Below are 72,089 nucleotides of genomic sequence, written 5' to 3' on the forward strand. Positions count from 1 at the left end.
TGACTATCCAAGCAACTACCTAAATATGATCCATACAACCAACTGATAATCCAAACACTATAGAAACATATAGATAAGGCTAATATAAAAAGAAATCTGAACAAGACAGGATCCATCATCAGAGAACTAGAGCCATCTACTGCTCCGAAGGAGGCGGTGGGTGATGAGAAGAACTGCCCGGCGCCTGGCCCCACTGACCACTGGAGATGTAGCGATAATAGGCGGCCCACTGGTCATCAAAGTGGGAAGTCATGGTGTGGAAGCGAGTCGAAATCGCAGAGTCGACATGGGTAGACAACTGCTGAAACTGAGAGGCCATGGATCGCTCAATGGCCTCCTGCATGTGAGCCAAATCCTGGCGAGTGCAGAACTGAGATGTATCTTCTGAAGGCTGAGGTGCCGGTGCAGGCTGGTCCTCGGCTTCGTAGCCTCCTCCATCGTGAACATCGATGTCAATCGCTGCTTCATTAAGAGCCATGCGGTTAAAGGTCGGAACATCAAACAGGGCAGTAGGAGTCATGGTCATCTCTCCATCCAAGGTGATGCTGAGGTGCCGGAAGACACGGGTGAGAATCATGCCATATGGCAAGGAAGATCGGTAGCGTTCAGGGGTCTGAAACATGAAGCGAAACATGATATATGGCAGACAAAGCTGGCGGCCCTCTAGGATGCTGTAGATAATATATGCCTCTAAGGGTCTTAGGGCTTCACGCATCCCACCACGAGGTATGAAGATGTGGTACATGAAGTTATGGAGCACGCGCGCAACCGGAATGAGGTCGGCAGATTGTACAGGCATATTAGGGTGGTAGCGCCGTGTTATCCGACCATAGACAGTGTCATGATCAATATCATCAAGTTCATGCGTCCCATCGTCCGGCCAAAAATAGTGTAAGAGGCCCTCATGGCTAATCCCAAATACTGTGGCAAAAGTCTGATAGGTGAGTTTGATGACAGTTTTCTTCACCTTAGATTCGATTTTGAAGAAGGAAGGGGAAATGGTGAGATTGGCATAGAAGAGACGCACCAATCGAGGGTAAACGGGTTCGTTAATGTGAATGATGGGTGTCCAATGAAGAGCATCAAATTTTGCCTTTAAATCAAAATTTTCAAGGACAGGGGGATCAATGTACCTACCGGTCAGGACGCGCCTAGTGCCGACGTCGTCCCAGAGTTTGTTGGCCTTATCCCCAGTGAAATAGGACTTGGGCACAACCTCGGCAGCCACAGCCTTCGCCTTCGCCTTCTTCCGTGAAGGTCCTTCTTCCATGGGAAGTACTTCAGGAACGTATTCGGGGTCTTGAACTTGGGAGGAGCCTCCGATGTTGAGATTTTTGGCCCTAGGAGGCATGGTGAGGGGAAATGTGGGTGGAGAGAAAAGGAATATGTAAAACAAATGAGGAATACCCCGAAAATGGAGGAAAACAGGAGACTTAGAGAAGGAAAGAAAGAAAAAATGAAAAATGGGTGAAATGGTAGGGTTTTAGGAAGAAGAGAGGGATTTGGAAGGGAGATGAGGCTTTTGGAGGATGATGTAGGGAGAAAATGACAGAGAAAACGAAAAATGGAGTTAGGGTTTGAAGGGAAGTGGAAGGAAGAGGGAAAGAGGGAAAGAGGAGAAGAATAGTTAAAAAACGAACCTGGACGGTTATAACGTTGCTGGCCGGATCTCGGAGCTCCGACACATATTGTCGGAGTTCCGAGAATAGAGGAATTTCGTTCAATTCTACTGAACTCACTATCGGAGTTCCGAGAAATGGGCTCGGAATTCCGACTTCCTTACGGTTCGAATCTCGGAGTTCCGAGAAGAGACGGAATACATTTATTCCTACTGGACCGAATCTCGGAGTTCCGAGATTTTTTCTCGGAACTCCGACGTTAGCTGGGTGAAATCTCGGAGTTCCGAAAAATTGTGTAGGAACTCCGACAAATTTTCCAGGTTCCTTCTGCCAATATTCTCGGAGTTCCGAGATGGGACGGATGGAAATTATTCCTACTGGACCGAATCTCGGAGATCCGAGATTTTTGGTCGGAGCTCCGACGTTTGGTGGGTGAAATCTCGGAGTTCCGAAAATTTTGGTCGGAACTCCGACAATATGTCCAGGTTCCATCTGCCAATATTCTCGGAGATCCGAGACAAATTGTCGGAGCTCCGAGAATGTCAAATTTTTTTTTTTCACAGGAGCACATACGAAGTACAAAACATGATCTAAATGCATGAATTGTCTGTTGCCATAGAACCGATTTAAATTGTGGCCCATGAAATGGACGTTATGGATCTTCCTATGCTGTGGGGTGGACAATCCATTTGGAGAGAAGGGGGTGGCTGTTGTCATAAATGGTGTTAAATTTATGAACAAGTTTGCGGAAGATTTATTTTCTTCCCAACAGTTAAACCAACCAAACAAAACCGGAAATAATTTTTCATGAGGGATAACTTATTTTCCCACCAATCTCGCAGGGAGATTTTTCTTCCTCAAAAGTACGAACAATGTGCAATTTGGGGCTCTATCAGACAATGTCATAACATTTTCACCTACAATAAAAATATAAATACCCGGAAAATCAGAAAAAATAGGACTCCCACTGCCAACTATGACGATGAAAATAAATTAAAACTACAGAAAATAACCACAATTCAATACAAATAAATCATATTTCTATCCAATACAAATATAAATTCCCCCAAAACTTTATGAAGAAATATTTGATAAATTTCAAAGTCCTTTACCATATTTCGCAATGAACCCAATGCCACAACGACCATCAGTTGACAGAACTTGATTTTTAATTACAAATACATAGTTGTCAGTATGCTGAGATACAAACAAACCCTCCCTCTGTGTCTCTACACCCTGCTTTCTGTCCTACACATATGCGCCCAACAATTACAAATAAATTTAGCCCATTTTACCCCATTTTGCTTACAAATAGACAGAAAACTTCACTGGAAAGACCATCAATGTCCACCATGTTTACAACATCCATCAGAACTTGAAGAGATGTTCTTCATTTTTCAGTCATATATCCCCCTTAAGGAAATCGCCACAGTCCCCAAACTCTCCGCGCAAGAATCTTTCGCACAGCTGCAGCCGATAAGCGGGAATGTCAGACTTGCTGAAAGTAAATGGATCATTTACATATAGATGGTCGATCGCTTTAAGCACGAACAAACCACAGTTGAACCTGCATAACAACGGTTGTATTGAGCGAATCAAAATCATAGCCTAGAAAAATAAACATTTAAATATACTAATATACTGACCCATTGGCCTGTTGTGGGAAATTTTCCATCTGCGCATATTGAAAGTGGTCTATATCACAGCCCCTTTCCTTTAAGTACTCCTTCAACAACGCAACCTGCAAGTGGTTAACATTGACAGGTTTAGGAAACATAAGTGTTATACGTATAGATTTATAAGTAGGAAAACATTAAAGATGCTAACCAAGTTACGGTCAATCCTGCTCTTTCCTGGAACTCCATTCCTTTACAGGAATTGCATTCGTGGAAGATTTTGTTGACCATATCGACAATGAGGAGAACCCAATGGTTAACATTGCAGGAGAACCCAATGGTCTATATCACAGCCCCTTTCCTTTAAGTACTCCTTCAACAACGCAACCTGCAAGTGGTTAACATTGACAGGTTTAGGAAACATAAGTGTTATACGTATAGATTTATAAGTAGGAAAACATTAAAGATGCTAACCAACTTACGGTCAATCCTGCTCTTTCCTGGAACTCCATTTTTACTGCTTCGAGGTGGTGGTTTATAAGTCTACTGTGCACAGCGTCCTTCGCTGTCTTCCACTATTCTACCCTCAGCTCCTCAGTGACTTCGGTCCCCACTGCAGTGAGAGTTCCCTATAAAAAAAAGGAATTCAATGGGATACTACAGATAAAATCTTATGTAAACCTCAATGTGGGATGATAGAAATTACACTTACATGTACCACTGATGGAACGAAGACAATTCCCCCCATTGTAGGATCTGCTAACCCATCGTCGTTGGAGGACTGCACATGCTTCCCATATATATCGACAATCTTCAAGGAAGAGAAGTAAATGTCAGATGTACATTATTACCTAAAGCAATGTAGAAATTAATGATAAAAAATGACACTTACAGTGCCAGTCAGGTATTGTCTGACATTCCAAAGCTGTTGTAGGTCTTCAGCTATTAGGTGTACATCATCCGTTTCCATGAGGATATCACTGCAAAATTGTATTAAATTGTTAGTTAATAAATTTCAATTCTGATCAACTTAAATCATGGTATAATATAATTCACATCTACTTGCCTTTTTTCATGCTTTAGAAGTCTCTCTATCAGAGCTGTTCTCCTTCCCTTACGCATCTTCCCGTCATCCCCTTTCTTCTTGGGCGGTGGTTTAGGTATGTTGGGGTCCTCCCCCTGTTTCTTCCCTTCCTTCTGCCTCCTCTTTCGGGTCTTCCCTGAATAGTAGGGGCTTTTTCTGGCTCTCCCAGGTTTCCTACTCCTTCCATCCATCTTCACGCCCCTCACAATGCTCCCTAATTCGGAATCCACCATCTCATCCCTTAGACCACTCACTTTCATCTCAACTTCAGTAGATGGTGCCTCTTCCTTGGTCACCTCCATTTCGAACAATCGTTGTAAAGGGTTAAGGATCACCCCGTCTGTGGTGCCGAATATTTCTTCATGTGACTTGGGGTTCTGAGCCGATACATCTATTAGGGTGGCGGCTGCATCCATGTCACATCCAAGGTCAGCTAAATCCGTCCAATCCTCGCACAGCTGCGAAGATAATCATGCACCTTGAGATGCATTTTCGCCCTTCCTCTCCTCCTCAACCCCCTCCACCTCAACCCCCTCCATTCTTCCCCCAGTCCCTTCATTTGTTCTCCGCATGCGCTCCCATCCTTTTTTCAAATCCTCCTCTTTCCTTTTGACATCTTCCTCTCTTTTTCCAACATCTTCCTCTCTTTTTCTTATTTCTTCCCATGCTGCTCTAATCATCTGCCACTGTCTATCAACTACATCTCTCTCTCTCTCTCGCCAAAATTTTTATATGCTTCGACTCATCTTCACTACTTCCTTTCTCCATTTCACTTTCTACTCCCAAAACTATCCCCTCGGATTCCAACTGTTCCTTATCGGATTCCATTGTCTCCTCAACATCCTAATGTTCAAACATGACAGTCAATGATCAAATTTAAAAAATCAAAAAGTAAAATAAAATAACGTAGGCAACATAGTCCTGCTTGACTGCATTACCTCATCCTGTAGGTACTGTGACTTCTCTAACAGAGATACTTTCAATGTCACCACCACCTGAATTTTTGGAAAACATAGTCAGTTATCAAGATACTAGTATTGATATATACGTTAACAAAATTTTCATATCTCACCTCCGATTTCTTTATCTGCTTCTGCTCCACTAATCGATATGTCTTTGATTCGTTTGCTTTCCAGTCCCATTTAAGGACAAGTGGACGAGCAGTTGGATTGGTGGGAATCCAAAATGTGGTATGCTCGTATAACCATACCTGCATACATACGAAACACCATGTTAATCAAACTATAAACAGCACGGTTAGAATATTAAATGTCATGAGTCCAAATTACCTGAATTACCAACGAGCAGCCACCAAGGTACCTGCCACCCTTGCTGACTTTGTCTAGGTAATCTACGAGCCAGTCATACACTGCCATCGCCCAGTTATAGTTGCCAATGTTTCCTATGTCGTCGATGTAGGGCCAGAAGAGCTCGTCAGCTCGATGTGCGCTTTTTGTGAAAAGGACAGAGGCAAAAAGATGCAGGAGAACATATTTCACTGTCTTCTCTATCGAAACTTTATTGCGTTCTCTAACTAATGCTGTAATTTCATTCTCAATAACTGATGCCTTTACGTTGGCCTCTGGAAATGGCCAGCCAGGCACTTTAGGTTGCGGTTTTGTCCTGTCGAATGACAGAACCCTCACCACGTCCATTCGCTCTCCACTAAGTGGCAGTCCTAATGCCAATGCCACATCTCTTGGAAGGAAGGGGACATTTATACTCCCTAACGTGAACGTGTTAGTGCCGGGAGTCCACTTATCGTGGATAGCTCTTATGAGAGGCTTGTGCATGATAATGTCCTCCATGCCAAACAGATGTCGGAAAGGAGTCTTTTTTATGGCATGAAAATGGACTGGCTTGAACTTTATCCTGTCCATTGCCGATTTGAAAGAAGCTGGAGAACATCGTGCTGGGACGTATGGAGCCTGCAAAACAAATTACATCGCCAAAATATATGTGGTAAATGAATTAACTTACTATGATTGATACAATTAACAACATACACACTTACATCTGTTCCTGTCTTCTTCACAGCTGCAGTTTTCGTCTCCTCCCCTTCTAAACTCCTTTCTGTCCTTGTTGGAGGCTTTGTTACTTTCACTCTATCACTTTTTCGCATCACCATCTTTCAAGGCTTTGAATGGCTCCTGACCGGATAAAAACTGTATAACAAGGAACAACCAAATCAAAATCACCGAGATCAATTCATAACCAAAAAACTCAGTTATATTGACAATCATTAAAATTCTCGTCCTCATCATCTCTAAAATAAATTACCAAGAAAATTAATAAAATCCAACCTATAGCATAAAATCATATTCCCAATCAGTACTATTATGAAGAAAAGGTAGCAAGCAAACCAACAATTATTACAATTCTCATACTTACTGAAAATATGTATCATGTCTGTAACCTCTAAGGTCTGGCTTCTTAGATATGAAGCAAAGCAAACAAGAAACAAAAGAGCTAACCAATAAGTGCAACGATCAGTGTTCTATATGAATTTTCTGAAAGCAGAACAACAAGGACAAACCCTCAAAACAGATTAGGAGGTCTGTTAAAATTCTCATCCACATGGGCATCAGGCGAGTATTAGCTCACATGCATTTAAAAAAAAACTCATAGCATCAGACCTTTTGAGAAACAAAGCAGATAAGCACTAGCTATTGGAATTCAATGACCACCATTGGACCAATAATTTAATAAATGAAATCGAAGATAAAACAAGTGAACCATAACTGCTTCAACAATGAACATGGGTTTCCACATGGTATTAAAGAAGGCCCATCAACTATAAACTGTGCCCTCTACATGGTATTGAAGAAGGTGTTTTTGAAAACCCATTCTCCACTCCACAAATTGTAAAAATAAAAGCCTAGCATAAACAAATAGCAGACGACCATTTGCATTTATTTTACTCCGTAGGTGGAAATGCGGTAACTGATATGTACATGAAATGAAATTGCATTTCTCCATTCCAAAAATTAACGTCAAAAATAAAACCTAGCATAAATGCAGAAAGTCCTGAAGTCATGGGTTTTCAGCTACAAAAAAAAGGTTATTAGTACCTAAGGGAGGCTTCTCAAGGGCAATAGAGGGGAGCTATGCATGGTATTAGAGAAGGGATTATGGGCCCTCAAATTGGGTAGAAGAAGTACCCTCGGAGGGTCCATCAAATCCAGAAGAAGGTCCTCAAGTTCAAAGGCATGGGTTTTCAGCTACAAAAAGGGGTTATTAGTACCTAAGGGAGGCTTCTGAAGGGCAACAGAGGGGAGCTATGCATGTTATTAGAGAAGGGATTATGGGCCCTCAAATGGGGTAGGAGAAGTACCCTCGGAGGGTCCATCAAATCCAGTAGAAGGTCCTGAAGTTCAAAGGCATGGGTTTTCAGCTACAACAAAGGGGTTATTAGTACCTAAGGGAGGCTTCTCAAGGGCAACAGTGGGGAGCTATGCATGGTATTAGAAAAGGGATTATGGGCCCTCAAATGGGGTAGAAGAAGTACCCTCGGAGGGTCCATCAAATCCAGAAGAAGGTCCTCAAGTTCAAAGGCATGGGTTTTCAGCTACAAAAAGGGGTTATTAGTACCTAAGGGAGGCTTCTGAAGGGCAACAGAGGGGAGCTATGCATGGTATTAGAGAAGGGATTATGGGCCCTCAAATGGGGTAGGAGAAGTACCCTCGGAGGGTCCATCAAATCCAGAAGAAGGTCCTGAAGTTCAAAGGCATGGGTTTTCAGCTACAAAAAAGGGGTTATTAGTAACTAAGGGAGGCTTCTCAAGGGCAACAGAGGGGAGCTATGCATGGTATTAGAGAAGGGATTATGGGCCCTCAAATGGGGTAGGAGAAGTACCCTCGGAGGGTCCATCAAATCCAGAAGAAGGTCCTGAAGTTCAAAGGCATGGGTTTTCAGCTACAAAAAGGGGTTATTAGTACCTAAGGGAGGCTTCTGAAGGGCAACAGAGGGGAGCTATGCATGGTATTAGAGAAGGAATTATGGGCCCTCAAATGGGGTAGGAGAAGTACCCTCGGAGGGTCCATCAAATCCAGAAGAAGGTCCTGAAGTTCAAAGGCATGGGTTTTCAGCTACAAAAAAGGGGTTATTAGTACCTAAGGGAGGCTTCTCAAGGGCAACAGTGGGGAGCTATGCATGGTATTAGAGAAGGGATTATGGGCCCTCAAATGGGGTAGAAGAAGTACCCTCGGAGGGTCCATCAAATCCAGAAGAAGGTCCTCAAGTTCAAAGGCATGGGTTTTCAGCTACAAAAAGGGGTTATTAGTACCTAAGGGAGGCTTCTGAAGGGCAACAGAGGGGAGCTATGCATGGTATTAGAGAAGGGATTATGGGCCCTCAAATGGGGTAGGAGAAGTACGCTCGGAGGGTCCATCAAATCCAGAAGAAGGTCCTGAAGTTCAAAGGCATGGGTTTTCAGCTACAAAAAAGGGGTTATTAGTAACTAAGGGAGGCTTCTCAAGGGCAACAGAGGGGAGCTATGCATGGTATTAGAGAAGGGATTATGGGCCCTCAAATGGGGTAGGAGAAGTACCCTCGGAGGGTCCATCAAATCCAGAAGAAGGTCCTGAAGTTCAAAGGCATGGGTTTTCAGCTAGAAAAAAGGGGTTATTAGTACGTAAGGGGGCTTCTCAAGGGCAACAGAGGGGAGCTATGCATGGTAATAGAGAAGGGATTATGGGCCCTCAAATGGGGTAGGAGAAGTACCCTCGGAGGGTCCATCAAATCCAGAAGAAGCTCCTGAAGTTCAAAGGCATGGGTTTTCAGCTATAAAAAGGGGTTATTAGTACCTAAGGGAGGCTGGGGAGCTATGCATGGTATTAGAGAAGTGATTATGGGCCCTCAAATGGGGTAGGGGAAGTACCCTCGGAGGGTCCATCAAATCTAGAAGAAGGTCCCGAAGTTCAAAGGCATGGGTTTTCAGCTACAAAAAAGGGGTTATTAGTACCTAAGGGAGGCTTCTCAAGGGCAACAGAGGGGAGCTATGCATGGTATTAGAGAAGGGATTATGGGCCCTCAAATGGGGTAGGAGAAGTACCCTCGGAGGGTCCATCAAATCCAGAAGAAGGTCCTGAAGTTCAAAGGCATGGGTTTTCAGCTACAAAAAAGGGGTTATTAGTACCTAAGGGAGGCTTCTCAAGGGCAACAGAGGGGAGCTATGCATGGTATTCGAGAAGGGATTATGGTCCCTCAAATGGGGTAGGAGAAGTACCCTCGGAGGGTCCATCAAATCCAGAAGAAGGTCCTGAAGTTCAAAGGCATGGGTTTTCAGATAGAAAAAAAGGGGTTATTAGTACGTAAGGGGGGCTTCTCAAGGGCAACAGAGGGGAGCTATGCATGTTATTAGAGAAGGGATTATGGGCCCTCAAATCGGGTAGGAGAAGTACCCTCGGAGGGTCCATCAAATTCAGAAGAAGGTCCTGAAGTTCAAAGGCATGGGTTTTCAGCTACAAAAAAGGGGTTATTAGTACCTAAGGGAGGCTTCTCAAGGGCAACAGAGGGGAGCTATGCATGGTATTAGAGAAGGGATTATGGGCCCTCAAATGGGATAGGAGAAGTACCCTTGGAGGGTCCATCAAATCCAGAAGAAGGTCCTGAAGTTCAAAGGCATGGGTTTTCAGCTACAAAAAGGGGTTATTAGTACCTAAGGGAGGCTTCTGAAGGGCAACAGAGGGGAGCTATGCATGGTATTAGAGAAGGGATTACGGGCCGTCAAATGGGGTAGGAGAAGTACCCTCGGAGGGTCCATCAAATCCAGAAGAAGGTCCTCAAGTTCAAAGGCATGGGTTTTCAGCTACAAAAAGGGGTTATTAGTACCTAAGAGAGGCTTCTGAAGGGCAACAGAGGGGAGCTATGCATGGTATTAGAGAAGGGATTATGGGCCCTCAAATGGGGTAGGAGAAGTACCCTCGGAGGGTCCATCGAATCCAGAAGAAGGTCCTGAAGTTCAAAGGCATGGGTTTTCAGCTACAAAAAAGGGGTTATTAGTACCTAAGGGAGGCTTCTCAAGGGCAATAGAGGCGAGCTATGCATGGTATTAGAGAAGGGATTATGGTCCCTCAAATTGGGTAGGAGAAGTACCCTCGGAGGGTCCATCAAATCCAGAAGAAGGTCGTCAAGTTCAAAGGCATGGGTTTTCAGCTACAAAAAAGGGGTTATTAGTACCTAAGGGAGGCTTCTGAAGGGCAACAGAGGGGAGCTATGCATGGTATTAGAGAAGGGATTATGGGCCCTCAAATGGGGTAGGAGAAGTACCCTCGGAGGGTCCATCAAATCCAGAAGAAGGTCCTGAAGTTCAAAGGCATGGGTTTTTAGCTACAAAAAAGGGTTATTAGTACCTAAGGGAGGCTTCTCAAGGGCAACAGAGGGGAGCTATGCATGGTATTAGTGAAGGGATTATGGGCCCTCAAATGGGGTAGGAGAAGTACCCTCGGAGGGTCCATCAAATCCAGAAGAAGGTCCTCAAGTTCGAAGGCATGGGTTTTCAGCTACAAAAAGGGGTTATTAGTACCTAAGGGAGGCTTCTGAAGGGCAACAGAGGGGAGCTATGCATGGTATTAGAGAAGGGATTATGGGCCCTCAAATGGGGTAGGAGAAGTACCCTTGGAGGGTCCATCAAATCCAGAAGAAGGTCCTGAAGTTCAAAGGCATGGGTTTTCAGCTACAAAAAGGGGTTATTAGTACCTAAGGGAGGCTTCTGAAGGGCAACAGAGGGGAGCTATGCATGGTATTAGAGAAGGGATTACGGGCCGTCAAATGGGGTAGGAGAAGTACCCTCGGAGGGTCCATCAAATCCAGAAGAAGGTCCTCAAGTTCAAAGGCATGGGTTTTCAGCTACAAAAAGGGGTTATTAGTACCTAAGAGAGGCTTCTGAAGGGCAACAGAAGGGAGCTATGCATGGTATTAGAGAAGGGATTATGGGCCCTCAAATGGGGTAGGAGAAGTACCCTCGGAGGGTCCATCGAATCCAGAAGAAGGTCCTGAAGTTCAAAGGCATGGGTTTTCAGCTACAAAAAAGGGGTTATTAGTACCTAAGGGAGGCTTCTCAAGGGCAATAGAGGCGAGCTATGCATGGTATTAGAGAAGGGATTATGGTCCCTCAAATTGGGTAGGAGAAGTACCCTCGGAGGGTCCATCAAATCCAGAAGAAGGTCGTCAAGTTCAAAGGCATGGGTTTTCAGCTACAAAAAAGGGGTTATTAGTACCTAAGGGAGGCTTCTGAAGGGCAACAGAGGGGAGCTATGCATGGTATTAGAGAAGGGATTATGGGCCCTCAAATGGGGTAGGAGAAGTACCCTCGGAGGGTCCATCAAATCCAGAAGAAGGTCCTGAAGTTCAAAGGCATGGGTTTTCAGCTACAAAAAGGGGTTATTAGTACCTAAGGGAGGCTTCTCAAGGGCAACAGAGGGGAGCTATGCATGGTATTAGTGAAGGGATTATGGGCCCTCAAATGGGGTAGGAGAAGTACCCTCGGAGGGTCCATCAAATCCAAAAGAAGGTCCTCAAGTTCGAAGGCATGGGTTTTCAGCTACAAAAAGGGGTTATTAGTACCTAAGGGAGGCTTCTGAAGGGCAACAGAGGGGAGCTATGCATGGTATTAGAGAAGGGATTATGGGCCCTCAAATGGGGTAGGAGAAGTACCCTCGGAGGGTCCATCAAATCCAGAAGAAGGTCCTGAAGTTCAAAGGCATGGGTTTTCAGCTACAAAAAAGGGGTTATTAGTACCTAAGGGAGGCTTCTAAAGGGCAACAGAGGGGAGCTATGCATGGTATTAGAGAAGGGATTATGGGCCCTCAAATGGGGTAGGAGAAGTACCCTTGGAGGGTCCATCAAATCCTAGAAGAAGTCGCCATAGATGGGCCATCAACTGCCCAACATGGTCCCCAAGTTCACAGAAAAGGGTTTCCAGCTACCTAGGTGGGGTTACTAGTACCAAAAGAGGGTTTTCAAGGCCAATATAGGGGAGCTCTACATGGTTTTCAAGAAGGTGTTTTTGAAATCCCATTTCTCCACTCCACAAATTGTAAAATTAAAAGCCTAGCATTAACATATGTACATGAAACGAAATCGCATTTCTCCATTCCCCAAATTAACGTCAAAAGTTAAACCCTAGCATCAACAAATACCGTAGCATGCAACTCTATTTTACTCTGTAGGTGGATACGCATATATGAAATGAAATCCCATCTCTCCATTTCACAAATTAATGTACATAATAAAACCCTAGAATAAATAAACAGCAGAACGTTTCTCCATTTCACAAATTAATGTCAAACATAAAACCCTAGCAGCAATAAACAACATTTACAAGCATTTACAACTATTTTACTATGTAGGAGGAAATGCAGTAACTGACATGTATATGAACTGAAAAAAATTAAACACATATTGCATGATTCCACCCCCCCCCGTTTGCATCTCTCTCAACCTCATTTTCCTTTTAAAAAGTAAATAAAAATGAGATTGAATAAAGTAAGGGAAGAATACGACGTACCAGGTAGGGTTTCCTTCAAATGCGAGGTTTGATACGTGCTTCCCCTTGGTCGAGATCGTCGTCGAGATCGCCGGAGTGATTGCCGTAGAGATCGCCGGAGGAGAGGACGAAAAACAGATGGTCGAGATCGCCGACGAGAGGAGAGAAGAGGGAAGAGAGAAGAGGGAAAACTTAAAAGCTTTTTTTATTTCTCTACGTCATTTCACTCTGTTTCTGCCAGAGGGGCATTCTCGTCACCCGAAATTTTCAAAACCAAATTTTGACCCCCTTCGGTCATTTTCAACAAACACTTGACCCCTCTGATATTATGCCTTTTATTTGTCCCCCTTATGTCAAATTTCCTTTTTTTTAATTATTTAACACGTTGCTTTATATGAAATAAAATATTATTTTATTTGGTTTGCATTTTGAAATTTCGGTTTTGGTGGGGAGCAAAACGCTTTTCGAAACCGAAATTTGAAACCATGGCTATAACTTTTTCTTCTGTTATTGTTAATCGTTTGTCTAGTTTTATGGTGGAATTTATCTCAATACAAATTTGGGTTTCTTTGTTCCCTTTCCAGGTTATCTAAGGCCCTATTTTGGATTGCAGGAATTATCTGGAAAAGTTTGGAAAGGAAGAGCTCTTTATATGGTATCTAAGAGCTCTCAAACATCATTTACAATTCCTCTCTTTCTAAGAAGAAATATTTCAAACTTGAAAATACAAAGAAAATTACGCTTTTGATGCCTCTGGAATTAATTAATTACCACTTCACAAGTTCATTTCAACTGCATAACAGAGCTTCTGATTCAAGCTTTCTTTGTTTTTCTTATCTCAGCTTTACATACCCTGTATGTTAGATGTGCGGATGTGCCAATACCCCCTATTTTGCTTACCAAATGTTCAAGCTCTCTCTCACAAGAAAAATCCCATATTTTTGTAACTGTGAAGGAGTTTTTGTTACCATTGAATGTTCAAGATCATTATCTACTCTGCCTTATCATGGATTTAGGCCAAGCCCCAAAAATCTATGATCAAACAATCTCAATCCTCTTGTTTTTTACACTCCCAATGAACAGGGGCTCTTTCCTTATATCAAATGGAAGAGTAATTGTAGTTTAATGTGTAGAATTTATTCTGATAGTAGAGCCCAATGGGGAATCTTTAGATGATCAAACACGCAGGCCTCAATTTGTACATTTACACCCATACTATATTAAACAATGGAGCCAAGAAGTGAAACCCGAACCACAGCAAATCGAAAGTTACTTCTTTATTCATCGTAGTTGGAAAAATAAAGGTTTCAGAAGAATGTCAACCTTTTTTATAGAATAAATAATGGGAAGTCTACAAATCAAAATCTAACGATATTTTTCACCTTGATAACAGTATCAAATTCATCACGGATAATGACCGCCCCTTCTGGTCGGAATATACGGTCCATCTCCAGAAGAATGTCTTCTACCTTACACCTGGTTCAAAGGCATTACTCCATAAAATTAATGCTCCCAAAGAAACATAATGTAGAAACCAAGTTGTTTAGGGACTAAGGAACTCTTTGGATACATCTAAAAATTCTAGATATGATCTTGGCCCTGTTTGGATTGCAAGAAAATATTTGATAGAAAAATTTTCTTGATTTTTTTTCTTTCCATGATTTACAGGGAAATGATATATGATTATATGGTTAATTTAGAGGGATATCATCATAAATTAAAGGTCCCTCTAAGTAAAAATTGAATAGTGTTTGTTTAAGTTATCTTTTTTCATGTAAAAACAGTAGGAAATTTTAGAAATATTTTTCCTTTCCAAACTTTTTCCAGAAAATTCTTGCAATCCCTGTTTGGATTGCAGGAAAAGCAGTTATTGTGCAAATTTTCTTCCCATGAATTCTTTGCCTCCATGTTTTAGAGAGTAATGATAAATTACAGTGATATAATTACAAATTAAAGGTCCAGTGTAAATAAAACTTGAACTGCACTGATTCAAGTTAACTTTTTCACATGTAATCAAGCAATGTAAAAGAATGAAATTCTGGAAAAGTTTTTCTTTTCCGAAATTTTCTAGAAAATTCCTGCAATCCAAACAGGGAAATTATGTCTCCACCCCCTTTTCAAGCATTTTTTTTATCACATAGGGTATCCCCTACCCACAACTTGGGTAGAAATAGTGAAGAAAGACTCGAGGGCTAGGAACATAACAGAGAACATGACCTTGGATAGGATAGAATGGAAGAAAATGATTCATGTAGACGAACCCAACTAGTATCAGGATTAGACTTAAGTCAATTTGAGCCAGGTGGATCCTTTCACCTTCTTCATTAAAATTTTCTAAAGGATTCATTAGCCGGCCCCAACTAGTTTGGGACAAAGGCTTAGTTGAGATGAGTTGAGGGTATCCCCTACCCCATTTTAGGGCGGGACTAATCCCTACAGATGCACGCAATCACCTGTAAACCATGTGCATCGGGTAACTACGCGGGAGGGGGGTGGGTTCGAACTCGGGTCTATGGGGAGCAAACCCACGACGCTAGCTGAGGTGATTGTTAGTCTTTTCCTGAAAATAAAGGCACTTTCAGGAAAAGACTAACAATAGGAAATATCATTCCCTGTAATCTTATTTGCAAATGGTTTTGAAATGGTAGTAGTATTTGCACTAATGGTTATATTTGTGAGAGAAATTATATAGTTTACAGTTTCCAAAGAGACCTTAATGTCCCATTTTCCAATAAGATTAAATTAAGATAATCTTATTAGCAAATATGGATCGATTTGGTGGCACCCAAAGAGGCCTTGATGCGTTTAGGAATGTCATGTCCTGATTCCAAAGGCATCTGAAAGAGGAGTACTGCAACTATGATAAACTTTACTAGTAAGCCTACTTCTGAACAGCTCTTCTCTAATTGCATCTGATATGTTGGGATTTAGTGAGTATGGAATCCTGAAATACTTAAGACTTACTGGTTCTTGTACAAGCTGAAAAGGCCATTAGTGTGAATAAGATCATACATCCTTGGGTAAGTGGAAAACCCTTCACAACTGAACCAAGATTCAAATCTCTTTCTTTGATTTGTTTAATCAATCCTCTTTCCTCTTGTCCCCCATTTGTCCCCCTTTTATTTTCCTTCTCATTTTATATCTATCACTATCACCATAGCTACCCTATTTATTACACACACACACACACACACTTCCACAAAAGGTGTCGGTAGCCCCAAATAGGAGGGACCCACACCAACAAATGCCCCCCTTACGACTTATTTAGGGAAGGTTGTCAAGCCCGCTTCTTTTCTGGAAACACCCACACCAACAAATCTCCCCCTCACGACTTATTTGGGGAAGGTTGTCAAGCCCGCTTCTTTTCTGCAAGGTTCCAGCTTTTCTCTCGGTAGGGTCTTTGTCATCAGGTCAGAACCATTATCGTCGGTGGGGATTTTCTCAAGCTGTAATAGCTTATGTTCTAACACATCTCGTATCCAGTTATACCTCACATCGATGTGTTTGGATCTGGAGTGAAATGTTGAATTTTTGCTGAGATGGATTGCACTCTGACTGTCACAGTATAGAACATACTTCTCTTGCTTGTGGCCCAATTCTTGCAGGAACTTTTTCATCCACAGGTCTTCCTTGCATGCTTCTGGTATAGCAAAGTATTCTACTTCTGTGGTGGATAAGGCAACACATTTTTGCTATCGGGATTGCCTTGATACAGCTCCCCCTGCAAAGGTTAATAGGCATCCTGACTTGGACTTTCTCGTATCCACATCACCAGCCACATCTGTATCTGTAAAACTTTGTAATACAGGTTTACCATTTCTGAAACATAATTGAGTGCTGGATGTACCTCTAAGATACCTGAGTATCCATTTGACTGCTGCCCAGTCTTCCTTACCAGGATTTGAGAGGAACCGGCTGACAACTCCAACTGCATGAGCAATGTCAGGTCTTGTGCATACCATGGCATACATTAAACTGCCGACTGTCGATGCATAGGGCACTTTATCCATTTCAGACTTTTCTGTCTCACTTGAAGGACACTGTTTCACGTTGAGCTTAAAGTGACTTCCAAGTGGAGAACAAACTGATTTAGCTTTGCTCATGTTGAACCTTTCGAGAACTTTTTGAACATATCGTTCTTGAGATAGCCAAATTTTGTGGTTCTGTCTGTCTCGGGATATCCTCATCCCAAGAATCTGCTTTGCTGGTCCCAAGTCCTTCATGGCTATCTCAACTCCTTCTTCAACTTGCTAATTTTGCTGGTATCATGGCCAACAATTAGCATGTTATCAACGTAAAGCAGAAGGATAATGAAATCACTGTCTGGAAATTTCTTGACAAACACACAGTGATCTGCAGTGGTTTTGTTGTAGCCGTGCTTCTCCATGAATGAGTCAAACTTCTTGTACCACTATCTTAGTGCTTGCTTGAGCCCGTATAGACTCTTCTTTAGTCTACGCAAAGATGCTCTTTTCCTTTGGTTTTGAAACCTTCAGGCTGCTTCATGTAAATCTCCTCGTCGAGATCACCAAGTAAAAAAGCTGTCTTTATGTCAAGTTGTTTGACCTCCAGATTCAGGCTGGCTGTCAAGCCAAGAACAACTCGGATAGAAGACTTTTTTACCACCGGCGAGAATATCTCCTCAAAGTCAATGCCTTTCTTCTGCCTGAACCCCTTCACAACCAGCCTTGCTTTGTACCGTGGTTGTGAGCTGGCTTCTTCAGTTTTCAGTCTGAATACCCATTTATTCTTGAGAGCTTTTCTGCCTTGCGGGGGTTTGACTAAGTCATATGTGTGGTTCTCATGCAAGGATTTCATCTCTTCTTGCATGGCTTTTAACCACTCCTCCTTGTGCTCGTCGGTCACTGCTTCCGGATAACTCTCCGGTTCTCCTCCGTCAGTGAGTATCACATACTCATTAGGAGAATATCTGCGACTAGGCTGTCGTACTCTGGTAGATCTCTTTAACTGAGGTTCTGGTGGGACCTGTTCTGCAACCGATTCTAATGTTGAACCGTCATCTGGTGGAGTATTGTCACCATCAGTATCTGATATAGCTCCCCCATCATCCAAATCTGTGGGTTGGGAAACTGGTTCCAGATTAACTGGATGATCATCTGATGATTGCGGCTCCTTGTGTTTCTCGAAGTCTTCGAATGTTTGATCTTCAAGAAATATCACATTCTGCTTCTGATGATCCTTTCGCTGACAGGATCCCAGAGTCTGTAGCCGAACTCTTCATGGGCATAACACAGGAAGATACACTCCTTCGATTTTCCATCGAGCTTGGATCTTTCATCTCTCGGGATGTGAACAAATGCTCTGCATCCAAACACCTTCAGATGGTCATAGGAAACATTCTTGCCTGTCTAAACAGCTTCTGGTACGTAACCGTCAAGTGGAATTGAAGGAGAAAGGTTGATTAAGTCAACCCCTGTCCTCATTGCCCCCCCCCCCAAAAAAAAGGAGTTTGGCAGTTTTGCATTTGAGAGCATGCATCTGATTCGCTCACAGATGGTTCTGTTCATCCTCTCTACGACACCGTTGTGTTGGGGTGTCTTCGGAACTGACTTTTCCAGTTTGATCCCGAAGTTTTTGCAATACTCTTCGAATGGTCCTCTATACTCACCGTCATTGTCTGCACGTACAAACTTCAATCGTCTACCAGTTTCTCTTTCAACCTTCACGTGAAACTGTCTGAAAACTTCCAGCACTTGGTCTTTAGTTTTCAAGGCAAACGTCCACAACTTTCTGGAGTGATCGTCAATAAAAGTTACAAAGTAGAGAGCACCTCCGAGTGTTTTACTTTGCATAGTGCAGACATCAGTATGTATTAGATCTAGAAGATTAGCCTTTCTAGACGGTGAGGAACTTCAAAATGCAACTCTGTGTTGTTTTCCCATGATGCAGTCAACACAAGTATGCAAGGGTGTTCCTTTCATTCCTGGCAAGAGTTCTTTTCTGGCGAGAATCTTGAGCCCTTTCTCACTCATGTGGCGGAGCCGCTTATGCCATAGCTTGGTTAGTACTTCTTTCGCTATTGCATTTACTTCACCTCCACATAGCTTGGCTTTTGTGATGTAGAGAGTGTTACTTTTTACTCCTTTGGCAACCATCATATTACCTTTAGTGAGCTTTCATTTTCCTTCACCAAAGTAATTACTGTAGCCTTCGTTATCGAGCTTTCCGACGAAGATTAGATTGAGGCGGATGTCTAGAACATGCCTCATGTCCTTCAAAAGTAGCTTGCATCCGGTTTTAGTTTCCAAACAAATATTGCCGATGCCAATTATTTTGGATGCACCTTCATTTCCCATCCTTACAAGGCCAAAGTTGCCGCTTGTATAAGATGTGAAGAAATCCTCCCGTGCAGTGACATGGAAGGAAGCACCTGTGTTAACTACCTAGGTGGAACTCTGGCATGAGAGATTGACACAGTCATCATCTCGAACAATGATAATTTCATCCGCGGCTATTGCGGTGTCATTTGTTCTGTTACCTTCTTCATTAACTTTGGATTGCTCCGCCTTGAACTTTTGGCATTCTCTAATGAAGTGTCCCGGTTTGCCACAGTGGTAGCACTTTTTGTCTCATCTGAAATTGGACTTTGAACGTCCTCTTTGCTGATTTTGGCTATAGGGATTTTGACTTTTGCTCCTCCCACGCCGGTTTTGCTTTTCTTGTCTATCAGTGACAAGTGCCTCTGACTCAGGATTATATCCCTCGTCTTTTCATCGGGATTCTTCATTTAGCATTCTGTCTTTCACCATCTCCATGGTCAGCGTTCTGTCAGGTTCTGAGTTGCTGACCGACACAACTAGTGTGTCCCAACTTTTTGGCAATGAGCTTAATAGGAGCAACGCCTGCAACTCGTCTTCTATTGTCATCTTCATAGAATTGAGTTGATCCACCATGCCTTGGAACTCGCTCATATGTTCCGAGACGATAGTCCCGTCCTTGTACTTCAAATTTACAAGTCTGCGCATCAGATTTGCTTTATTCTGGGTGGTTGTCCTTGCATACATTTTCTCCAATTTCTGCCAAAGAACGTAAGCATCATGTTCATTGGCAAAATTTCGAAAAATGCTTTTGTCGATCCACTGTCGACTCTGAGCGGCACACTTCCTGCTGAGCACTGTCCAATCTCCTTCGGACGTGATCGTCGGTTTGCCGTCTGTCGACATTGTCAATTTGTCATCGGTCGAGGTTGTCGGTTTTTCCATGGTAATAGGCTTCCACATATCTTTAATGTATAAAAGATCCTTCATCTTTGGCTTCCAGATCGCATAATTAGATGCGGTCAATTTAATCATGTTGCCTGAGCTCTCCTCCATTTAATTCTGCACAGAAAAATAATCTTGAGCAACCAGGGCTTTGATACCACTTAGTTGGGAAAAACATTACTATTGCGGAATTACTAGCCCAGATAAAGTTTTTCCGAGTTAAAGCTGTGAAAATTAAATAGGATAAATGGAAGCAGAAAAATAAATGACAAATCACACCAGAATTTTTACGTGGAAAACTCTTCGGGGTGAAGGGAAAAACTACGGGACCGTAGTCCACTTGAAAACTTTCACTATAGTAAATAATGGGTTACAACATCACTTGTAGGTGGATTTCTCACAAAGTGCACACAGATGTCATGCCTTCAGTGTATGGCTATGAGTAGCTGACACTCCCCTCACACACTGGCTCTCACTGCATAGTTATCAGAAAACTGTGTATCTCTCTCTCTCTCTCTCTCTTACTGCACTATTTGTGCTAGTGGGTTTCTCTATGCAGAACATGTACTGCTGTTCTGCTCTGATGTTCTAGGATGGGATGTATCTTCACTTGCTTCTGTCTCGTATTTATAGGTGAACAGAAGGCGAGTTTGCGCATGCAATCGTCGAATAAACCAATCTTCATGCATGCGCCTTAAATTAATTCTGCAGCGAAAGTCGTCAAATTCAGCACCAAATTCAACGTGTGCTTCGCTTTCTTGGCGTATGCACCACGGAAGTCGTTGAAATTCGGCGCATGCTTCGCCAAATTTCGCAAAGAGATTCGTTTTTCTTTCTTTGATTTGTTTAATCAATCCTCCTTCCTCTTGTCCCCCATTTGTCCCGTTTTTATTTTCCTTCTCATTTTATATCTATCACTATCACTATAGCTACCCTATTTATTACATACTTCCACAAAAGGTGTTGGTAGCCCCAAATAGGAGGGACCCACACCAACACTTTTCCCAGCAAAGAAGCTTTGCGATCTCTTCCATCCTCGTTTGTTCCTCCTGGAGTTACTCTTTTGGACGCTGCCATGATTGGTAGTTATTCTTCCAATTGATGGGGCCTCCAGAAAGTATCCAGTAACCACCAGGTCTGAGAACCCTATATACTTCCATCATGTACATTCCATCTGCAACGCGAAAACAGCCGTAATGCTCTAAAATATAGTTGCTGGCAACCCCAAAAAACGTCTAAATACTATGAAGAGAGCAGAACTTGACTAGAAACATCATTGTGGCTAAAGATGCAGTATTAAATTAATAAATTCCCAATGGATCTACTTATAATCAACACAAACTAAAAAACAAGATTTAGTAATTAATCCTCACCATTTGAACCCCATTGGATCAAGCACCGCGAACAGTGGGCCATATCAAAGGTTCTAGATGGGTATGGGAGTTTTATGGTTCCAAGAACCCCAATACTAGCACGAACACCTCTTTCCAAAGCAAACTGCACTTGTGCCTGGTGCGAGTCCCTAGGCGCGAAGGACATGGCCAATACATTTCTTTTCAGTAGGTATGCACCCCAGCTCGCAACCTACACATGTTTCAATTGAATCAGTTTTTAAATGATGGGCCAAGTAAACAAAAAACTCACCTACGTCAACTCATCTAAACCCAGGTTGAGTTAAATGGGTAACTTGTTTTTTTTTGGGCAAATGATGAAGAAAATGCAAAGATTATGCTAAATTGTTAATAAAGGGTAGATATTTAAAAATTATTAAAAAATGGCTGTCAGGTGAGAGAGTATAAGTATTATGACAAATATACCCTCACTTTCATTCATTTTCCCACCATTTCTTAAGCTCATTTTCTTTCTTCTTCCTCACCTTACCCAGGGAACGTAAAAAATACAGAGCCATTCCCATCCTTTGGAAGGTCTAATCCCCACGTTTTTCTTTCTTCTTCCTCTCCTCACCCAGCCAACCTGAAAAATACCAGTGCAGCCATTGTCATCCTTTGGAAGCTCTAGTCCCCACGTTTTTCTCTCTTCTTCCTCATTTTTCAGAGAATCGTGTAAGAGGTAATTTGCAGAAGAAATGGCTATCGGGTAAGTAATCTCACATACCCATTTCAGATTATATTTTTTTTTCCTTTTAAGGGTTGCTCGATTGTCTAGCTGCTGAAATCGATGATCGAGATACATTTAAACTAATTAAAAAATTAGATTTTGATTTTTTCGGTTCTTCCAGTATGTGAATTGCTTCTGTTTGGTACACAAGAATTTCAGTTCTTTCAGTAATGATAATAGATCTTTGATGGTCATATGTTCCTTTACAGCCGTTGGAATACATCGAGTATGTGCTGGTTTAGTATTAATTTGTAGAATCTTCCCCCTTTTCATGCATTCTTTTGGGCTTGCCTCATAGTATTTAAATTTTGTTTGATTAATCTCATTCTTATATTTTTCATGTATTTGTCACAAATTCATGTTTTTCTTTAGCTATCATTGGACTGCATTATGAGAGTGGGGTCTTGAGTTCATTGGTGGAAGAGATTTTAATCTCTTTTCTTTTTCTTTTTATTTTTTTGAAACTAAGCCTTTTCTTTTCAGGATTTAGAGGAGGAAATAACTGTCATGTCTTATTGGCCCAAAAGAATTATGATATTCCTTCGTTTGATAGCTTTACCAGTGATTTTATTAGATGTTTCATAGTTAGTACTAATATATTTCATAGTTGTGTGCTTGAGTATATGATCCAGGTCTCTTTGATTCGGTAGAGCATCAAAGAATGGAATGATTCAACAGTTACCCTTATCACGTATATATCCCATCATATCAATGCTGATATACTTGATAGTTGTGTGCTTAAGTCATGTGTGCCAATTTGTTTGGTTGTTGCCGTCATTCCTTGAAGGTGTTTATTGTAATTTGTTAGAGAAATCCATCCATCTATTGTGTTAGCAAATGTGGGGATGCTTTCATCATATTAAGTATTGTGAATGAGGTGGGATCCACAATTGGATGATCAGGATCAGATCAGGATCGAAGATCATATCATCCATTCAGTTGTTATACTAAGAATAGGGGAAGAAGAGATATAGAATGCCTTACCATTCATTTAGATAGTATTGGAAGGAAAGATCAAGAGGTGGGTCTGTTCTGCAGCTTCTCATAGCATTTTTTTCGAATTTCTGTTCATAGTGCTTAATTGAATATGGGATTATACATATTAATTGAACAGGGAGTTAGGACTTTAATCTGATTTTTTTGCAAATAACAGTTATTATAGTTTTAGAAACAATATAGTTATTGCCTTCGAAAAAGGATTTATTGTCCCATTTACAAATAAGAACTAATTTTTGTGGCAGCCAAAGAGGTCCATGGAGTATGTTCATCATCTTCTTATGCCTGATTGGATGATCTTAACCATCCAATCAATTGCCTACGAATGAACAGTAATAGAAATTTGATAAGTTTTGATCCATATTCAACAACTCAAATGCATTTAATCAAATAGTTTGAATTTTCCATTATATGTGATTTTGGGGCCTTGGAGGATCAGAGACGTACTCTGCCCGATGGGTGGTATGAAATGATCTACACTAGAGCTCGATATGCACTACATATGCACACCATTTTTTTTTTTTTTGGTAGGTAAGCTGGGGTTAGGCAGGACCCCGACCAGATATATTAAACAACAAAAACATTACAAATTAGGGGGGCCACGAGGGCAGCAAAGGCATAGAGCCAGCAACAACAATAAAGAAAACCACATTACAGTCTGGTGAAGATAGCTCCAGAGGAGTCTAGAGCAATTTGGTCCAGGAAATCTTGGATAGGGGAAGGCCGAGGCGAGCTCCCATCATTGATCAGCAGGTCTAAGTCTTCCCCTTTGGAGGGAAAGTCAATTTTCGAGAGTAGATCAGCAGCAGCATTACCCTCTCGCCAAATATGGGATATCCTCCACGCATTGAAGTTGAGAAGAGTCTTTTTTATTATAGCAAGAGTAGGGATAGCCTTCCAGGTGCATTGGGAATTACCATTGATCATATTGACAGCTGAGGAAGAGTCAGATTCCAACCAAACATGAGGGAAATGGTGTCTGGCTGCAAGCTGAATTCCCCTGAGCAGGGCCTGGAGCTCTAACAGGTAAATAGGATGATTTTTTACTCTGACTGAAAAAAATTTCAGACAGTTGCCTTCTGGGTTCCTAATGAGACCACCCAACCCGCCAATATCATTTAGAAGAGAAGCATCCGTGTTAATTTTGACCCAAGCAGGAGGGGGCTTGACCCAAGAAACGAGTTTTGGGGTCGGATCTTTTGGATGGCAGGGGAGGTTAAAGAGCGCTGCGCAACAGGAGCTATTCTGGTTTGGGACATCATTTCTTTGCAATGCAACGAGTTTGGATTTAACCAGAGACAGAATATGAGACAGAACATGTTGCTTGTGCTTACCAGGTTTGTTATGGGCTCTCTCATTCCTCTCAGACCAGATAGAGTAGATCGTGGCCTGGAAGAGGAGCCTAATGGCTGTACTTAGCTGTCCATTTCCCTTGAATTTGGATCTAATCCATTCTTCCTCAAGGTGTAAATTTAGAATTTTCCTTTTGAAGTTCAGATTCCTCAGAATTGTTCCCCAAATCCACTTAGAGAACCCACAATCGAAGAAGAGGTGGTTGGCAGATTCAGCACTATGAAGGCAGAGGAAGCAATTGGGAGATATCCGAAGACCATGCCGGATTAGTCTGTCATTGGTTAAGAGACGAGAGATGATGGCTTGCCAGCAGGTGAACGCATGCTTCGGAATATTACCAGAGAACCATACTGAATTGTGCCAGAGAACCATACATATGCACACCATTGTAACTTAATGAGGTTGCTGCTCAATCGATCTTTCCTCTTTAACCTTAAAACCTAGAAAAACTCTTCTTACATATTAGTAAATGCATAGGAAAGGTCATGTTATTTAATATTCAAAAAAAAGAAGGAAAAGAATAGGTTGATTCAAGGAAACGATTATGGATCACTATCACCGGCTCGAATTTTAGATCCAATCATATTTTCCCCATAATTCCATTTTTTATGATTATTTATGCGTGGTTATTTTCTTATGTTCTATTAGGCTCAACATACAAAATTTCACATATGGCAGTGAAAAGTAGTTGAAGCTGTGTGATCTTTTGTATAAGATTTTGAGGATGCTGCCCATTGACCCAACAAAGAGGAACTCTTTCCAGCGCTGCATATGCAATGGGACCTGGTTCTCGTGTATGAGAGGCATGACATCATGAAGGCCATCAAAGTATGTGAAGGTTCAGAGCTCCAGAATTGATTTGGTGTTTTTAGGCATTCTGATTGGGTTGGGAGGCCTTTTGGATCCAAGGTGCTGAGCAATAAGGGGGGATTTGTTTATCTGTTTCCTCCTACTCCTAGTTGTGGACTCTGGTTCTAAGCCATAGTCCCCAGATTTTATATATTGTGGATATTAGCTTTGTGATTTCATACTTGGAAGTTATCCCTGGCTGTCTGGTTCTTGAGTCGGGCACTGGAAGTGGTTCTCTAACAACCTCTCTTGCAAGGGCTGTTGCTCCTGTTGGCCATATCTATACATTTGACTTTCACGAACAGAGGGCTGCCTTAGCCAGGTAATCCATTGACTCACTGGATGACATTGATAGAATAATGTTGCTGTCTTGTGAGACATTCGATATGCCAGTTTCTAATATGTATCTTTGTTTTTCTTATTCCCTGTTGGAAATATAAAGGATAGTCTTTGTTATTTATAGATCTTTGTTTTTCAGTAAGAGTTGAGGATAAAATGGGGGGAAAGAAGAGGGAATTTGTGGTTCATTTGGCGGGAATTGGAGGCGAGAAGACAGGAGCTGCGAGAGCCATTGAAAACTTTGCCTTTTCCCTTTTTTCCTGCTTCGGAGAAGACGAATGAATTGGGTAGTAAATGGAAGCGAATCTTTTCAAAGGAGATTATGTTTGGACCCCGTTGTTTTATGCAGGGCACCCCCTTCCTTCCTGTATTTGACTACTTTGTAAGGTAAATAAATGAGAAAATCATACATGTGCATAAGTTGGTGCTTGGTGGTTGTCACCTATCCCTGCTCACTGTGACATTCCGTTTTTGGAATCTATAAGCGCTATTGAAGAGTCAACAACTCACTAGCCGTTTCATCGAGTCAATCAGCATTTGGACCTTTTAATTACTAGCATGTTTCATTGGATTTAGTATTGCCCAAAAAAGCCTATCAGTTCTTATATTTAGCTGTTTATGAATGCTAACCCAGTCATGATGTGAGTTTGGACCGTTTGGTAATTGGTTGAATAGTGCCCCAAGTTAATCGTTAACTTGAACGACTCGACTAGGTTTTACTTTGGCCATGTTTTTTCACTACAAAATCAATCAATTTTTTTTTCCTTTTGGGTCGCCTAAATTAGTAAAAGGTTGGCAATGTCAGTTCATAAACTCGTACAATTAGGAGGAATGATAGATACAAGGGAGCATACAATCAAATGTGGTTCCGAGGTATCAAATGTGGTTCCGTAGAGGTTGCGAGGTAGAAAATATGGTTCCGTAGTGGTTACGAGGTATAAAATGTGGTTCCGTAGTGGTTGTGGGGTATAAAATGTGGTTCCGTAGTGGTTCCGGGGTATAAAAGGTGTTTCCCTAGTGGTTAGGAGGTATAAAATGGGGTTCCGTAGTGGTTGTGGGGTATCAAATGTGGTTCCGTAGTGGTTCCCGGGTATAAAATGTGGTTCCGTAGTGGTTCCGGGGTAGAAAATGTGGTTCCGTAATTCTTCGGAGGTATAAAATGTGGTTCCGTAGTGGTTTTGGGGTAGAAAATGTGGTTCCCTAGTGGTTCCGAGGTATGAAATGTGGTTCCCGAGTGGTCCCGGGGTAATAAATGTGGTTGTGTAGTGGTTCCGGGGTAGAAAATGTGGTTCCGTAATTCTTCGGAGGTATAAAATGTGGTTCTGTAGTGGTTGTGGGGTAGAAAATGTGGTTCCCTAGTGGTTCCGAGGTATGAAATGTGGTTCACGAGTGGTCCTGGGGTAATAAATGTGGTTTCGTAGTGGTTCCGGGGTAGAAAATGTGGTTTCCTACTGGTTCGGAGGTATAAAATGAGGTTCTGAGGTATAAAATGTGGTTCCGTAGTGGTTGTGGGGTAGAAAATGTGGTTCCCTAGTGGTTATGGGGTATGAAATGTGGTTCCCTAGTGGTTCCAGCGTATAAAATGTGGTCCCGAAGTGGTTCCAGGGTTGAAAATGTGGTTCCCTAGTCGTTCGAGGGTATAAAATGTCGTTCCGTAGTGGTTACAAGGTATAAAATGTGGTTTCGTAGTGGTCCCGGGGTATAAAATGCGGTTCCCTAGTGGTTCCGGGGTATGAAATGTGGTTCCCGAGGGGTCCCGGGGTAATAAATATGGTTCCCTGGTGGTTCCGTGGTAGAAAATGTGCTTCCGTAGTGGTTCCGGGGTATGAAGTGTGGTTCTCTAGTGGTTCCGGGGTAGAAAATGTGGTTCCTTACTGGTTCGGAGGTATAAAATGTGATTCCGTAGTAGTTACGTGGTATAAAATGTGGTTCCATAGTGGTTGTGGGGTATAAAATGTGGTTCCCTAGTGCTTCTGGGGTATAAAATGTGGTTCCGTAGTGGTTCCAGGGTAGAAAATGTGGTTCGAAAGTGGTTCCGAGGTATAAAATGTGGTTCCGTAGAGGTTACGTGGTATAAAATGTGGTTTCATAGTGGTTGTGGGGTATAAAATGTGGTTCCGGGGTATAAAATGTGTTTCCCTAGTGGTTCCAGGGTAGAAAATGTGGTTCCGTAGTGGTTACGTGGTATAAAATGTGGTTCCATAGTTGTTGTGGGGTATAAAATGTGGTTTCGTAGTGGTTCTGGGGGTATAAATGTGGTTCCCTAGAGGTTCCGGGGTAGAAAATGTGGTTCCGTAGTGGTTCCGAGGTATAAAATGTGGTTCCATAGTGGTAGTGGGGTATAAAATGTGGTTCCGTAGTGGATAAGTGGGTATAAAATGTGGTTCTGAGGTATAAAATGTGGTTCCGTAGTGGTTCCGGGGTAGAAAATGTGGTTCCGTAGTGGTTCCGAGATATAAAATGTGGTTCCGTACTGGATACGTGGTATAAAATGTGGTTCCATAGTGGTTGTGGGGTATAAAATGTGGTTCCGTAGTGGTTCCATGGTATAAAATGTGGTTCCCTAGAGGTTCCGGGGTAGAAAATGTGGTTCCGTAGTGGTTCCGAGATATAAAATGTGGTTCCGTACTGGATACGTGGTATAAAATGTGGTTCCATAGTGGTTGTGGGGTATCAAATGTGCTTCCGTAGTGGTTCCATGGTATAAAATGTGGTTCCCTAGAGGTTCCGGGGTAGAAAATGTGGTTCCGTAGTGGTTCCGAGATATAAAATGTGGTTCCCTAGTGGTTGCGGAGTAGAAAAACTGATCCCGTAGTGGTTACGTGGTATAAAATGTGGTTCCATAGTGGTAGTGGGGTCTAAAATGTGGTTCCCTAGAGGTTCCGGGGTAGAAAATGTGGTTCCGTAGTGGTTCCGAGATATAAAATGTGGTTCCGTACTGGTTACGTGGTATAAAATGTGGTTCCATAGTGGTTGTGGGGAATAAAATGTGGTTCCGTAGTGGTTCCATGGTATAAAATGTGGTTCCCTAGAGGTTCCGGGGTAGAAAATGTGGTTTCGTAGTGGTTCCGAGATATAAAATGTGGTTCCCTTGTGGTTGCGGAGTAGAAAAATTGATCCCGTAGTGGTTACGTGGTATAAAATGTGGTTCCATAGTGGTAGTGGGGTCTAAAATGTGGTTTCGTAGTGGTTCCGGGGTATAAAATGTGCTTCTCTAGAGGTTCCTAGGTAGAAAATGTGGTTCCGTAGTGGTTCCGGGGTAGAAAATGTGGTTGTGGTTCCGTAGTGGTTGTGGGGTAGAAAATGTGGTTCCCTAGTGGTTCCGAGGTATGAAATGTGGTTCCCGAGTGGTCCCGGGGTAATAAATGTGGTTGTGTAGTGGTTCCGGGGTAGAAAATGTGGTTCCGTAATTCTTCGGAGGTATAAAATGTGGTTCCGTAGTGGTTGTGGGGTAGAAAATGTGGTTCCCTAGTGGTTCCGAGGTATGAAATGTGGTTCCCGAGTGGTCCCGGGGTAATAAATGTGGTTGTCTAGTGGTTCCGGGGTAGAAAATGTTGTTCCGTAATTCTTCGGAGGTATAAAATGTGGTTCTGTAGTGGTTGTGGGGTAGAAAATGTGGTTCCCTAGTGGTTCGGAGGTATGAAATGTGGTTCCCGAGTGGTCCTGGGGTAATAAATGTGGTTCCGTAGTGGTTCCGGGGTAGAAAATGCGGTTTCCTACTGGTTCGGAGCTATAAAATGTGGTTCCATAGTTGTTGTGGGGTATAAAATGTGGTTTCGTAGTGGTTCCGGGGGTAGAAAATGTGGTTGTGGTTCCGTAGTGGTTGTGGGGTAGAAAATGTGGTTCCCTAGTGGTTCCGAGATATGAAATGTGGTTCCCGAGTGGTCCCGGGGTAATAAATGTGGTTGTCTAGTGGTTCCGGGGTAGAAAATGTGGTTCCGTAATTCTTCGGAGGTATAAAATGTGGTTCCGTAGTGGTTGTGGGGTAGAAAATGTGGTTCCCTAGTGGTTCCGAGGTATGAAATGTGGTTCCCGAGTGGTCCCGGGGTAATAAATGTGGTTGTCTAGTGGTTCCGGGGTAGAAAATGTGGTTCCGTAATTCTTCGGAGGTATAAAATGTGGTTCCGTAGTGGTTGTGGGGTAGAAAATGTGGTTCCCTAGTGGTTCCGAGGTATGAAATGTGGTTCCCGAGTGGTCCCGGGGTAATAAATGTGGTTGTCTAGTGGTTCCGGGGTAGAAAATGTGGTTCCGTAATTCTTCGGAGGTATAAAATGTGGTTCTGTAGTGGTTGTGGGGTAGAAAATGTGGTTTCCTAGTGGTTCCGAGGTATGAAATGTGGTTCCCGAGTGGTCCTGGGGTAATAAATGTGGTTCCGTAGTGGTTCCGGGGTAGAAAATGCGGTTTCCTACTGGTTCGGAGCTATAAAATGTGGTTCCATAGTTGTTGTGGGGTATAAAATGTGGTTTCGTAGTGGTTCCGGGGGTATAAAATGTGGTTCCCTAGAGGTTCCGGGCTAGAAAATGTGGTTCCGTAGTGGTTCCGAGGTATAAAATGTGGTTCCATAGTGGTAGTGGGGTATAAAATATGGTTCCGTAGTGGATAAGTGGGTATAAAATGTGGTTCCGTAGTGGTTCCGGGGTAGAAAATGTGGTTCCGTAGTGGTTCCGAGATATAAAATGTGGTTCCGCACTGGTTACGTGGTATAAAATGTGGTTCCATAGTGGTTGTGGGGTATAAAATGTGGTTCCGTAGTGGTTCAGAGGTATAGAATGTGAATCCGTAATGGTTCCCGGGGTATAAAATGTTGTTCCGAGGTATAAAATGTGGTTCCGCTGTGGTTCGAAGGAATAAAAGTGTGCTTCCAAGAGTAGGGAACTTATTGTTCCAATTGTGGTTGTATCATTGTAAATGGTTGTTCATATATTACTTTGTATTCTAATTTTATGGGGGTTTAATATTGGTTCTTATCCTAATAGGGTTTGCGAAAATGGTGGAAAGAATGGCTTCTTTTATGTTACACGTTGATGGGTACTTGAAGGATAAAGTATCATTTGAGTATATTGGAGGGACGAAGATGTCTTTAATTGTGAATCGGAATATAAAATTTAAAGAATTTGAGTCTCTAGTTCACCAAAAAATCCATACCACAGCAACCGGTATCTCACAATCTATACAATGTCGATATGTGGTGGATCCATATCAAATCGTGTTGTACGACATTCGAAATGACGATGACGTAGCTATGGTGATGATGCTTTTTGAGAATAGCCTCTTCAATTGTATGAGCCTGTACATAACCAAAGAGTACAGAGTAGGAGGAATTAGTTCTGCACCGATCCCCATCCGGAGGTAAAATATTCAGTAAGGTGGAAATTTTCATTCTTTGAACTCTCATTCCATTACACTATTAGGTGATGTGAAATTTGTCATTGCTCAGGAATATGAGGGATCGAATTCAACATTATGAATATCCTATTTTATATGGAAATATTTGTGATCCTTCTTCTCGTCCTCTTGAACCGCCATTGAACCTCATAAATAAATCCATCCGTGCAGCGTCAGCAACATCTAATTGAAATGACGTTGGTGCTCCGAAGAACATACAAATATTGGGCAGAAACCGAGAAGATACCAATATTCCTCGGAATCCGAATAGATATTCAGTGGACTTGAACGAAGACTATGAGGACCCTATTTTTAATGTGACAGAGGAAAATACATGGTAACATATGAGCACTGCCATGTAATCTTGTAATTACTAATTACATTTACTTCGCCAGTTCTATGTTTCTCTCATACAATATTCATTCTAACGTACTCCCTACTGTGCAGGCACGATGCAGAGTTCAGCAGGGATTTCCATAGTGATATGCATGTTAGTGATGGCATTGAATGCGAGGATGGTAATAGTATAAAGGGTGATGATTCATTTGGTGATGATGACTTCGTTGAGGACAGTGTGCGCGAAGGTGACTTTGGTAAGGAAGATGAGTGCGAAGCTGTACGCCCCCTCGTTGGTGTACAGAACGTTGTGGGCGACCCGTTGTGTAATACATATAGAAGGGAGCGGTTGGAAGTAGATGAGATGGTTGTAGATGAATTAAATGAGGGACGTATAGGACTTGAGGAGATGAAGGTGGGGGGAATCTTCCCGAATTTGAAAGTATTTAAGAACAAAGTGAAAGAGTACGCAATTGAACGGAAGTTTGTATTCGTCCCAGTAGATTCAAAGCCTACAAAGTATGCTGTTAGATGCAAGGATAAAAGTTGCCCCTTCAGAATCAGTGGGAGAATTTCTTTGGATCATGTTATGGTAAAAAGGTTTGTGCCAGAGCATACATGCTCAGGTACTATGAGGGGTAATGACCATCCCCTTGTCACAGCAGCTTGGGCAGCAGACACCTGTCTTGGGTTATTTCCCTGCCCAGGAGACGTGAGGCCTACTTTGATAAGAGCATACATCAAGGATAAGTGGGGTATAACCATAAGCTATGTGAAGGCTTTCAATGCGAAGGTCATTATACACGAAAAAATGTGTGGAAATGCCGAAGCGTCTTACCGCATCCTTCCTGCATATGCTGAAGAGATGGAGAGATGCAATCCTGGTACCATTATGTGTGTATATCGAAGTCGTCAGCTATGGACGGGTGGAGATAATACATTTTGTCGTTTATTTTGGTCATTCAGCCCTAGCATTCGTGCCTTCAGTCGAACAATTAGACCACTGATACTGATTGATGGGACACATTTGCGAGGCAAGTATAAAGGAATTTTATTAGCTGCCACTGCAGTAGATGGTGACGGTGGATTATTTCCGTTAGCATATGCAGTGGTTGAGAATGAGATGTATGAGAGCTGGCTATGGTTTCTTCGTTTACTCCGCCAAAGGGTGATAGCAGCAGAAAAAAACAACAACGAATTCACTATTTCCTCTGATAGGATGAAGGGTTTGCCTAGAGCTATAGACGAAGCATTGCCGGGATCATATCATAGCTACTGTATTCGTCACCTCAATGCCAATTTCCTGAAGACCTTTAAGAGCCAAATACTTTGCAAACTTTTTTCCAGAGCCGCATATGCTTTAAGGGAGAGAGACTATAAGGAGACGATAGAATGTATTAAAGCGAAAAATGCAAAAGCAGAGAAATGGATATCTGAGATTCCTAAAGAAAAGTGGGCTAATGTATACTTTAAAGGGTCTAGGTGGAATATGTTGACAACTAATGCAGCGGAGTCTTTCAACAACGTATTAAAGGGCGCACGGGAGTTACCCATCGCGGCTCTAGTCGATCACACTAGATGGAAAGTTGTGGTACCCAGATCCCGCGAGAGGGGTGTGGGGCGCGAGCCGCCGCGCTCTCTCTCTTGGTCTCTCGTTCCCACGCGATTGGCGTGTGCATTTTATTTGTTGATTTGAATTCGTCTTTCCTGTGAACTTGGGATCACTAAGGCAATCCGAATTCCACACGAAAGAGATTGACAGAGTCGCCACCTAGATGTGGGATCTAGGACCCATAATTAACCAGAAATCTAGACTTGCTACCTGGTTACGAGAATGGAAGGTATGGGGAGTTATCCACCACATGCACCATTCTTGCCCGATAATCGGTCTTCGATTCCAAAAGCTAACTCTTTTAAATTTATTTTAAATGGCTCATTCAACTCTATGTTAATGTGCGAACTAAGTGACATGCATCCTATGATCTAATTTCAATGTGAATCCTAAATGTGTATCTTGATTTATTAATTTGTCTGGATTCAATCTAAGTGAAAGTTCTCCTAAAATTCTAATTTCATGGAAAGTCCTAAGTGATTTGATTAAGCATTTACAAGAAAATTAATATACAAAACACCACAATTTGTTTGTGGTGCCGACTCGCGGGTGGTATGCCATCAGACATCCAAGCTGCCTACGTACCCAAGCCTCACTGGGATCAGAGTCGACGTAGTTCGGTGTACCTAAGCTAAGCTACTTATGCCTAACTCAACTAGGACACCGACCTAGACGGGATTGACTGTTTCAACAGTTTTAGGAGAAGTTATTTAATTCAAGTTGAGGATTTTATTATCTTAGGATTTCATCTAAGATGCTATATGATTCTCATCTAAATGCAAATGGTCCCTTAGACTAATGCAGGTTTGCCTACATCCTAGTTTACTAGGCTTGTCCTAGGGAAAGATTGGGTGACTAGTGTAACTAGACCTATGGCACGGTTGCTATACATAGCAAACGTCCGTGATGAGGCTGGACTCCTAACTCTAGGACTCCATAAAACCTAAGACTCCCTAAAACTTAGGACACGACACGACACCGGTGTTCCTAAATTGGGCTCTAAGGGTCCTTACGACGGAAACCGTAATCCAACGGTTCCGAGAGACACGAGGTGAATCGATTTCAGTTCTTGAGGTTAGTGAAAAAAGGGATGGAAGAGATGATGAAATAGTGTGAGGGAATGAGAAAGATAGAGAAAGGTGCGACTGAACTTGGGAGTACCAAATTGCCTACGTACCCCGCGATGGGGATCAAGCCACACGTAGTTCCGCTGGGGAGGTTACTTGGATTTTGGAAAACAGAATTGGTATTTGGATCAGGAATCGGGTTTGTATTTGAGCATTGGACTTGAGATTCAGAAACATTGATTTAGCAATGGGATTTTGGAATTGGGAATTTGCATCAAAGAATTGAGCATATAGGAATCATCAAGGGTTTGAATTTTGGGAATTCAAAATGGGCGGGCTTATGAGATTCGGCCAAATGGATTCAGACATGCGACTCAGATTGTGTTGGGATATGGCTTGGTTAGGCAAAAGGGAGGAAGTTCTATTAGGTGTAAACGGGCATTAGTAGAATAGGGGAATGACTCGGTTGTGACATGGAAGGCCGCCACTTGGTCGAATGCGACTCGGTTGCATTGGGATGGGTTGATTAAGGAATTGGATTGAGTCAACTAAGGGGAGAGTCCAATCGGTTAAAGAGGTTGAGCATACTCGACTAGAGAGTTGGGTCAACTCGACTAGGGAGGTTGGCTAGAGTTGACTCAGTTGAGCTGGGTTGGGATCCCACTTGGTTGGATTGTATTGGGGCGATTTGACTTAAGCTGCAGGTGGCCTGGCTGGGTTAGATTTAATGTAACCAGATTTATGGATAAATGGTGTGCCTCAGTGAGTGGACAAAGGTATGGCTTGGGTTGATGTGACTCGGTTATAGGGTTTAAGGCTTATGGGTATGGGGTTTAGTGAGTTGGGTCTAAGTTAGGAGCAAACCCGAGACTAGCCATGGTCTAACCAGGAGGAAGCAGGGTACAAACCAGGGTGCGAATCAGTAGGGAACCAGGGTGCAACCAGCATCGAACCTGGGTGCAACCAGCAGCGAACCTGGGTGCAACCAGGGTCTAACCAGAGGCTAACCAGGGGGAAAACGGACCCTACATGCTTCCTAACATGGTTTTTCTTTTAAAGTAAAAGATATGCATGAAAACAGACCCTACATAGAATTGAAATAAATGCCTACCTCTTTGGAAACCCACTTTGTGTTTGATTTTTCTTTGATGTTAATTCCTTGAAGATGATTCCTTGCTTGATAATGACTGCTTTTGATATATATCACCCAACGTATAAAATCACCCGATCCGGCAAGGATGGCCGAACCCTTGAAGAGATGAGGGAGAGGGATGAATTTTCTAAGAGAGGGGTTCTTTTTTCTTCTCCTCTTGGATGGTGGGATGAGAGGGTATTTATAGGAGAATGGGATAGGAGGTTAGGTGAGGTTAGGTGGTTTTGGATGGTTAGGATGAGAGGATGAGGTTAGGTAAGGTTAGGTGGGGTTAGGTAAGGTTAGGTGAGGTTAGGTGAGGTTAGGTGAGGTTTGGATGGTTAGGATGAGAGGAGAGGTTAGGTGAGGTTAGGTGAGGTTTGGATGGTTAGGATGAGAGGAGAGGTTAGGTGGTTTTGGATGGTTAGACCCAGGTCAAGATCTGCCATTGATCTAACGATTTACGGAAATCGGGTCTCGGAATGGAATCAGGGTCCGGGCTATGAAGTGACCCTAGCTTATTTTGTCCCGATTGATGATCCGTAAAGTCAGATCAAGATATTAATGACCTAAAACATATAAATCAATGATAGAGGGGGTTCTCACATGGATTTAACACACTAATTTATTTGTTGATTAAAACAAAACAAAATGGGGTGTCTACAGATGCCCCTCTTTGGTAGAGATGACGTAGTCATTGAATACCAAAGTTAAAAATGACAGAACCATTTTGCGTAGCTTTAATCGACAAAGGACTCTCTAGACACAACGCACCTTAACATAATGCAAAACCTTAGATGAAATCCTAGAATAAAAAAATTCGATGCGGCGCCGTTCACAAACGGGCAATTAGAGAATGAGATATCATTTTCGAATGGATTCTGAAGGGAAAGGACAAAGATCGTTCTCAAACAGTTTTTAGAAGGAGATGAGACGCCGCTCACAAGCGGGTTCAACGAGGATAAGAAGCATTCCCAAATGGACTTGGACAATGAGGCACCGTTCACAAACGGCCTCAAGGAGGATAGAAAACCATTCACAAATGGACTCGAGAAAAGAGGCACCGTTCACAAACGGGCTCAAGGAGAAGACAAGACCATTCACAAATGGACTCGAGAAATGAGGCACCGATCACAAACGGGCTCAAGGAGGACGATACCATTCACAAATGGATTCGAGAAAAGAGGCACCGTTCACAAACGGGCTCAAGGAGAAGACAAGACCATTCACAAATGGACTCGAGAAATGAGGCACCGTTCACAAACGGGCTCAAGGAAGACGATACGATTCACAAATGGATTCGAGAAAAGAGGCACCATTCACAAACGGGCTCAAGGAGAAGACAAGACCATTCACAAATGGACTCGAGAAATGAGGCACCGTTCACAAACGGGCTCAAGGAGGACGATACCATTCACAAATGGATTCGAGAAAAGAGGCACCATTCACAAACGGACTCAAGGATAAGACAAGACCATTCACAAATGGACTCGAGAAATGGGGCACCATTCACAAACGGGCTCAAGGAGAAGACGAGACCATTCACAAATGGACTCGAGAAATGAGGCACCGTTCACAAACGGGCTCAAGGAGAAGACGAGACCATTCACAAATGGATTCGAGAAATGAGGCACCGTTCACAAACGGGCTCAAGGAGAAGACAAGACCATTCACAAATGGACTCGAGAAATGAGGCACCGTTCACAAACGGGCTCAAGGAGGACGATACCATTCACAAATGGATTCGAGAAAAGAGGCACCATTCACAAACGGACTCAAGGATAAGACAAGACCATTCACAAATGGACTCGAGAAATGGGGCACCATTCACAAACGGGCTCAAGGAGAAGACGAGACCATTCACAAATGGACTCGAGAAATGAGGCACCGTTCACAAACGGGTTCAAGGAGAAGACGAGACCATTCACAAATGGACTCGAGAAATGAGGCACCTTTCACAAGAGGGCTCAAAGAGGACATGAGACCATTCACAAATGGACTCAGAAAATGAGACACCGTTCACAAACGGGTTCAAGGAGAAGACGAGACCATTCACCAATGGACTAGAGAAATGAGGCACCATTCACAAACGGGCTCAAGGAGGACATGAGACCATTCACAAATGGACTCAAAAAATGAGACACCGTTCACAAACGGGTTCAAGAAGAAGACGAGACCATTCACAAATGGACTCGAGAAATGAGGCGGCCCCGTTCACAAACGGGCTCGAAGAATTTAGAGATTTTTTATGAACTTGAATTTGACGTAGGATTGGATTTTTTATTTTTTATTTAATTAAGGATTTGGATTTGATAATTTTTTTTTATTTTTGGAAAATGAGGTACCGTCCGCAAATGGGCTCAAGGAGAAGATGAGACCATTCACAAATGGCCTCGAGAAAAGAGGCACCGTTCACAAACGGGCTCAAAGAGGACATGAGACCATTCACAAATGGACTCAGAGAATGAGAAACCTGTTCACAAACGGTTTCAAGGAGAAGACGAGACCATTCACAAATGGACTCGAGAAATGATGCACCTTTCACAAAAGGGCTCAAAGAGGACATGAGATTTTTCATGAACTTGAATTTGACGTAAGATTGGATTTGTTTGAATCGGGGATTGGATTTGATGAATTTTTTTTATTTTTGAGAAATGAGGTACCGTCCGCAAACGGGCTTAAGGAAAAGAGGAGACCATTCACAAATGGCCTCAAGAAAAGAGGCATCGTTCACAAACGGGCTCAAAGAATTTAGAGGTTTTCATGAATTTGAATTCGACGTAGAATTGGATTTTTTTTTAATTAAGGATTTGGATTTGATAAATTTTTTTTATTTTTGGAAAATGAGGTACCGTCCGCAAACGGGCTCAAGGAGAAGATGAGACCATTCACAAATGGCCTCGAGAAAAGAGGCACCGTTCACAAACGGGCTCAAAGAGGACATGAGACCATTCACAAATGGACTCAGAGAATGAGAAACCTGTTCACAAACGGGTTCAAGGAGAAGACGAGACCATTCACAAATGGACTCGAGAAATGAGGCCCCGTTCACAAACGGGCTCGAAGAATTTAGAGATTTTTTTTATGAACTTGAATTTGACATAGGATTGGATTTTTTTTTGAATTAAGGATTTTTTTTTTTTTGAACTCAATGAAATCGGGGACATTATAGATCGTGCCCAGTAAAGATATTGGAAACCAAGACTTTGACGAATGATGAGACGACCAACCTTATGAACGAAGAACCATTAGTAACAAGAATGGATTAGGAACACTTTTATGAAACTTCAACAAGATTTTTCTCAATGAGACTGTTGGTCTTGTCTTCTGGGGATTTTGATAACTGAAACCTTGAACAAGATACTTGAAATTGGTAATTTAGAACAACGGCTCTCTAACATGGAAAAGCGGGATCTGTTTTTTGACAGGTGCTTAGATGAACATTTCTTGACCAGGATAGTATTTAACTAACCAGAAGGAAATTCTGAATTTTAATGGTTCATCTTTCTGAGAAATTGGCTCAACCACCATTGCATCTGGGGCTCTTCCAAGCTTAAGGTGCCTTCCTGGGGTATGATCTTTTTATGGAAGCTGGGCCTTCTGATGTTTCTACTTCTGAACTCTTCTGAGTTGATCTTCTTTGAAATGTAGCTGTTTGACTAGATCTCGAACCCTTTCAGGTATAATTGCAGGGAGCTGCCTAGGCCGGGCCTCCTTCACCAAGACAGTTACATCATTTGGACATAAGAACGATGATTGACTCTTTCTAAAGAGAAAACTTAGATGAAAGGCACTACTCAAAGGATTGAGCAGCCCTGAAGGAGTGAGCTTAGAATAACAAAGATTGACTGACTATACTGACAAACACAGTGATGCTTCTGACTTAGTTAATATTTTGTTTGGTAAGTCTATCCTTTCGAGGAATAGTTTTTCAATTAGTAAACACTGGACTTTTTCCTTAAAACAGTAATGCCTCAAGGATTTAATTACGCCCCTTAAGATTGCTTAGCTTCAATGCCCCCAGTTTTGAGGATATCACTTGAATTTGCTTGAATTTCAGTTGATCTTCAGTCTTGATACCGGCTGTAGCCTTCTTATACTGATTCTCTTACCGTGACCAAGTTACCTCTTCAGGGTTTTTAACTTGGCGGACCGTGCTAGCCTTGACTTTTGCCTGAACCACCTTTCTAGGTTTTCGATCCAGCAGGCTATCCCCTTAGCTTTTGCCTAAGCCGCCCTTTCGGGTTTTCAACTTAGCAGGGGAATGATCTTAAATTTTGCCTAGACCGCCCTTTCAGGTTTTCAGTCTAGCAGATCTTCAAACTCCGTTCTTTTTCTTATTCATCATCATTTCATTTTTTTATTGTGTCTCGGGACCTAGCTCATTAGTTCTGAACACCAGAAGGACTTTTATAGGTAGGATAGGGCTTTTCAAAGAATGGCTTAAGGCTCAACAAAGATTTCGACCGAACCTGTGAACAGGTTGCCTACATATCCCAAGGTAGGAATCAGGTCGTGTGTAGTTCAGGGCGAATGCCCCTAGTTTGAAGATAAATTGTTTGAAGGTTAATTGATTTTTTTCCTTTTTTCTTTTCTTTCTGGAATAATTAACTTCTCTTCTTTTGAAACTTGTTCCTCTTTTTTTTTCTTTTTTTTGAAAGGATTGAATTTCTTTTCCTTTTTTTTTTCTTTTTTTTTGAATCGACCGAACTCGGTTTAACCGAGCTGCCTACGTACCCCAGTGTAGGGATCAGGTCTCGCGTAGTTCGGGGGCGAATGCCCCGAGTTTGATGGGTTTTCAAGAAAATTTTACTCAGGCTCGAAGGGTTTGCAATCGGTATTCTTTTGACGTTGGGTTCTGATTTTGGGATTTATTCGGCCAAAGGAGGCCTTCTGATGTTCAAATTGGGAATCGATCCAGGTTACTAGAGTCCCTCTGGTACTGATTATTTATTTATTATTATTTTTCTCTTTTGTTTTTTTTTTTTTTTTCGCGGAGTTTGACGGCATTTCCAGGTAAGAGATAATGGATCTTCTTCTTTCAAGATTCTAATACGTGCTTTTGACTTTCATAGAGCGAAACTTGTTCTTTGACATCCTCCATCTATGGATTCGTACTCTCGATATCTGATGATCACTTTTCATTGTTTGCTCTTGAACTTTTCATCTTGAATTTGTTGGCTTTATGTTATGAATTTGAGAACCAAGGTCATTGATTAGAAATATGAAAGTTGTTTCCACTCTATGCCCCTTGTATAGCATATATCTTCTCACTTTCTTCATTTTCTTTGAGCTTTCCATCTATGTCTTGCCCCTGGTATCGGTTGTAGCTTTTCTAGACAATCTTCTTATTCTTGAAATAATTTTATCAATTCTTCACACTCTTTAGAGGGTAATGTATTTTCAATCGGCATTCACTGAATCAAAGTTTCAGTGCCAGTGTTTATCATTTCAATTTCATCTTTGAAAGGTTGGGATTGGCGCTCCTCCTCTCGTTCAAGTAATTGCTGTGACTCAAGTGGAGTTTCGTCAATTTTGTCCTCATTTGAGGAGGGAGTCTTATTTTAAGATCAGAAGCACACTTAAGAAACAGACACAAGTGAACTTTTTGGAACTGACTGAAATTTTATTTAAAGAAAAGCTATTACATCAGACGACCTATCCTGAACATGCTCAGGATTCACAACTCTAAATAAGAAAGGGAAACAGAAGATAACTTGCCTGGACTAGGCATTGACCTTTAACTGTAAGACCGGACTCAACAATTATACTGACCATGATGACTGACTCAACATAAAATAGTAAGTGACTAAAACTTTAACTGCTGCAACTGTTTGGCGTTGAAGGCTCGGCGAAGGCTGGTTCGTTCTGAACATCATCATGGCTGATACTTTCAATTTTGGACAATGATGACTGATTCGCATAGGGGAATGCCCCTAGCTCAAGGATTCTGAGAGTGAACTCTGAAGGACTTAGCAAAATAATCTTGAAAAGGTAGCCCCTAGAGGAGGAAGAGACCAGGGGTACAAGCAAGATTGGATTATCTGGACCAGGCATGATCAGATCATGAGAATGCATAATAGAAAGATTGTGAGATTCTGCATCTGCCAGTTAGGGGATGGCATGAAGATACGATCGAATCGTATGACAGAAGAACGAAAGACGCACGATCAAAAGATTAGATGAGATAGCATAAGATTGCTTTCAACGGATAGATCATGAATGACTAATCCTATGAGATTTTTGGAAATGATGGGATTTATATCCTAACCCAAAGGGAAATTTTTTTTTTTTTTTTTCACATTTTATCAGTGTTACCTGAAGGCATCAACCCTAATCCTAATCTATCGGAGTGGAGAGAGAATCTCGACTCATGCCTTTGTTCGTGTATATAAAGACCGATCGTGACCATTGGAAGATGGACCACGGCCTAATCTAGACACCAATGGGTAGGATATCCTAAACTAGGCTCACACACGTGATGCACATGTGTTCGTATACTACATGCATGTGTGGGTTAATCTAGGGGTAAGGCCAAGAGTTCCCTTAGCGCGAATCCCTGCTCGATATACTGTACCAGTGTCCGGCGTATCAGTACGTGAACAAGAGATCCGTTTACGTACCATAAAGGTACTAGGCTAAGGGTGGAATGCTTCTCTAGCACAGAGGCACCAGGTGATGAAATCCCAGTCAACCATGCTAGATAACACTCCGGGTTCCTAAAATAGGACGTGTGTGCACGTGAGATGCAAGGGTTTAGATGCAAGTGATGTAAGTGTGTGCAATAAGTTCGCGCGATCTATGATGCCTTCAGGTTTTGTTAGATTAAGTTTGAGTAAAATGTGATGAGAAAATAAAACAAGACAAACTAATCTGACAAGTATACAAGAGATAGAGTTCTTATGAGCCAGTTAAATTAAATTCAAATGAATTATCTTTTGGAATTTTAATGAAGTTAGGTGATCCCCAGCAGAGTCGCCAGACTGTGGTACCCAGATCCCGCGAGAGGGGTGTGGGGCGCGAGCCGCCGCGCTCTCTCTCTTGGTCTCTCGTTCCCACGCGATTGGCGTGTGCATTTTATTTGTTGATTTGAATTCGTCTTTCCTGTGAACTTGGGATCACTAAGGCAATCCGAATTCCACACGAAAGAGATTGACAGAGTCGCCACCTAGATGTGGGATCTAGGACCCATAATTAACCAGAAATCTAGACTTGCTACCTGGTTACGAGAATGGAAGGTATGGGGAGTTATCCACCACATGCACCATTCTTGCCCGATAATCGGTCTTCGATTCCAAAAGCTAACTCTTTTAAATTTATTTTAAATGGCTCATTCAACTCTATGTTAATGTGCGAACTAAGTGACATGCATCCTATGATCTAATTTCAATGTGAATCCTAAATGTGTATCTTGATTTATTAATTTGTCTGGATTCAATCTAAGTGAAAGTTCTCCTAAAATTCTAATTTCATGGAAAGTCCTAAGTGATTTGATTAAGCATTTACAAGAAAATTAATATACAAAACACCACAATTTGTTTGTGGTGCCGACTCGCGGGTGGTATGCCATCAGACATCCAAGCTGCCTACGTACCCAAGCCTCACTGGGATCAGAGTCGACGTAGTTCGGTGTACCTAAGCTAAGCTACTTATGCCTAACTCAACTAGGACACCGACCTAGACGGGATTGACTGTTTCAACAGTTTTAGGAGAAGTTATTTAATTCAAGTTGAGGATTTTATTATCTTAGGATTTCATCTAAGATGCTATATGATTCTCATCTAAATGCAAATGGTCCCTTAGACTAATGCAGGTTTGCCTACATCCTAGTTTACTAGGCTTGTCCTAGGGAAAGATTGGGTGACTAGTGTAACTAGACCTATGGCACGGTTGCTATACATAGCAAACGTCCGTGATGAGGCTGGACTCCTAACTCTAGGACTCCATAAAACCTAAGACTCCCTAAAACTTAGGACACGACACGACACCGGTGTTCCTAAATTGGGCTCTAAGGGTCCTTACGACGGAAACCGTAATCCAACGGTTCCGAGAGACACGAGGTGAATCGATTTCAGTTCTTGAGGTTAGTGAAAAAAGGGATGGAAGAGATGATGAAATAGTGTGAGGGAATGAGAAAGATAGAGAAAGGTGCGACTGAACTTGGGAGTACCAAATTGCCTACGTACCCCGCGATGGGGATCAAGCCACACGTAGTTCCGCTGGGGAGGTTACTTGGATTTTGGAAAACAGAATTGGTATTTGGATCAGGAATCGGGTTTGTATTTGAGCATTGGACTTGAGATTCAGAAACATTGATTTAGCAATGGGATTTTGGAATTGGGAATTTGCATCAAAGAATTGAGCATATAGGAATCATCAAGGGTTTGAATTTTGGGAATTCAAAATGGGCGGGCTTATGAGATTCGGCCAAATGGATTCAGACATGCGACTCAGATTGTGTTGGGATATGGCTTGGTTAGGCAAAAGGGAGGAAGTTCTATTAGGTGTAAACGGGCATTAGTAGAATAGGGGAATGACTCGGTTGTGACATGGAAGGCCGCCACTTGGTCGAATGCGACTCGGTTGCATTGGGATGGGTTGATTAAGGAATTGGATTGAGTCAACTAAGGGGAGAGTCCAATCGGTTAAAGAGGTTGAGCATACTCGACTAGAGAGTTGGGTCAACTCGACTAGGGAGGTTGGCTAGAGTTGACTCAGTTGAGCTGGGTTGGGATCCCACTTGGTTGGATTGTATTGGGGCGATTTGACTTAAGCTGCAGGTGGCCTGGCTGGGTTAGATTTAATGTAACCAGATTTATGGATAAATGGTGTGCCTCAGTGAGTGGACAAAGGTATGGCTTGGGTTGATGTGACTCGGTTATAGGGTTTAAGGCTTATGGGTATGGGGTTTAGTGAGTTGGGTCTAAGTTAGGAGCAAACCCGAGACTAGCCATGGTCTAACCAGGAGGAAGCAGGGTACAAACCAGGGTGCGAATCAGTAGGGAACCAGGGTGCAACCAGCATCGAACCTGGGTGCAACCAGCAGCGAACCTGGGTGCAACCAGGGTCTAACCAGAGGCTAACCAGGGGGAAAACGGACCCTACATGCTTCCTAACATGGTTTTTCTTTTAAAGTAAAAGATATGCATGAAAACAGACCCTACATAGAATTGAAATAAATGCCTACCTCTTTGGAAACCCACTTTGTGTTTGATTTTTCTTTGATGTTAATTCCTTGAAGATGATTCCTTGCTTGATAATGACTGCTTTTGATATATATCACCCAACGTATAAAATCACCCGATCCGGCAAGGATGGCCGAACCCTTGAAGAGATGAGGGAGAGGGATGAATTTTCTAAGAGAGGGGTTCTTTTTTCTTCTCCTCTTGGATGGTGGGATGAGAGGGTATTTATAGGAGAATGGGATAGGAGGTTAGGTGAGGTTAGGTGGTTTTGGATGGTTAGGATGAGAGGATGAGGTTAGGTAAGGTTAGGTGGGGTTAGGTAAGGTTAGGTGAGGTTAGGTGAGGTTAGGTGAGGTTTGGATGGTTAGGATGAGAGGAGAGGTTAGGTGAGGTTAGGTGAGGTTTGGATGGTTAGGATGAGAGGAGAGGTTAGGTGGTTTTGGATGGTTAGACCCAGGTCAAGATCTGCCATTGATCTAACGATTTACGGAAATCGGGTCTCGGAATGGAATCAGGGTCCGGGCTATGAAGTGACCCTAGCTTATTTTGTCCCGATTGATGATCCGTAAAGTCAGATCAAGATATTAATGACCTAAAACATATAAATCAATGATAGAGGGGGTTCTCACATGGATTTAACACACTAATTTATTTGTTGATTAAAACAAAACAAAATGGGGTGTCTACAAAAGTACAAGAGTACTTCCACCTTCGCCGCAAGGCTGCTTCTGAATGGAAAACGCATTTGACCCATAATGCAGAAAAATGGTTAGCCAGATCATGTCTGTATGGCAGTAAGTTCACACCCCGGCCGTGTAGTTGGAATGAATACGAAGTGATATCGTCAACTAATACGGATCGTGTGGACTTAGAGCAGAGAACGTGTACGTGTGGTCTGTTCCAAATTATGGGATTGCCGTGTGGGCATGCCATAGCAGCCATGGGAGTCAATAAGCTGGACAAATATAGGTACTGCCAGGATTGGTTTTTGGCTTCAACTTATCGGACTACATATGACGACGTGATTCACCCTACTTTAGATCGCACACAATGGCCGGAGCCATCCCATGTTTTAGAAGTAGTGTTACCACCACGAGTAAGAAGACAGCCTGGACGACCCAAAAAAGTACGAATGGAAAGAGGGCTACAATTTGGACAACATCACAACTGCAAATCATGTGGGGAACCTGGACACAACAAAAGAACGTGCAAAAATCCCCCCCTTGTAAATCTTAAGTTAAATATGACGCCCATCGGTCCATCCGCACCTACAGAAAATACGTATGTTCCATTATTACTCACTTGATATGATTTCTCTATCAAACCCATCATTTTATTGATTGTTGCATGTTTTTCTTGTAGGCCCGGTGTCTCATTCGCACCTCCTTTCTTTGCTTAGGGATGGAGTTGTTGGTTTGTTTGTACAAAGTGGCATTGATTTTTGGACTCTTATTACTACACATAAATATTTACTCACAAAGAATTTGTATAAATTAAACGTTATTATAGACTTATAGTATTACATTGGTTGTACAGCTGACCGTGACTGTTGTAAAAGTTATCATTAATGTATCATTGGTGTTGGCAATATCATTGGTTTTTATACACTACCGAAAAGTCAGTCGGCCCACATTGTTTGGATCATTTAAATCGTTCATTTGATACGCCGTCACATATATTGGGTGTGCTCAAATAATCAGGTCCATCGAATCGAGGTAATCCTTCCATCTGTGAACGAAGCTCCTGCGTACGAACATTTCCGGACGTTGGTTCGGAACCAACGTCCGGACTTCCGACTTAACTCCGGTATCGTTGCAAAGCTACTTGAGTTCGGTCGGAACTCCGACTAAATGTTCGGACTTCCGAATCGGAATTCCGAACCCAATTACGGACCTCCGACGGAACTCCAGTAGAGTTGCGAAGGTTCTGCACTTCTGTCGGAACTCCGGAAGTTGGTTCGGAATGCCGTTTCGGAATTCCGATCCAAGGGTCGGACTTCCGATTGATGTCCAGTAGCTTCCCAACTCTACTGGACTTCCTTCGGAATTCCGAGTATTGGTTCGGAATTCCGACTCGGAAATCCGAACCAACATACGGACGTCCGACGGAACTCCAGTAGAGTTTCGAAGCTACTGGACTTCCATCGGAACTCCGGACGTTGCTTCGGATTTCCGACTCGGATTTCCGAACCAATACTCGGACTTCCGAAGGATGTCCAGTAGCTTCCCAACTCTACTGGACTTCCTTCGGAATTCCGAGTATTGGTTCGGAAATCCGACTCGGAAATCCGAACCAACATACGGACGTCCGACGGAACTCCAGTAGAGTTTCGAAGCTACTGGACTTCCATCGGAACTCCGGACGTTGCTTCGGATTTCCGACCCGGATTTCCGAACTAATACTCGGACTTCCGAAGGAAGTCCAGTAGGATGGAAATTATATTGGACTTTCGTCGGAGGTCCGGCATGTGGTTCGGAATTCCGAGTAATGGTTCGGCAGTCCAAAGGAAGTCCAGTATAACAGCATATATGGTGATCAATTCAATGGGCTTGATCACATGTATACATCATTTGTGGCGCAAGATCATTCGGATTATATATTAATGATGATCATTTGGGTGGTGAACTCATACTGTTAAGAACTTGATGTTTAAGGCACATATCTTTTTTGTCGGATGGAGAAAAGAGTGGAATTGTGGAACATGTCAATTTACCGGTCCCTACTACATTTAGCATCTTTACCCCAGTAGAAAGAGCTTTTTCCCGATCCTGCTCAGTCAGAAGCTTTTTTGTTTTTGTTGTTTTATAAATTATTTTTATGAGTAAGCTGGGGTTAGGCAGGACCCCGACCAGATATATTTATGGAAACCAAATATATACATGAAGCAAGAAAACAACCCCCTTACATAAAAGGGGGGAACAAAAAGAGGCAAGAAGCCCAAACAACAACATCCAAATACAGGACAGAACCTGCAAAAACAGCCCAAAATGAAAAAACAAAGCTCGAAGCCCCAACAAGCATGAGAGCAGGTGGCAATAGATCATTCGTCATGCAGAAGGTTGCTATTGAAGGACCAGATGTTGAAGCCATTCCTCATCCACGACTTCTTCAAGTTGCCACTAACGCTGAAGAGAGCCAGGATTTGGAAGAAGCCTTACCTGCAAACAAGCACAATTATCATAATGAATAACTAGAACATTTTGGTGTTTCCCAATTGTGTGCAAAATATCCACTCACCCTAGCAGGTTGATTTCCGCCAGCTACTTCAGGAACGAGGAGAGCAAGTATCGGATCACCCGCCAAGCAATTGAACTCTAATGCATGTACAACCAACAACAATGACTCCCAGGTAAGAATGTGAACAACTTATAGGGATACTTTCCCATAGACCCCATTCAACATTTCCGAAAGTAGGGAAGCTCGCATAGCCGTAATATCTTTCTGGGTGAAATCGAGGCTAGCGTCACGGGTAATGTATTCCATCTCTTTCAAAACGAACAGCCCACAGTCGTGGCTGCAAAACATGAAGCAAAAACCGAGAAGAAGAATTAATCGTTTACGGAGGTATCGTAAACTGGACACAGTTGCACGTAACATACCTGTTACCTTGTAGGGGCCGATCGACCACTACATCAATGGGGAATGCACTTATATCAATGTTTTTGACCATTCTGAACCATTTAACAAGGTAATCGACCTACAAATCAAGAATTTCGTACGTTAGGGCAGTAGTAACACATAATTAATTAATAATTGCCATACGAATCAAGTAAAGAGTAGTACTCACAAGGGGTTGCACCTTCCTAGCATCCGTGCGACTGTAAAGAGAATCGTAAAGAAGGAAGGTACGATGCCCCATATCCAACACGAGAAGTACCCAATGAACCATATCAATGTTAATTGGAATGAGTACTTTTCGTATCTCTTGAAGAGGGGTGTTCTCTACACGAGTTACGAATCTGGAACATGCATCGGGACGTTCACATCTTTCGTCAAGAATAACTTGCTGCAACCAGAAGAAGAAATGTTAGAATTGCCCGCAGCTTCAGAAACAAAAACCATTACTTATAAGTGAATTTGATCTCACAGGTAGATGGGTAGGAAGGCAAATGCATGATCCCTTTGCTGTTGTTCGCAAACATTCATCCCGCAAGTTCAAGTAATCCATATATACATTAACAATCTACAGAATAGACCATAGGTCAACGAGAAGGAATTTAAGAAGATATGTGTACCAACGCATTATTCACGCTTTACGTTACTAACTGAACCATATAACATCTTACCGGAGATGATATCCACCCTCTACGATCGGTTAGTATAAGCAAGTCTTCTTTACACATGTGGTACCCATCACTGTGAATGACTCTCTCACTGCAAATCGAGTAAAAAGTCACCTACCTCTATGGACCTTTGGTCATATAATTGTACTGAAACAACCTATGTATGAAATTAATCGGAGATATTAGAATTAAAAAACAATGTAGGTTGTACGAAAATTTACCTTGGTGCTAGCGCTGCCAATGCATCCACCTTCATCGCTGCAGGCCCGGTTATATTGCGAAGAGCATACATGCTTCTCCGGTTGCTTATGACATACGGTGAACTGACTGCTCTACTAGGTTGTAACTTCCTTCGACGTTGCTTCACATTTTTTTCAATGCTCCCAATAACTTTTTCATCTTCTTTCTTATTTGATTTGTTACTCTTACTGAGGTTCAAATCAGGACTATCAAGCAAGATAACCGTTTTAGCTGCAGCATCCCTGACATCCCTAGTAATTAGGCTATCAATAGAGATATGTTCTACGCTATCATCAACTATGTGTTTCCCCATATCATCTACGAAAACACCATCCCCTACTTCCCCCTTCGTAGTCACTATCTCGGCTTCCCCATTCATATTGTCGGCCTCTCGTTCCCTCTTTCTCGTTATCTTCGTTGGGATATTATTCCCTGACTCCAAACCTTCCCTCTTTCTGGAATCTCTCCCGAACAAATGAATTTTTACCTCCCTCATTTCACGTTCAACTCTGGTTAACCTCTCCAACAATGAACTATTTGTAACAGATTCATCTACTTCGAACTTCTCATGTGCCCCACTTCCTCTCCTACTCCTCCTCCTTCTTTCCATCCCCTGCTCTCCTGCAGTTGGCGCCATTGAATCCCCCACTACGCGCACAATTGGACCCATGCCATCCCCCAATGACCTCTTTGTAACGGAGTCATGTACCTCAGACTTCCCATGTTCCCCTCTTCCTCTCCTACTTCTCCTCCTTCGTTCCCTCCTCTGATATGTCGCAATTGGCCTCATTGGATCCCTCAGTACAGGCAGAGTTTGACCCATGCAATCTCCCACTGGGACCACAATTGAACCGACTGAATCGCAAGGAATACTACCATCGTCGTGTTGATCATCGAGTCGAAGTAGAGATTCTTCCCTTGCCGTAGCTTCGACCCTCCTAACCACCTGGAATACATTCCATATTACTAATTACAAATACGACTGTAAAAATAACACGAAAGACATACAACGACCAACATGCATTATACTCTCACCTCTGCGGCTTTCACCGTCCCATGAATAATACAGTTAATCAACTGTTGATGCTCCATCTTCTTCGTATTCATCTGAGCGGTCCACTTAAATAGACGCGGATACGCATCAGCAGAATTAGGTGCCCATAACGTCGTATGCTCAAATAGCCATACCTGATATCAAAGTAGATTAGATCCGCATAAGATAGAAACAAAAAAACTATATGCAATGAATGGAAAATTACCTGTAAAATGATAGAGCAACCCAATATATGTCCCTTTCCACCGAGTGCAGCATGTGAATCTAATGATCTGACCAAGAACTCATGAACGGGATAAGCCCATGCAACATTTCCTATAGTCTGCAGATCAATATACGGGAAGAGGCAAGAACATGCCTTCTGGTCCCTCTGCGCAAACAAGACAGTGCTGCAGAATAACAATATCAAATGCTTCACAGTCGACTTCACGAAGTCTTCTTCGTCTGAATCCATATCGGCATGAATAACCTTGACGACCTCGTCAAAGGTGGCGGTTGGACCCCCAAACCTCCAACCATCCACAGTATCACTGCTAGACCAATCAAATTGCGGCCTTTTCCCAATCATACTTAAACCTAATATTTTAGCTACATCACTAACTAGAAATGGGAGTACGATGCGGCCCAAACAAAAAGCTTTCCGTTTGGGATCCCATTTATTTACCATTGTCGTCAAAATCTTCTTCCGCAACTCGACATCTTCGAGGCCCTCATGCAGAATCAAATCTGTAAATGGGGTATCCTTTATGAAATTCCTATGCACATCCCGTAACCGGATATTTTGTAGGGACTCGTGAAAGCGTGACGGACAGCATCTAGATAAGACATATTTCGCCTGCAAAAATGGCACTATTAAACAGTTGAGCGAGAAAGAGCAGGAGATGCAGACGGAAAATATAACAGTTACTCACCATCACGAAAATGGAAACAATTGATGGGAAAGATCAACAATTTTGTTAACTTCGTCTCTATCTGTCGAAACCACCAACAATCACTTGAAACACAATATTAGTCTATTGTGGGACATGATCCCGCGAGAGGGGCGTGGGGCGCGAGCCGCCGCGCGCTCTCCTTTGGTCTCTCGTTCCCACGCGATTGGCGTGTGCATTTTAATATTGATTTGAATTCGTCTTTCCTGTGGACTTGGGATCACTAAGGCAATCCGAATTCCACACGAAAGAGACTGACAGAGTCGCCACCTAGATGTGGGATCTAGGACCCATAATTAACCAGAAATCTAGACTCGCTACCTGGTTACGAGAATGGAAGGTATGGGGAGTTATCCACCACATGCACCATTCTTGTCCGATAATCGGTCTTCGATTCCAAAAGCTAACTCTTTTAAATTTATTTTAAATGGCTCATTCAACTCTATGTTAATGTGCGAACTAAGTGACATGCATCCTAGAATCTAATTTCAATGTGAATCCTAGATGTGTATCTTGATTTATTAATTTGTCTGGATTCATTCTAAGTGAAAGTTCTCCTAGAATTCTAATTTCATGGAAAACCCTAACTGATTTGATTAAGTATTTACAAGAAAATTAATATACAAAACACCACAATTTGTTGTGGTGCCGACTCGCGGGTGGTATGCCGTCAGACATCCAAGCTGCCTACGTACCCAAGCCTCACTGGGATCAGAGTCGACGTAGTTCGGTGCACCTAAGCTAAGCTACATATGCCTAACTCAACTAGGACACCGACTTAGACGGATTTGACTGTTTCAACAGTTTTAAGAGGAATTATTTAATACAAGTTGAGGATTTTATTATCTTAGGATTTCATCTAAGATGCTATATGATTCTTATCTGAATGCAAGTTGTCCCTTAGACTAATGCAGGTTTTGCCTACATCCTAGTTTACTAGGCTTGTCCTAGGGAAAGATCGGGTGACTAGTGTAACTAGACCTATGGTACGGTTGCTATTCATAGCAAGCGTCCGTGATGAGGCTGGACTCCTAACTCTAGGACTCCCTAAAACCTAGGACACGGCACGACACCAGTGTTCCTAAATTGGGCTCTAATGGTTCTTAGATTGGAAACCATAATCCAATGGTTTCGAAAGACACAAGATAAATCGATTTAAGTTCTCGAGGTTAATGAGTTTCAGATTTCGAAGATTTTCAGTTTCTAGATATTTAAGGATTACCAATGGTTCTAGGGTTCACCAATTTCGGCCTTGAATGGCATCCAAAGGAGGGAATCGTGCGCTCTTTCCTTGTGCAATTTAATACTTAGGTTATAGCATCTTATTGCCTGGCAGAATCTCAGGATTTCCGTGGACAATAACCTCGGAGCCAACAACATGCTATAACTTAAATATTCAAATTGTCAAAGATCAAGTTGCAATTGGGATACGATTATGGATGCACTGGCCATTTTTCCAGGAAAATCTAAAGATCCTAAAATTTCTGTTTCAATGGATTAAGGAGTGAACATGTGACAGAATTTTAAAGTTCTTTAGGAATTTTTATATGATTTTCAATTAATTTCGAATTTTCCATGGATTTTATCAATTTTAAGCATATGAGCGGTTTTACAAGTGAAATTGTTGCAAATAAATTCGAAATGATTTGAAATTTCTACAGCAGCAAGATGAAAATGTATGTAGCTTACAGGATGAGTTTTGCATATTTTTACATTAAATTCACATTTAATCTTGATTAAACCATTAAATGTCCAGATTGCACAATTAACACATAAACTAGTAGGAATATAACTCTAAATTCTATGAAATTTCTATAGAAATAATATATGAATCAAAATAGCATGCAGTGAGATTTTCATGAATTTTAGAAATTATTTACTACCAATTTCGGATTTTACAATTTCCAGACCAGATTATAAATTAACACTACATCCCATATTAAAACAGATCCAAATAACACGAAAATTTTACAGTAACAAGTAATATGGAAGATAAGACTACTGTAAAAATTTTATGAATTTTAATGATGATCTGATGTTAGTAAAAATTCTCCTAAAATCTGACAAGTTTCAAAGAAAATATTAAATAATATACCAAATAAACTCGAAAAATCTTTATAAATTCATGGTAAAATGAATCAGTAACATATTATTTTCCCACGAAATTTCATTAATTTTAGAATCTGTTTGGTATATAATTTAATTTTTCTTCGTCAAAAGATGTTTTTTGAAGAGTTTTCCATTTTTAAAACACAATTTGCGGAAAAAATCAGAAAAATTCGGAAAAATACAGAAATATTTTGAGAACAATGCACCTACCTGTGGTGAAGATCTCCGCCCAATCCAAAAAAATATAAAAAATCCTGCCGCCGCCGATCCGCTCCGCCGTCTTTCGCTTTCTCTGGAGTGTTTAGAGGGAGTGATTGAGGGAGTGAAGAGATAATGGAAGAAGAATATTAGGGAGAGGGATGGAAGAATATATTGAGGAAAGGGATTGGAGGGAGTGATTAGAAGAGATAATGGAAGAGAAAGAGATAATGGAAGATAAATTTCTTCTCTTCCTCTTTTATGGATGGGAAGGAAGATATATATAGGGAGAGAAAGAGAGAGAGAGAGATATGTTGGTGGAGAGCTCATCATGTTGTCCCTCTTAGTGGAGAATCCATCATTATTGTTCTTAGTGGAGGGCCCATCATGTTTCTTAGTGGAGAATCCATCATTATTGTTCTTAGTGGAGGGCCCATCATGTTTCTTAGTGGAGAATCCATCATTATTGTTCTTAGTGGAGGGCCCATCATGTTTCTTAGTGGAGAATCCATCATTATTGTTCTTAGTGGAGGGCCCATCATGTTGTCTTAGTGGAGAGCTACCATCATTGCTCTTCATAAGAGGCCTCACAAGAGGCCCCATTGAGGCCCCACAACGCGGGCCCCACAACGTGGGCCCCACAACGTGGGCTCCACAATGTGGGCCCCCGGTTGATTCAATTTTAAACAAATGTTCAATGCGGGCCCACCAAACGGGTACAAATTCTCCCTTGCTCGGATTCTCACGAATAACCCTTCTCCGCACTTTAGCGGAAAAAATCAGAACATTGCAGAAATGACCAGAAAGATTTGAGAAAGCGTAAGGGACGAACACCGGAATAGAAAACACTGAAAAATTGACAGCGAAACCCTAATTTCTTTTTTAATCAAAGCAGAGCAAAATGGGGTGTCTACAGATGCCCCTCTTTGGTAGAGATGACGTAGTCATCGAATACCAAAGTCAAAATGACAGAACCATTTTGCGTAGCTTTAATCGACAAAAGACTCTACGGAACCTAGACGCAAGCATTTACTACCTAATGTAAAACCCAAAACGAAGTCCTAGAATTGGAATGTAGTAAAAAAATCCCGCTGCGGTGCCGCTCGACATCACATTTATATGATGTTCAAAGAGAAAAGACCATTTTTGAATGGACTCAGAATGAAATACCATATTTTTACGGCTTCCAAGGAAATGAGACATCACATTTGTATGATGCTCAAAGAGAGTAAGAGACCATAGTTGTATGGACCTGAAGAGAATGGAATACCGTATTTTTACGGAGTTCCAAAGAAATGAGGTATCATATTTGTATGATGCTCAAAGAGAATAAGAGAACGTAGTTGTATGGACTCGAAGAGAATGGAACACCGTATTTTTTACGGAGTTCCAAGGAAATGAGGTATCATATTTGTATGATGCTCAAAGAGAATAAGAGAACATTTTTGAATGGACTCAGAAGAGAATGGAATACCGTATTTTTACGGAGTTCCAAAGAAATGAGGTATCATATTTGTATGATGCTCAAAGAGAATAAGAGAACATTTTTGAATGGACTCAGAAGAGAATCGAATACCGTATTTTTTACGGAGTTCCAAGAAAATGAGGTATCATATTTGTATGATGCTCAAAGAGAATAAGAGAACATTTTTGAATGGACTCAGAAGAGAATGGAATACCGTATTTTTTACGGAGTTCCAAGGAAATGAGGTATCATATTTGTATGATGCTCAAAGAGAATAAGAGAACATTTTTGAATGGACTCAGAAGAGAATGGAATACCGTATTTTTACGGAGTTCCAAGGAAATGAGGTATCATATTTGTATGATGCTCAAAGGGAATAAGAGAACATTTTTTAATGGACTCAGAATGAAATACCGTATTTTTACGGCTTCAATCTTCGGTTGAGATTAATGAATTTGGAGGTTTTTTTATGAATTTGAATTTGACGTAGAATTGGATTTGATGAATTTGGGGAATTTGAATTTGACGTAGGATTGGAGTTGATGAATTTTGGGAATTTGAATTTAACGTAGAATTGGATTTGATGAATTACGGAATTCCAAGGAAATGAGGTATCATATTTGTATGATGCTCAAAGAGAATAAGAGAACATTTTTGAATGGACTCAGAAGAAAATGGAATACCGTATTTTTACGGAGTTCCAAGGAAATGAGATATCATATTTGTATGATGTTCAAAGAAAGAAGACCACTTTCAAATGGACTCAGAGAGTATATGATAGCAGAGATTATCAGGAAAGGGGGAACTGGAATCTCCAATTAACAATTTTGGAAGCAAATGATTCAATACCACCATGCAGCAAAGGTCTTTCAAGGCTTGAATATGAGATGCCACTTTATTAGCAACCTGCCCCAGTTTAAGGCCTTCTAACCTTCTTCTATTCATTGACCAGAGATCATTCTTGCAACGATTTTTCACCATTCGTGACAGTCGCACCTTTTCCAAGTTTCTCGGAATCCGTTAATGAACCTGCCTTCAGAGTGATTGCACCCTACAACAATTCTTTAAAATAGCATTTGTAAATTTTTCTAAAAATAGAACCACAGACATTGGTAATAAAAAGACAAAATAAGAAAGATTACTCAAGTGATCTCGTGATGCTTCTGACTTATCAGTATTTTCTTTTGGGTTAGGTTAGCCTCTTTTAAAGAATGTTTCTCCACTGATAAACATCTTCACTTATTTTTTAAGACAGTGATACTTCATATATCCTTCTATCAACTTTCGGATTGTTTTGAAATTAATGCCCTTAGTTTCGGGAATCATTGTTATTTTTGCCTGACCTACTGAGAGTTCAGAGGTCGATGTAATTCTTCTGGCGTGAACCCCATCTTACCACGACCAAGTATTCCTTTTTAGATTTTCAACTTGGCGGACCGTTCAACCTTAACTTTTGCCTGAATCGCCTTTTAGGTTTTCAACTCAGCAGGCTACCCCCTTAACTTTTGCCTAAGCTGCCTTTTCAGGTTTTCAACTTAGCAGAGGAATGATCCTGAATTTTGCCTAGATCGCCTTTTCAGGTTTTCAATCTAGCGGATTTTCAAGCTCCATTTTTTTTTTTTTTTTTTTTTTTTTTTTAACACCAAAAGGACTTTACAGGTGAGGTAGAGCTTTTCAAAGAATGGCTTAAGGTTTTGCAAGAGTTTCGACCGAACCTGTGAACAGGTTGCCTACGTATCCCAGTGTAGGAATCAGGTCATGCGTAGTTCAGGGGAATGCCCCTAGTACATTGGGTTTTGAAGGAAAATTTTATGTAGGCTCGAAAGGGTTTGCAAAAGGTTATATATTTTTTGATTTTGGGTTATGAATTTGGGTTTTATTCGGCCAAAAGACGGCCTTCTGGTGTTCAAGCATAGAACCTCTTGAGTTGATCAAGATTTGTTGGTTCCGGCAATATTTCTCCATTTAAATTACGGAGCTTGACGGCTTTTCCGGGTAAGATTTGGTCCACGATGTATGGCCCTGACCAATTAGGCTTGAATTTGCCTCTTGGGTCAAGCACTGGTGCTCGATTTTCTTTTAGAACAAGATTGCCTTCTTCGAGATCTCTGATTTTAACCTTTTTATTAAAAGCCCGGGCTATTCTGCGCTGATAACCCTGCACATGGTAAAGTGCTTTTAACCTCTTTTCATCTAGCATGTTCAGCTCTTTATATCTGGCGTCTGCCCATTCATTTTCTGGCAACTTGACTTCAGTCAATACTCGGAGCGAAGGTACACGGATCTCCACAGGTAGCACTGCTTCCATACCATAAACAAGAGAGTAAGGGGTTGCCCCAGTTGAAGCTCTAATTGATGTTCTGTAAGCCCACAATGCGTACGGCAACTTATTCGACCAATCCTTATAAGTTTCTGACATCTTGCTAATGATAGTCTTGACATTTTTGTTTGCAGCTTCCACCGCTCCATTTGTCTGCGGCCGATAAGGTGAAGATTTATGATGCTTAATCTTGAACTCTTCGCAAAGAGTGATAACTTCTTTCTTGAAATGAGATCCGTTATCTGAGATAAGTTCATGGGGAATTCCATATCTGCATATGATGTTGGTTCGTATGAATTTAGCAACTGATGCGGATGTAAGCTTTGCATAAGAAGCGGCCTCAACCCACTTAGTGAAGTAGTCAATTGCAACGAGTATGTACTCGTGACCACTAGATGACTTAGGGGAAATCTTGCCAATTATGTCAATTCCCCATACCGAAAACGGCCAAGGAGAAGTAAGAGAATGCAATTCGGTAGGTGGTACATGAATGAGATTCGCATGTATCTGACATTTATAGCATTTCTTCACAAATGTGTGACAATCTGCTTCCAATGTTGGCCAATAGTACCCCAGACGTAGGATCTTCTTTGACAACATCCTCCCATTCATATGAGGTCCACACACCCCTTCATGAACATCTGCGAGAATTTCTTCTGCCTGATCTTCAGTGACACATAAGAGTTGGATTCCGTCGAAGGACCGTCGATACAGCTCTCCTCCACAAATGACAAAGTTAACTGCCAATCTCTGCAAAGTCCTTATCTCCTTATTCGACGCCTCATTGGGATGCCCCTGGCCCGAGATGTAGTTCTTTATGTCCGTATACCATGGTTTACCATCGGGACATCTTGCAGCTATCTCTATAGCATCAACATATGCAGGAGCCCATTGCTCTTGAACCGTGATGGGCCTCATCTTCGTATTGTGAGGTATGTCAATCATAGAAGCTAACGTCGCTAAGGCATCGGCGAATCTATTCTTCAACCTTGGCAAATAACTGAAAGTGATGTGCTGGAATTGCTTAGCGAGAACATCCAAGTATTCATGATATGGCAGCAACTTTTCTTCTTTGGTTCTCCATTCTCCTTGGGTTTGGCAAATGATTAACATTGAATCTCCATATACGTCAAGATTCTCTATGCCTAAGGCCAATGCAGCCTCAAGCCCAACAATGCATGCTTCATACTCTGCCATATTGTTGGTGCAATTGAATTGTAACTTAACGGCAAGGGGAACATGCTCATTTCGAGGTGACACAAGCAATGCCCCTACTCCCTGTCCTGTTTGGTTTGCTGCTCCATCAAAATAGAGGGTCCAACCAGTTTCTGGATATTCATCTTCTACCATCATGATCTCTTCATCTGGGAACATCGTCTTGAAAGGCTGATTTTCTTCTTGGGGTGCTTCTGCCAATTGTTCAGCAATGGCTCGGCCCTTTACTGATTTTTGGGTTACATGGGTGATGTCAAATTCAGACAACAATAACAACCATCTGGCAGTCCTACCTGTCAGGGCTGGTTTTTCAAAGAGATATTTCAGAGGATCCATCCTTGATAGGAGCAAGACCTTATGTGATAAAAGGTAATGCCTAAGTCGCTGAGTAGCCCAAACCAAAGCTAAGCAGGTTTTTTCTAGGACAGTATACTTCTGTTCGTACTCCAACATCTTCTTACTAAGATAGTATACAGCCTTTTCATGCTTGGTTTTTGGATCTTGCTGTGCTAACATACAGCCCATTGTGGTTTCTGTTACTGACAAGTAAAGTAGCAATGGATGCCCCGGTATTACTGGTGCTACTATCGGTGGTTCAGACAAACTTTGCTTTATTTTCTCGAAGGCCTGTTGACATTCCTCCGTCCACTCTTTGGAAGAGTTTTTCTTTAATAGCTTGAAGATAGGTTCACAAGTTGAAGTCAGATGAGCGATGAATCGTCTTAGGAACTGTATCCTTCCTAGGAATCCCCGTATTTCCTTCTCGGTTCTAGGCGGCGGCATCTCCTGGATAGCCTTAATTTTCTGAGGATCCACCTCTATGCCCCTTTGACTCACCATGAATCCAAGCAACTTACCAGAGGTAACCCCGAATACACACTTGCTAGGATTCAAGCGAAGCTGGTATTTGAGTATTCTTTCAAAGAACTTCTTGAGGTTCGGGATGTGATCTCTCCTTTCCTTGGCTTTTACAATCATATCATCGACATAAACTTCGACTTCTCGGTGTATCATGTCATGGAGTAAGGCTGTAGCTGCTCTTTGATATGTTGCGCCAGCATTCTTAAGACCAAATAGCATTACCCGATAGCAATATGTCCCCCATTGTGTAATGAACGAGGTTTTAGCCATGTCTTCGGGTGCCATCTTAATTTGATTGTAGCCCGAGAAACCATCCATGAAGGATAGTAATTCATGCCCGGCCGTATTGTCTACCAGGATATCGATATGTGGTAGAGGGAAATCGTCTTTCGGACTTGCCCTGTTCAGATCTCTGAAATCTACACACATTCTCACCTTTCCATCTTTCTTCGGTACAGGTACTATATTTGCAAGCCATTCCGGATATTCCACCACTTGCAGGAACCCAGCATTCAACTGCTTAGTAACCTCTTCTTCTACTTTCAAGACCCACTCGGGCTTCATTCTCCTTAGCTTCTGCTTTTTAGGTTTAATTCCTGGCAACAAAGGTAGCTTGTGCTGAACAATGTCTTCGCTCAACCCGGGCATATCTTTGTAGGACCAGGCAAAAACTTCCTTATATTCCTTAAGTAGGTTTATTAATTCATCGCGCTCTTCAGAGGATAGAGTATTTCCAATTCGTATTTCCTGTATTAAATCTTCTGTTCCGATGTTTATAATTTTGATTTCATCTTTAAGAGGCTGGGCTCGGCGCTCCTCCTCTTGTTTGAGCATATGCTGCAATTCAAGGGGAGTTTCGTCGATCCCTTCTTCCTCGTCTGAGGAGGGAGTGTTATCATTATTAAAGTCAGAAGCAAACACAGAGACATACTGAGAATCGGATTTCATTGAATTGAAAGAAATTACATCATTATTCTTGGACTCATCCTGAACAGGCTCAGGATTCATATAGTAAATAAACTCAGAAAACGACTCGCCTGGACTAGGCACTGACACTGATTCAGTTGGCTTGACTAGACTTGACTTAGCCGTAAAATAAGATGGAAAAATATCAGAACTCCAGTTGGAAAGATTTTCTGTTGCAGGTGCAATCTGACTCTGAGGTTCAGTAAAGGTAGCATCGCCCTGAATAACCGCCACTAGCACATCTTCACAGTCAGTCTCTTCTTGCTTTTTAGAATGATCTAAAACGGGCAACTCCTGACAAACAACATCAGGCACATCTTCTTCGAACAAAGACCCCAACATATCTGGCTCAAGGCAGACTATCCAATCCTCAACAGTTTTTTCAACACAATATACCGGCGGTTCTGTTTCTGGGAGAGCAAGGCCACTGAATATTTCAAAACCCGGTATCATGATCCCTGTTACTGAGTCATACCATGGTTCAGAAAACCCATAGTATGGAGAAGTCTCACCTTCTTTGATAAAGTGACCATTCATTGATAAGGAATATGGAGTCATCGGGAGTATCCTTCCAGTGCGGCGGATTTCTTCCTTCAATTTCAACAATTCTTTCATGGATTCCTCCTCCTCCTCAGTAGGTATATACCCAAGACCGAAAGCTCCAGAGTTTGCTTTGATTGGGCGCCAGTGAGACGCTTTGCTTGGATCACGGCCTAAATTCATACCCGGAAAGTAGTTCATTTTTCTCATCATCTTGGCAACCACAGGACTGATGGCAAAAGGCAAATACAACTCCTCCCGAGAGGCATCTTCATAGGAAATAGCAGTAACATCGAATGCGAAACCATTCAAGTTGTAATCATCTGCTTTTGTAACTGGAAGGATCCGAGTTTCTCCTGTTATCTGCCCTATTTCTGGCTCTTCGTCGCCTCTGACAGTGATCAATTTTCCTTCTTTAATGAACTTCAGTTTTTGATGAAGGGTTGAGGCAACAACACCTTCCTTATGCAACCAGGGTCGTCCCAGAAGTATATTGAACGAGGCCTTGATATCAATAACTTGAAATTCCACCTCAAATTCTTGACCGCCTATAACGATCCTGGTGGTAAGGACTCCGACCACATTTCTGCGGGTATTGTCATATGCGAGGATACCAAGGGTTGATTCGGCAAAATCAGTGGGACCGAAACCCAAGGTAATGGCAGTTCTTAATGGACATACATTCAACGCGGATCCATTATCTACCAGCACAGACGGTACTTTCTTGCCTTCGCAAACAACAGTGACATGAAGAGCTCTAGCATGATTCCGACCTTGAGGAGGCAGCTCCTGGTCTGAGAAACTAATGGCCCTGGTGGCGTGTGTCAGAGCGACAACTTCAGCTAGTTGCTCTGGAGATATTTCTGAGGACACCTGTGTGGTATTCAGTTCTTTCAACACAGCCTCTCTGTGTTTCTTCGATGCTATCAACAACCCCCAAACAGATATGACAGCCTGAGTTTTCTTCAACTGCTGAACAACTTCATCATCTGGGTCCTTCACGTATTGCGGCTCCTCTCCTCGAGCCAATGCCCCTGGATTTTCGACTCTTAATTCAGCAGGTTTGAAAATTCTTCCACCCCTTGTCACATGTCTGACTTCATCCAATTCTGGCTCACCATAGGTGATAATTTGAGGGACTTGTGGCTCATAGGTGATTACCAAGGGAGGTACAGACTCCCTCAGGTATGATTCATCACAGAAGATGATTTCGGGTTCAGAAATGGGTTCTAAAGCACATATGAGGGTGAGAGGGTCAAACTCAGGATCTCCTATGGTTATGGCATTAACGGCAGCGGGAGGATTAGCATGACCAGGTAGCGGGTTTTGGGTAACATTGGGTCTTGGTTGGAATGCAATGACTTTCTCATCAATAAGTTTCTGGATTCTGAATTTCAAGGCGATGCAATTGTCTGTAAGATGACCAGGACCCCTGTGATACTCACAGTGTAGGTCGGCTCGCCAATTGGCAGGTAAAGGATTGGGGGGAGGCCGGGTGGCAGGTAGGGTTATGCGACCTGAAGCCAGACACTGCTTAAGCACCTCCGAAGATGGAATGGGAAGAGGAGTAAATTCTACCCGGGCTTGTTGCCGAGGTGCGGTCGCAGGTTGAGCATAGTCCATTACTAGAGGTTCCTGGGATTTAGAGGATTGAGCATTGGAATGGGAGATACTACTGACTTGGGCTGGTGGGGATTTTTTTGAAATCTCTAGGATTTGGGTTGCTACGGTTGAATACACCTTGAGCCATAGCCTCCTCTATCTGGGTGCCAGCCACAATGAAGTGTTTGAAGTCTGGATAGTATTGCAATGACATGTGATACTGGAGCTGGGGGGAAATATTTTTCATGATTATCTGGACTTGCTCCTCCTCAGACGGGCGCTCCATCATCTGAGCTGCTATTCTCCTCCATCTTTTCACAAAAATCAGAAAGGATTCTCTCGAGTCTTGTTTTGTTCTCTCTAAATCCTTTCTGGTGATTTCTGTCCCATCATCATATTTGAACTGCCTGATGAATTGCTCGCCGATATCCTTCCATGTCCTGTAACGAGTCTTGTCCAAGACCATGAACCATCTCCTAGCAACCTTGGTTAGGGAAACTGGGAACAATTGAGCCATTTGCTCAGGAGATAAGCCTTGAGGCTGACACATGATGGTGAACATTTGTAAATGTGTGATTGGACAACCCACACCATCATATTTGTCGAAATCGGGCATTTGAAAATTAGCAGGAAGGCGGATTTCGGGAAATAGAGTAAGATCACTGGGATTGAAACTACCCTGGTCTTGAAACTGAATGTCTTGAACTTTTCTGGTAAGAGTCTCTAATTTCTCCATAACAGACTTATCAACCATGGACTGAGAAGGTCTACTGCGATTCTCGCTATACTGCTCTTTTTCCAAATCTTCTTCGGTTTTATCATGGATATTGATGAACACTGGCTGGACAGGTGCTGCTGAAGTAGCTGCTTGGTGCACAGGCCCTTTATCCTTGGACAACGAAGGTCCCAACTTTTCAGAAAGCTGAGCCTTGATAACTCGGTTTTCTTCTTTGAGTTCTTGAAGCTGTTGGAGAATCAAGGTAAGAGTATCGGTAATAGCAGTGGGTGGAAGACCATCTTGGTTGTTTGCCATTGGTGAGGATGAGGACGGGAAAGAAGGAGATGCTGGGGTTCTTAGAGAAGGTGGCGGGGATACAGATTTCCTCTGCAATCGAGAAGAGACCCGAACCCAAGGAGTAGTAGGGTTAGCTATGGTGTCTTCGGCCCTGCAATATTTGAAAGACATATTTTAAAATCAGAAAGGAGTAGACGAGGATATACGCATAGACCAAGATAATGAGAAAGAAAGATGAACTTTATTGATCAATCATTAAAGTTTGAGTACATGATTCATTCTTTCGAAGATAAACGGATAAGATTAAACATGGAACTAAGCACTCTTTTTAGACTTCTTCTTCGGACGACAATCCTTCTCAACTGACTCCTTTAAAGATTTGATGATTCTGGCATCCCAAGCAGATGAAACAGCTTTGACAATTTTGGGCTTAAGATCCTCAGGCGGATAGAAATGACGAAGGGGAGGCACAATGGATTGCTCCCTTCCATACTGACGCTGAATCCTGGCAGGAACATAGAAGGAAGTCTTTTTGAGACCAAGAAGGCGAACGTAGTTAGCTTCTCCAGTGTTGAAGACAGCTTCTTCGATTCCAGGGATTTGCCAATAAATCTGATCTTGTTGGCGAGAATTTAACCATTCAACCCAATCGCTTTTATGATCGAAAGAAACATCATGACGCCATTCACTGAAGGTGTATAACGTATGATCAAAATGCACAGGAGCTGCAATTTTTAGCTTGTGGCATAACCACACCTGAAGTAATGCAGGACATCCTGAGAAGGACCCAACAAAAGATCGAACATAAGAGCCTGGACCTGAGCTGGCACGAAGACGAGCCATCTCATCCAATCCATTAAAGGTTTCTGCAAGCATAGTAGGAATTGGATTGGCGCCACGATCCATCTGATCAACGAGGTCCAAGAGAACAGCTGACGCACAGCGAGAAGGCTGGACAGTGAGGAACCTAGCAAAGGAGCAGAATCTCAGAGCGCGACCTCGGGCTTTTTGAATATCAACAGCACCAATATGCCCAACAGGAGGGTAAATGTCAATCAGTTGTTGCATGGACACTTCCTGGTCTTTGATGAAAGAGTTCATGGATTCATCTGGATTATTCATCAAGCGAATGAACAAAGGACGATAATCCGACACGTAAGATGGCTTCACCAGAGGGCCATCTACAGGATATTCCAATAAGGCACACCATTCTTCAAAGGTGGGACACATTTCTTGGTTGCCAAAACGGAAGACATGATGATCGGGATCCCAACACTCTGATGCAGCATAGAGTAATCCCCAATCGAGCTTGATGGTGGCCACGTAACCGAAGAGATTTTTCTCTTGCTCACTTATGGCATAGATATGGGATTCTCTTAATGTACCACGGATCCAATCAAGAATTGTACGAGTAGACATGGTGTCTGTAAGCCAGGAGAAAGGATACAGGGATAATCAGGATTACATGAACATGAGATTAGGATGAGTTCCTACCAATATAAAGGAAGTATGGATACTCGATCGAATCAGATAATATAAGATTAAAAATCGTACGATCGAGATGAGATGAGATAGCATAAGATTGCTTTCAACGGATGGATCATGAATGACTAATCCTATGAGATCTTTGGAAATGAATGGGATTTAAATCCTAACCCCAAAGGGAAAGTTTTTTAATCTTTGCACATTTTATCAGTGTTACCTGAAGGCATCAACCCTAATCCTAATCTAGCGGAGTGGAGAGAGGATCTCGACTCATGACTTTGTTTGTGTACCTAGGACCGATCGTAGCCATTAGAAGATGGTCTACGGCCTAATCTAGACACAAATAGGTAGGATATCCTAAACTAGGCTCACACACGTGATGCACATGTGTTCGTATACTACATGCATGTGTGGGTTAATCTAGGGGTAAGGCCAAGAGTTCCCTTAGCGCGAATCCCTGTTCGATATACTGTACCAGTGTCCGGCGTATCAGTACGTGAACAAGAGATCCGTTTACGTACCATAAAGGTACTAGGCTAAGGGTGGAATGCTTCTCTAGCACAGAGGCACCAGGTGATGAAATTCCAGTCAACCATGCTAGATAACACTCCGGGTTCCTAAAATAGGACGTGTGTGCATGTGAGATGCAGGGGTTTAGATGAAAGTGATGTAAGTGTGTGCAATAAGTTCGCGCAATCTATGATGCCTTCAGGTTTTGTTAGATTAAGTTTGAGTATATGTGATGAGAAAATAAAGCATACAAACTAATCTAACAAGCATAAAAGAGATAGAGTTTTCATGAGCCAGTTTAAAATAGATTCAAATGAGTTTTCCTTTGGAATTGTAATGAAGTTAGGTGGTCCCCAGCAGAGTCGCCAGACTGTGGGACATGATCCCGCGAGAGGGGCGTGGGGCGCGAGCCGCCGCGCGCTCTCCTTTGGTCTCTCGTTCCCACGCGATTGGCGTGTGCATTTTAATATTGATTTGAATTCGTCTTTCCTGTGGACTTGGGATCACTAAGGCAATCCGAATTCCACACGAAAGAGACTGACAGAGTCGCCACCTAGATGTGGGATCTAGGACCCATAATTAACCAGAAATCTAGACTCGCTACCTGGTTACGAGAATGGAAGGTATGGGGAGTTATCCACCACATGCACCATTCTTGTCCGATAATCGGTCTTCGATTCCAAAAGCTAACTCTTTTAAATTTATTTTAAATGGCTCATTCAACTCTATGTTAATGTGCGAACTAAGTGACATGCATCCTAGAATCTAATTTCAATGTGAATCCTAGATGTGTATCTTGATTTATTAATTTGTCTGGATTCATTCTAAGTGAAAGTTCTCCTAGAATTCTAATTTCATGGAAAACCCTAACTGATTTGATTAAGTATTTACAAGAAAATTAATATACAAAACACCACAATTTGTTGTGGTGCCGACTCGCGGGTGGTATGCCGTCAGACATCCAAGCTGCCTACGTACCCAAGCCTCACTGGGATCAGAGTCGACGTAGTTCGGTGCACCTAAGCTAAGCTACATATGCCTAACTCAACTAGGACACCGACTTAGACGGATTTGACTGTTTCAACAGTTTTAAGAGGAATTATTTAATACAAGTTGAGGATTTTATTATCTTAGGATTTCATCTAAGATGCTATATGATTCTTATCTGAATGCAAGTTGTCCCTTAGACTAATGCAGGTTTTGCCTACATCCTAGTTTACTAGGCTTGTCCTAGGGAAAGATCGGGTGACTAGTGTAACTAGACCTATGGTACGGTTGCTATTCATAGCAAGCGTCCGTGATGAGGCTGGACTCCTAACTCTAGGACTCCCTAAAACCTAGGACACGGCACGACACCAGTGTTCCTAAATTGGGCTCTAATGGTTCTTAGATTGGAAACCATAATCCAATGGTTCCGAAAGACACAAGATAAATCGATTTAAGTTCTCGAGGTTAATGAGTTTCAGATTTCGAAGATTTTCAGTTTCTAGATATTTAAGGATTACCAATGGTTCTAGGGTTCACCAATTTCGGCCTTGAATGGCATCCAAAGGAGGGAATCGTGCGCTCTTTCCTTGTGCAATTTAATACTTAGGTTATAGCATCTTATTGCCTGGCAGAATCTCAGGATTTCCGTGGACAATAACCTCGGAGCCAACAACATGCTATAACTTAAATATTCAAATTGTCAAAGATCAAGTTGCAATTGGGATACGATTATGGATGCACTGGCCATTTTTCCAGGAAAATCTAAAGATCCTAAAATTTCTGTTTCAATGGATTAAGGAGTGAACATGTGACAGAATTTTAAAGTTCTTTAGGAATTTTTATATGATTTTCAATTAATTTCGAATTTTCCATGGATTTTATCAATTTTAAGCATATGAGCGGTTTTACAAGTGAAATTGTTGCAAATAAATTCGAAATGATTTGAAATTTCTACAGCAGCAAGATGAAAATGTATGTAGCTTACAGGATGAGTTTTGCATATTTTTACATTAAATTCACATTTAATCTTGATTAAACCATTAAATGTCCAGATTGCACAATTAACACATAAACTAGTAGGAATATAACTCTAAATTCTATGAAATTTCTATAGAAATAATATATGAATCAAAATAGCATGCAGTGAGATTTTCATGAATTTTAGAAATTATTTACTACCAATTTCGGATTTTACAATTTCCAGACCAGATTATAAATTAACACTACATCCCATATTAAAACAGATCCAAATAACACGAAAATTTTACAGTAACAAGTAATATGGAAGATAAGACTACTGTAAAAATTTTATGAATTTTAATGATGATCTGATGTTAGTAAAAATTCTCCTAAAATCTGATAAGTTTCAAAGAAAATATTAAATAATATACCAAATAAACTCCAAAAATCTTTATAAATTCATGGTAAAATGAATCAGTAACATATTATTTTCCCACGAAATTTCATTAATTTTAGAATCTGTTTGGTATATAATTTAATTTTTCTTCGTCAAAAGATGTTTTTTGAAGAGTTTTCCATTTTTAAAACACAATTTGCGGAAAAAATCAGAAAAATTCGGAAAAATACAGAAATATTTTGAGAACAATGCACCTACCTGTGGTGAAGATCTCCGCCCAATCCAAAAAAATATAAAAAATCCTGCCGCCGCCGATCCGCTCCGCCGTCTTTCGCTTTCTCTGGAGTGTTTAGAGGGAGTGATTGAGGGAGTGAAGAGATAATGGAAGAAGAATATTAGGGAGAGGGATGGAAGAATATATTGAGGAAAGGGATTGGAGGGAGTGATTAGAAGAGATAATGGAAGAGAAAGAGATAATGGAAGATAAATTTCTTCTCTTCCTCTTTTATGGATGGGAAGGAAGATATATATAGGGAGAGAAAGAGAGAGAGAGATATGTTGGTGGAGAGCTCATCATGTTGTCCCTCTTAGTGGAGAATCCATCATTATTGTTCTTAGTGGAGGGCCCATCATGTTTCTTAGTGGAGAATCCATCATTATTGTTCTTAGTGGAGGGCCCATCATGTTTCTTAGTGGAGAATCCATCATTATTGTTCTTAGTGGAGGGCCCATCATGTTTCTTAGTGGAGAATCCATCATTATTGTTCTTAGTGGAGGGCCCATCATGTTGTCTTAGTGGAGAGCTACCATCATTGCTCTTCATAAGAGGCCTCACAAGAGGCCCCATTGAGGCCCCACAACGCGGGCCCCACAACGTGGGCCCCACAACGTGGGCTCCACAATGTGGGCCCCCGGTTGATTCAATTTTAAACAAATGTTCAATGCGGGCCCACCAAACGGGTACAAATTCTCCCTTGCTCGGATTCTCACGAATAACCCTTCTCCGCACTTTAGCGGAAAAAATCAGAACATTGCAGAAATGACCAGAAAGATTTGAGAAAGCGTAAGGGACGAACACCGGAATAGAAAACACTGAAAAATTGACAGCGAAACCCTAATTTCTTTTTTAATCAAAGCAGAGCAAAATGGGGTGTCTACATCTATTCAAACACAGTATTACTCCATTGAAACAACAAGGATAGAGAAACCATATGTAATCACTTTAAACAACACAGGGCTCCCCAAATAACTGGAAACAACCAGACGTAAAGATCATGAACACCATATATGACAACCGTACCTAATCCCTTCAAATTTAAACAATCAAACATCGGTTCAAACAACATTTGGCTCCCCAACTAATAGCAACCATAACAAACCGTACGAGACTCAACCAAAACCATTCAAACTTAAACCACCAAAAATCACTTCAAACAACCATAGCTATATAGATACTTGCATCAAATTCATAAGAACCATCAGAAACATACCATGCAAGCAAGACACAGAAATATAACGATAATAACATTTAATCCATCCATCCATAATAACATATGAAACCCGTATATAACATAACATCCAGAACCATTACAAAAAAAAAAAAAAAAATTTAAAAGAAACATAACATCCATCTATCCATAAATGAACCACAGCAACGCTCTAATGATCTGGGGGCAACAGATGGCGGACCAAGTTGGTCAGTGAAGAAACCTCCTCCGTGAGTGAGGTGACCACTGTGCTGAAGTCCTGGCGGAGGGTGGAGATCTCGGTGCGTACCCCAGTCAAAGCTTGCTGAGTCGCCAATTGGTCCTGATGATGGGATTGTAAAAGCTGATGAACCGCGGTAAACTGCACGTCAAGGTGCTGACGATGTGCACGAAGCTCCTGCGCAACAAACTCCTGTGATGCAAAACGCTGAGCCGGCTGACGAGGAGGGGGAGCAGGGCCCTGTATATCAAGCCGCATGGCCTTTATAGTTTTAGCATTGAACACAGTTGCGGGACTAAGGCGTTCTTCACCACCTTGTATCAACTTCTCATGGTTGAAGACATGCGTGAGAAGCATCCCGAATGGTAGACTAGCCAAGGCCTTCGTCCTCGTGTCCTCCATGAAGCTAAGGAGGATATAGCCAAGGTGAAGGGGCATGCCGCGAAGAAGTCGGTGCATAATAAAAGCCTCAAAAGGCCGGACCATGTCAGCATTGCCTCCGCGAGGCGTGATATTGCTCGTCAGAATCTTGTGTAGGACTTTGCACATAGGGCTCAGGGAATTGTACGATACGTTGGTTGACCCGTCAGTAGGTGGGCCTTGGCAACCAAGCTGCCCATAGGCGGCGACCGGATCATGTATACAGTCACTAATGTCATCCATGGTTCCGGGCCAAAAGTAGATTTCGTCGCCTGTGGTGGGAAGAGAGAGAACTTCACAAAACTTTTCAACTGTCATATGGATGGTTTTGTTGTTTACTCTGGATTGGAAGACCTTCAAATCTCTGTCGAATCTGTAATTGGCATAGAATTGCTTGACGAGAGTCGGGTACGAGTCACAGTGAATTTCGAGAAAATTGACCCATCCAAAGGCCAGAAATAAGGGTTTCACATTATAAACTTCGACATCTTTAAAAATGACTTTCCTACCTCGGAGTATGCCCTTCCTTTCTATACGACCGAAGGACCCAACCTCTACATCTGCATCCTCATTGCCCATATCCTCATCAGAGGCAGGAGGACTAGGGGAGGGGTGACGGATAGCCTTCCCACGCCGTTTGCGGGTGAAAGACCCTGCATCTACATTCACATTCTTCTTTCTTTGCTTCGCGCGCTGCATGTCTATAGGGGTTTTGGGTTAGGTGGTTAGTGAGGTTCACAAAGTAAAAGGGGAGCCGCTTCCGGTCCTTATCTGTACAAAGCAGGAGAATAACTTGGAGGGGAAGATACTTTAAGTAGAAGATAGTTGAAAAGTTGAAATTAAAGATACTTCAAAGAAAAACATGTTTCAGAAAGTTTGTACAAACACACTATTTAGAGACTTCGAACCACTTGAAACCAATGTTGGGATAGAGGAACTACGGAACCACATATTAGAAAGTTCACAAATATGATTAGTGGAACCACATATTAGAAAGTTCAAACCACAATAACTGGATAGAGGAAGTACGGAACCACAAATTACACAGTTTGAACCAGTAATACTGGATACAGGGTCAATGGAATACTGGTTCCAACTTCGGCAGAATAAGTGGTTTCATGGATGCAACTTCCATGGAATAACGGTTCTAACTTTGAAACCCCTAATAGAAACCCTTCAAACAAATTCAAAACAATGCAACCATTGAAAAGCATTGAAAACCATGGAAACCCCAAGTGAAACCCTTGAAACCATTGAAAACCTATATGCAACCATTTAAACCCTAAATGAAACCAGGCAAACCATTGAAACCATAAATGCGAGCCTAAACCATTGAAACCCTTTCAAACCAAAAATTAAACTATTGAAACCCTTTGGAACTAAAATTGGTTCGAACTATATACATAAAGAGAAACCAGATGAACCTATTGAAAAATGCCGACATAGAGGATCCTTGTTACGTGCAGAATCTGTACCAGTTATTTAGTTATTTTCCTTTATGTTAATTTTCCCGTAGGGTCACTCCCATCTATGTAATGGAGTTGGTTTTGAGTGATTGTGGTGTCAGTTATGGAGAGTAAGTAAAATTTTGGTTCCATCCCATGTTTGGTTGCCTTTTAGCACATGGTTTTTTTTAATCCCACTCTTGTAATGATTACTTGTGGGGTGAAATTTTTAATCCCACTTTTGTAATGATTGAAATGTCATCCCATCCCAAGATAACCCCAGGAACAAAAATAAACTCAGGAACCAAAAATAAGCTTCAGAAGAATTTTTTTCTACCTAACAGTTCAAGCAACCAAACAAAGGTTTTTTTTTTTCCCACCATATCTCCCAGGGTTTTTTTTTCTCCCACATAACCAAACATGGGATTTTTATTTTACCGGGATACTTCTACGACTTTTTTTTCCCCACCTATATCCGAGGGTATTTTTTTCTCCCACATAACTCCCAGGAACAAAAAAAACCTGGCAACCATACAGAGCATAAAGAGTTCTTATTTTGGTGTTACATTTCTTGTTTTTGGTGGAGTTAAGACAGAAGCCTGTGGTTTGGCCATTTCCCACTTTTAACCTCGTGGTTTGGAAGTTACCAACGACACCACCAGGTATGTGGCATGCAACAAAAGCGAAGAATCCTAAGATCATCTCCTGCTGACTTACCAATTCTCCTATCAACTGTGTATGCACGTTATCAAGAGTTTTCGCATAGCTAGGGTATCTCAAGGATCAATCAAGAAAGTCATTCTTAATTGGAGTATAGGCCCTTTCGACGAAGCTGGTTGAATCACATGGAAGAATGTCCCATTTGTTTTGATATGTCAACTTTCGAAATAAGGAACAATTGAATAGTGAAGGAGCGCGAGAGAAAAATAGGAAGAATACTGCTAGATATCAAGATTGTTATACTATGGGGAAGAGGGAA

General features: G+C 41.9%; 1 protein-coding gene and 1 long non-coding RNA gene across 2 annotated transcripts; both read right to left on the bottom strand.

The window, feature by feature from the left end:
- Nucleotides 1-3,263: 3,263 nt before the first annotated feature.
- LOC143888476 (uncharacterized) lies at nucleotides 3,264-3,847 on the bottom strand. Its single transcript, XR_013254603.1, has 3 exons — nucleotides 3,718-3,847; nucleotides 3,455-3,623; nucleotides 3,264-3,360 (listed from the first exon to the last, which is right to left on the bottom strand). It is a non-coding gene; the product is annotated as an uncharacterized LOC143888476 (long non-coding RNA).
- Nucleotides 3,848-23,586: 19,739 nt separating this feature from the next.
- On the bottom strand, nucleotides 23,587-36,514 carry LOC143887636 (uncharacterized). Its single transcript, XM_077391748.1, has 2 exons — nucleotides 35,197-36,514; nucleotides 23,587-24,937 (listed from the first exon to the last, which is right to left on the bottom strand). Exon 2 carries the CDS (start codon nucleotides 24,882-24,884, stop codon nucleotides 23,796-23,798), a length of 1,089 nt encoding a protein of 362 aa, XP_077247863.1. The 5' UTR covers nucleotides 24,885-24,937; nucleotides 35,197-36,514; the 3' UTR covers nucleotides 23,587-23,795.
- Nucleotides 36,515-72,089: the final 35,575 nt, after the last annotated feature.

Source organism: Tasmannia lanceolata, unplaced genomic scaffold (assembly GCF_043159265.1).
Source record: "Tasmannia lanceolata isolate RefF3 unplaced genomic scaffold, GAP_Taslan_0.1 ptg000012l, whole genome shotgun sequence".
Lineage (NCBI taxonomy): Eukaryota > Viridiplantae > Streptophyta > Magnoliopsida > Canellales > Winteraceae > Tasmannia > Tasmannia lanceolata.

What these genes read in the sequence shown, in the direction of transcription:
- LOC143887636 (XM_077391748.1), bottom strand. Translation starts at nt 24,884, where the DNA reads ATGGTGTGCATATGTATGGTTCTCTGGCACAATTCAGTATGGTTCTCT.